The sequence below is a fragment of the Barbus barbus genome (assembly GCF_936440315.1).
Source record: "Barbus barbus genome assembly, chromosome: 44".
NCBI classification, from domain to species: domain Eukaryota; kingdom Metazoa; phylum Chordata; class Actinopteri; order Cypriniformes; family Cyprinidae; genus Barbus; species Barbus barbus.
Genome location: NC_136722.1, coordinates 22,632,288 through 22,695,389, shown reverse-complemented (window position 1 = coordinate 22,695,389; position 63,102 = coordinate 22,632,288). Strand labels below are relative to the sequence as shown.

Genomic DNA, 63,102 nt, shown 5'->3' with positions numbered 1-63,102 from the left:
TGACAAATAAAGTCTAAGGGCCTCATTTACAAAAAAGCATGTGCAATTAGATGTGATTCAAAGTGTACGATTAGTAAAATTTGAAAATGTTTTTTTTTTTAAAGAACTCTCTTCTGCTCACCAAGGCTGCATTTTTTAAATAAAAATACAGTAAAATGAGTAATATTGTGAAATATTATTGCAATTTAAAATAACTGTTATCTACTTGAATATATTTAAAAATGTGATTTATTCCAGCAATGCAAAGATAAATCTTCAGTGTCACATCAGAAATCATTCTAATATGCTGATTTGCACCTCAAGAAACATTTCTGATTATTATCAGTGTTGAAAACAGTAGTGCTGCTTCATATTTGTGACCCCTGGCCTGGACCACAAAACTCAATTTTTTTTAATGAAATTTACACATCATTCAAAGCTGAATAAATAAGCTTTCCATTGATGTGTGGTTTGTTATGAATGACACTATTTGGCCGGGATACAACTTTTTGAAAATCTGGAATCTGAGGGTGCAAAAAAAATCGAAATATTGAGAAAATCGCCTTTAAAGTTGTCTAAATGAATTTCTTAGCAATGCATATTACTAATCAAAAATTAAGTTTTTATATATTTACAGTAGGATATTTACAAAATATCTTCATGGAACATAATCTTAACTTATTATCCTAATGATTTTTGGTATACAAAAAAAATTGATAATTTTGACCCATACAATGACTTGTTGGCTTTTGCTACAAATATACCTGTGCTACTTATGACTGCTTTTGTGCTCCAAGGTCACATTTTTGTCAGGATTCTTTGTTAAAAAGAAAGTAGTATTTTAATCTTGCTTCACAGTACAAATATCAAAGTAATCAAGAAACATTTAAATAAGAAATAAAAAAACAAAAAATTCAAATGGAAATTTTTATTTTTCTTACTGCATTGGCTGATATTTTTCTTGTTTTTTAAGCATACACATGTTGATAATATATATGTACTGTATATTAATAATAATTTTGATAATATGTCATTGTGCTTCTCAAACGTATATTTCTTGATTTAAAAATGTTTAAAATATATCTGTACTGGAAAACAAGACAAAAATACTTAGAAAATCATTCTTTGCTGTGCAGTTCACAAGTTCCTCACAGGAAATTAAATATGGAAGATATGCATGATCCCAAATTAAAGATATCATGATACTGAAGTTATGATGTCATAGAGGAAATGAACAAGCAATCATAACTTGAGGCTGATATTTCAGAGTACATGAAACACCTGCTGGAAGGTTAACGTCTGATTAGATACTAATCAGCGTTAGCAGATAAACCAGCGGGACATGCTAAAGTGGAAGGTGGAATAAAACTCCAACTCGTTCTGATTGTTATCCAGCGCACAACTTATTACGTACACACCGAACAGGCATGTTGCTTTGGGAAAATAACGAGGAAACTATCTAATTATAAGTATGAGCATTAAATCATCGCGGCGACGGCTGAATGTTAATTAATTTCGCCACGAGGAGAAACCCGTATCACGAAAATCGTCAACAGACCGAGATTTCACACCAGTAGATTTAAATGAGGCACAAAATCTCACCCCTCGCCACTACATTTTAATTAACATCTCTCCCTCAGTCTCTCAGGAGTCTCTCAGCAGAGACGAGATTCTGTTTAACCTTTGACCTTGTGACAGACCGCCCACAGGAGGCTCTAAACGGTCAGAGATTGAGGATTGACACTAATGTAGCCGTTCTCAGGGTCAGTCCCCTCATGAGGAGCACCGCCGGGTGTCGGAGGACGTGTCTTAAATGAATAACCATCCTATCTGCATGGTTCATCAGCAGTTAAACATGTTACACTGACCTCAGTGTCATCTAGCGATAATGAAAAGCAGATTTAATGGCTGCTTGCAGCAACTGCAACACTTTTATTTGTAAGCATGCATGTAAAACTGTCAGCATCCATACTGATGTCCAAACCAACATATGGGGTTACAGATGTTGTGTGAAAGAATCACAAACATGTCCAGAGAGACCAAATCTGGTTAAATATGCATGCACATTAACCTGTAGCCAACAATGCCGTTTTGGCTGAAAAAAGACTGTATAGCGACCATTGCTGCGTAGATTACTTACCAATTGTAAATCGTTACTGACTCCAAATTACATGACAAAAACTGTAGTCAGTAACCTAATCCATTACATTACACATTTTAGATAATATAACCAGACTACTTTTTGAATACTTTTGTCCTTACTAGTTTATCACATTGATTTAAAATAGTGCTGTCAAACGATTAATCACGATTAATCGCAATTAATCAAGATTAATCCCATCCAAAATCAAAGTTTTTGTTTACGCAATATACTGTATGTGTGTGTACTGTGTATATTTATTATGTATATATAAATACACAAACGTTATGTTATTATATTGAATATGTATATATATATATATATATATACACAGTCATGGCCAAAAATATCGGCACCCTTGGTAAATATGATCAAAGCCGGCTGTAAAAATTCATCTGCATTGTTAATCCTTTTGATCTTTTATTTAAAAAATTCACAAAAATCTAACCTTTCATTGGAGAATAAGAATTTAAAATGGGGGGAAATATCATTATGAAATAAATGTTTTTCTCTAATACACATTGGCCACAATTAACGGCAGCCTTTTATTCAATACTTTTTGAAACCTCATTTGCCAGTTTAACAGCTCTGAATTTTCTCCTATAATGCCTGATGAGGTTAGAGAACACCTGACGAGATCAGAGACCATTCCTTCATCCAGAATCACTCCAGATCCTTCAGATTCACAGCTCCATGACGGTGCTTCTTCTCTTCAGTTCACCTCACTCATTTTCTACAGGGTTCAGGTCAGAGGACTGGAATGACCAGCAGAAGCTTTGTTTTGTGCTCAGTGACACATTTTTGTGTTGTTTTTGAGGTTTGTGTTTGGATTATTGTCCGGTTGGAAGATCCAAACATGGCCCATTATAAGATTTCTAACAGAGTCAGTCACTTGTTGATTTTTTATCTGAATCTATGATGCCATGTGTCTAAACAAGATGTCCAGGACCTCCAGCAGAAATATAGAATCAGAATCAGAATCAGAATGAGCTTTATTGGCCAGGTATGTTTACACATACAAGGGATTTGTTGTAGTGACAGAAGCTCCACAGTGCAACAGAAAGACAGCAACAGGACAGGACACAGATAATAAAAGAATAATATACAAATATCCAAATAGGCAATGTACAAAGCAGCAAAAACACAATATATAATATAGAAGAGAGAGGAAGTAGTGCACTATGTGTCCAAAATTTGATTTATTTGATTTTATTGCATAAAAATACCACCCCCCTCCCATAACTTCGACATCTGTTTGGACACCTGTTTTGTACACCCCCACATGTACGTAAAATGTACAACAACTGTTTTCACATCTGTGTCAAACTGAGAATGAGGTTAAGAGCGCTGCGGTCAGGCCACACCTACATCACTACGCTTAACGCTGTAAGGAGAGACCAGTGTGAAGATTTAAAAGAATTAAAGTAACGTTTTTAAGTTATTTTTTATAAATCTTTAGCGTTTCTTAATGAAGCCATTCAGTATTCATCTTAAAACTCTTCACTTTAAAGGTTAGTCACTAAAAAGTTATCTTCTAAACAAACGCCCGCAGGAAAAATGTTGTTTGTTTTGTCTTATTTTATTTAAGTGCCATAAGTCCCTTATTTACCCTTTGATTTTTGTCAAGCTTAAGACTTCTGCCGCACTATATAACCCAGACATTTTTCATTTAAAAAATTAGGTTACACAAGTTTTCTTTTAAACATTCACCTCTAACCCAGAGAAAAATGTTGTTTTATTTTAGTTTAGTTTAGTTATTCACGCTTATGACCTTTTATTTACTCTTTGATTTGTCAATCTTAAAACTTCTAGTGTGATATGTCAGTTAAAATACACATGTGCGAGAACAAACTGAAATGAAAGCAAATGTTTTGGATTTTCATATGTAATTAGACGCCTAAACTTTTTTTACAACATCTTACGAAATGTAAATATTTTGTTTCACGCAGAGCGACGAAATGAGAAAGGTAGCCTATAGCTGCGTGTCTGGCCGTATGATCAGTGAAACGTCCTTATCTGATCAAGAGGGCCGTTGTAAAATATCTAAAGTTTCTGGGATTCGACTCATTTGCAATCTAATGAGTTTTTGATGGGATCTGGCGTCGTAAACTTTGTTAGAACGTTAGGTAAAAAGTTCATTGATCAAAACAGAACCTCTTTCTAAGATGTTCGGCGATCAAAGGACATCCGTGTTAACCATTTTATGACACGCACCTGCGAGTGTGAACTCTGTCAAAGGTTTAGGCAGAAGTTCACTAACTGGTCAAAGGATGTGTGCCCTTTTATGACACATCTGATGAAGTTAGGTAAAGTTGAGAATTGAGTATTTATAATGATTTTATAATCTATTCAAATGTGGTTTCAAACTGATGTTCAGGATGAGATGAGATAGATAAAGAAGTCGATAACCACAAACTTAAATACAGTGGCATGCGAAAGTTTGGGAACCCCTTGCAGAATCTGTGAAAATGTGGATAATTTTACCAAATTAAGAGAGATCATACAAAATGCATGTTATTTTTTATTTAGTACTGTCCTGAGTAAGATATTTTCCATAAAAGATGTTTACATATAGTCCACAAGACAAAAAAATAGCTGAAATTATTAAAATAACCACATTCAAAAGTTTGGGAACCCTTGGTTCTTAATACTGTGTGTGGTTACCTGGATGATCTACGACTGTTTTTTTGTTTTGTGATGGTTGTTCATGAGTCCCTTGTTTGTTCTGAACAGTTAAACTGAGCACTGTTCTTCAGAAAAATCCTCCAGGTCCTGCAGAATCTTCAGTTTTCCAGCATCTTTTGCATATTTTAACCCTTTCCAGCAGTGACTGTATGATTTTGAGATCCACCTTTTCACACTGAGGATGATTGAGGGACTCAAACACAACAATTAAAAAAGGTTCAAACATTCACTGATGCTCCTGAAGGAAACACGATGCATTAAGAGCCACTTCACTAATTTGTGAAGCTCAGTTATCTTTTGCTGCACATCAGAAATATATTCTTTGGTTTTTCTCATTGTGATGGATGATTAAGGGAATTTGGGTTTTGTTTTCCCTCCTGTTTATATTTCTGTGAAACAGGAAGCCATGGCTGGATAATTTCATGTTCATAATCACCCTGGAGTGCTCAAAATTGTGAATATGAAAGGGAATATACTTCAGAGATATTTTACTCATAAGAATTTCTAGGGGTGCCAATAATTGTGTCCAACGTGTATTTGAGAAAAACATTTATTTCATAAAGATATTTCCCCCCATTTTAAATTCTTATTATCCAACGAAAGGTTCGATTTTTGTAAATTTTTTTAAATGAAAGATCAAAAGGATTAACAATGCAGATTCATTTTCACAGCCTTCTTTGATCATATTTACCAAGGGTGCCGATATTTTTGGCCATGACTGTATATATATTAGAAATTATATGAATGTAAATATATACATGTAAATATTTTCAAAATATATACTGTATGTGTGTGTTTTTATATATACATAATAAATATACACAGCACACACACACATATATTATGTAATCAAAAACTTTTATTTTGGATGCGATTAAGCGTGATTAATCGTTTGACAGCACTAGCTTAAATAGGATAATCGTTTACCATATTGATATATAAATACAAAGAGAAAGAAAATATATTAAATACCAATTATTTCACATATCGAGAGAAAAATCTAACCCAGTGATTATTATCCCCAGTTGTTCATAATGTCAATATCGTACATTAAAAACATGATTTTGTTCTTTGTGGACTAACAATGACTGTTCAATCAGAGACAGTTGGCACCTAACACTTGAAGATTTCACATGCCAGTGCAACAGTGCTAATTATACAATTGCTCACTCAAAAACATGCTCCTATGTTCTCATTTTACTAGACAGAGAAGGAGACACAGAGAAACAGAGAGAAGCAGGGCAGCAGCTGTCCTACATCATGTGAAAGTCTGAATGGAGAGATCTGAGTGCCCACATCATGACATCAGAGCATGAAGAGATTTTAAAAAAATATTATTTTTTTTGAGCATGTGTGTGTGAGGTATATGCAAGAGGTCTAGTCGTTAAAAAATACTTGCACAGCTCCAGAGGCGTTTAACAGCCAACGACTTCAAAAATGTCCAGGAAAAGAGAGAACGAGAGAGAGAAAAGGAGAAAAGGATGATGGAGAAGAGAAGCACGCAACCCACTTACTGTACAGCAGCACCGCTGCAGGGGCCTTCAAAGGAAACTCTGCCCTGATATGAAAATCCATAATCCAAACAGTAATGAGAGAGAGAGAGAGAGACAGGGTGAAAATGAAAGAGAGTCGCTGTCTTCCTCTCTGCACTGTCTTTTCTGACAAGAATGCGAAGCCTCGCGGGAGGAGAAACTGTCGTGTCAGATAATTGTCTGAACAAAACAAAATATTCAGAAAGAAGAAAGTACGACACTTGTGTAATATAAATAGCCGACCGTCCTCTTTCACACTTAAGACTTTCATCAAGAATATCTAGTGCTGATGTCTTAAGCATCATATATTGCTCAATCTTCAGGTTAGTAATTTGAAGAAACTGGTAATAGTGAGTATCACACGGTTTCTTTACTGGCCTAAGCTGTTCTGAGTGAATTTTAGCCTGTTGCTATGCAGTGGTGTTCAATCAGCAACAGCCTCACAATTATTCGCAACTAAAACGTCTATTTTACGAACCGAACCCTTAGTGAGTGATGGAACGATTTGAAACCCAAATGAAAGACTCTAAACACTCTCCTCCCTCTTGACATCTCATCACTTCATATGTTACTGCTTCACCAACAGCGTGACGTTTTAGCATTTGAAGCGTTCAGCAGCAATAGCGCAGTGTGGGGCTGAATCTCCAGAGACGCAGGTATAAAGACGCCGGAAAGAATTTGTTTTATCTAGGAAAAGGTGCTGTGAGATTTGTTAAGGGAAAATGTGGTTTCATGCATGTAAAAGCATCCCTGCAGGAAATAGAGCTTAATAGCAGTTTAGATAGACAGACAGACAGACAGAAATAATTAGCATGTTGTAAATCTTGAGTCAGCAATGACATTTTGGAACTGAAATGTCAGATAAACGAGTTGAAAACGTTCAGTCTAGCACTCGGTTTATCAAGTCTTATTCAGTCACTTGTCATTTAGCGTACGTTATTCATCCAGAGAGGCTTGCAGAGCATCAGTGCTCAGTCATGCTCAAGGTGAGAAGGCCAGACTGATCACTGATCCTCTCCAGTAACTCTGTCACCTCGGCTGAGAAACCAACCGACAACATTTGTGTTTGCAACCTAAAGTCTTGAGCAAGAGTCTTCATCCGTCCGCTGGGTTCTGATACAGGCTGCAAAAAAGTATGAAGGTCAGACAGATCAGAGCAGACTAGCAGCTGCCATAAAAATCACTGTTTCTTATAGAACAAGAGAAAGAGAAAAATAAAGAAAATAAAGGAATGTGTTTCTGTTTGTAACTGTTTGTATCCTTTGATTTAATACCGTGTAGATAAACAGAATGACATGGAACGATAGTTAGATAGAACAATAGATGGAATGATAGATAGAACGATAGATAGAATGATAGATAGATACATGCATACATAGAATGAACGATAGATAGATAAATAGATAGATAGATAGATAGATAGATAGATAGATAGATAGATAGATAGATAGATAGATAGATAGATAGATAGATAGATAGATAGATAGATAGATAGATAGATAGATAGATAGATAGATAGATAGATAGATAGATAGATAGATAGATAGATATTTGCTCGTGTGAAGTCACTGTTATGCAGTCATTCTGTAATGTATTATCTTATAGAAAGGCAGTATTGCTGCATGTCTGTGCACTGAGAGTCAATGCATCACTGTAATCCATCTATCCACGCCGCTGCACATGCGCCTGTCTTCCTAATCCATGCAGTCTACTGGGACCCACAGTAACAGAGCTTGTCTCTCTTCTCCTATCAGCCTCTTCCACCCCATCTCTCCTGGCACTCATTTACTCCTTAGCTGACTCCCTCCTCTTCCTTCCTCAGTAGTGAGCGGCTCTTTAATTCCCATCTCTTCAGCTGGACGCACGCAGTCACCTCAGCACTAGATAACACTGCAGAGAGCTCATCTGCTGTAGAATGATGTTTCTGATGCTTGGTGTCTGTGTGCGTGTGTGTGTGTGTGGGGTTGGTATGTTCTGGATGGTATCTTGCAAATGTGCTAAATCAAGTGTGAAGCTTTACAGTGTGTGCATTAGAGAGAAAGAGAGGCTGTGGTCAGCAAGAGCAAAATTAGAGCATGTCAACCTAATAAAATTACTGCGGAGAGGGCTTTTTCCTGCAAGGTATTGTGTGCATGTGTGTGTTTTTGTGCGTGTTTAAATACACAGCTAAGTGATCTATTTAGAAAGCACTTCAATCTTTATCTCAGATACACATTCTGCCACCATGCCAGTCTTTTCTATACACAAACTCATGCAATCACATCACGTTAGATAAAAGCATGAGCCAAATGCATAAATGCATTCATCAAACATACTGAAGACTAGAGATGGTAAACAGCAACCAAGGTTTGTAAATACAAATAAATGACATGTAAATAAATAAATAGTAACAAAACATAATATATGTATTATAAGTGTGATATAAAAGTAAAAAAAAAGTAAATAGATAAATAGTAACTTCATATTGCTAATAAATTAAAAAAATAAAATATACAGTGTGTGTGTGTGTGTGTGTGTGTGTGTATGTACTTTTATTTGGCAAGGATGCATTAAATAGATCAAAATTGACAGTAAAGACAATGTTACAAAATGTTTTTATTTTAAAAAATAATGTTCTTGTTAATGTTAATGTTCTATACAAATTCAATACAAATACAAATAATATTAATGTTCTACACAATTTAAATTAAATTTAAATATTTACTGTTTTTATTTTTATTTTTGATCAAATAAATGAAGACTTTAAAAATGTTTGACAAAATCTTAAAAATCTTACCAACCCCAAACTTCTGCACAGCACTTAAATCTCACTTATCTATGAATTAAAATACATTTATGTAGATTTTAGTTTTTTAATTGTTATAGGCTCCATTATATTATATTATAGTATATTATTCTAACTAATAATTCTAATGACGTTAATAATTATAATGATATTTGACTGATAGATAGCCTCATGTGCAATTGTGGAAGTTCGATTGGCATCTCGAGGTCCTCTGCAGATTTTATTTATTTAAAATAAATAAAAATAATTATAATGACATTTGAAACCAAACAGGTTTCACCAAAAATCACATTTTGAAAAATAGTAAATTCGTAATCATTGCAAACAGCAAAGAGATCATAACAGTATGATAATATAACAAAATGATGACTTTACATAAATAAAACAAAATAAATGTGTACATAAGACAAATAAAACTATTTAACAATTATCATTTTTTTACATTTTTAAATGTATTTCATATTTTACTTTGGATATACTATGACTTTTCTAAAACATTAATTTTTCATTTTTAATTCAAACATTGTTAGTTTGCTTTTTCGCAGTGTATGAGTGGTTTTGAACTGTCTGTAAAAGGGAGACACTTCCAAATCCGAGTTGGAAAACAGGGATATCTATATTTCTTTTCTATAGATCTTTTATCCATTTTCCCACAAACAATTACATTCTTAGCTTCCAGGTCTTTCTCTTATTCTGTCTGTCCACTTTTATGGCTCTCTCTCTCTCTCAAACACACTCAGTCTTACTCCTCTGGGTATCTAAATCTACTTCCAGCATCAGTTTTTGAAGCTTCATTGACAGAGAGACAGATGTCCATGACATCCCAACAGCAACACATCCGCTTGCTCCTTATTCTTCTTTTTTGCTCCGTCATGCACACGCAACTTTTCTTTCTCTCTTTATCTCAAGCACCAAACGCACACCATCCCATCGAGACACAGACTCTGTTGTGATGAGTGAAGCGTAACCATCAGACACCGCACGGCTCTCTGAGGTACGAGATGAACAATCAACAAACCATACAAATCAAACAAGAAAACACTTGCTTGGAGCAGCGGGGCCAGAAACTACAAATACTGGTGTTTTTGTGGTGTGTTCCCATGATGTGATGGGCATGCATCGTGTGAAAAGACACGGATGGAGCTGTAAAGTCTTTGGAGGGTTTAATGCATTTAAAGATCTAATATTACAATCCGGACACTCAGACAGATGTTAATGATGGCAGTCGACCAAGACTTCCATCATCGCCCTCTGCCACATATCTGCATCTTATTGCTTTGTATTGTAAAATCATAAAGCTGAAACCATTTCTCATATCCCAATTTATGATTCAAAAACAAGTAAGCCATTTTTAGGTTGGTTTTCCCAAAGAGCGTGAAAACTGTGACTTTCAGAAACCTGTTTGGAAATAATCATTATTTTGCAATTCTATTTGTTGCCACTGGTGGTGCTGCAGTTACACGCTTCACCTTTATGGATCCATATTCTGAACTTGTAGTGTTTATGACTAATATTATTAATTTTTTATTAAGTCAACTTCACAGTAGTCTCAGCCTCAGACATCACGGGCCGCTGGCTGAACGTCTGATGCATACGGTACACTTAGCTGGAAACGCTTCAGGAGTTTCTAAGTCATCATCGGATTGGTTAGATTATACAGGATTTCTGGGAGACGTGTGTGTCGCGTTCTTTAACGTTCCACCTGGATAAAAAGATGCCGTGATGCCAAACCCTCTCATATTAGAAATCGTATGTTTACAACTGGGACGATGAGCGCTTATCAGGATCAACTAAACGTTGGATTTTCAAAAAAAATTATAGTTCGCGGCATAGAATCTTTCAAATATGTCCAAGAGTTTTACGCACCGGTCTGTTATTGTGGCGACATTTCCACAATTCCACAAATTTTAAATTCTGCATCCTGTTTGCTAGCCAAATTCAATTTAAATTCAGGAACGGAATGTGAATTTAAAAGCCAAGTGAACAGTACTAACTTTTAACTTACCTACTTTTACCTAACAATATTCTCTTAATATTGTTGCTTTCTCATCTCCTGAAAGAGAAAATATGTAGTAGAAGAAGAGTGTTTGCACTAATGCCCATTGTGGCGCCCCTTGTGGCAACACTGAGAATGTAACATACTTATCTTGTTAGCGACATCTTTTTCCAAATTGTGAAGTACATCTGAGTGAAACAGATTTGGAATCAGAATTTTTTTTTTAAAGTGTAGGATGGGATTTGGTTCTACCTACAGTATGCTTGTTAATTGGACATGTATTTGTCAGCAGAGGTGAATGCTAGTTTGCAGGCGATTGTAAGAAAGGGGCGGAGTTTAAGCAGACGAAATGACTGAAGAAGTCCAGCATACGTCACCAGAGAGAAGTCTGTCATTTCACCAGAAGTTCCAGTTATGACATTTTGATTAAAAAAAATTACAACATAAAAATTACATTAAACATGGATGAATCATGAACCCTAATCATGGATGGATTTCATGCCAACTTTAAATCAACTTCACATTTATTATTATTTCAGACCTCTTTACTTAAAATAATGTCTTCAAAGAAAATATTAAGAAAAAGTAAAAATGAGAGAGATAGAAACACTGCAGGGCTGAATGGATTCTGTTCTCCCCACTCATCCTTTACCAACAAACATCTAGTCCAGTGTTTCATACATCTTTGATTCAAATCAAATCTTTTCAGCAATGGTTCCTTGTGGTTTAAAAGGAACAGTTCAACTAAAAATGAAAGTTCAATCCTTTAAGGCAGGGGTGTCAAACTCAGTTCCTGGAGGGCTGGAGCCCTGCAGAGTTTAGATGCAATCCTAATTAAACTCACCTGATCCAGCTAATCATGTCATTTAGTTCTGCGGCCCTCCAGGAACTGAGTTTGACACCCCTGCTTTAATGGTATGCTTACATGACAACGATGTACTAAAAACGGAAACGTTTTTCTTTTGCATTTTTGAAAAGTTTCATGTACCGATGACGACATTGTCAAAATAAAATCCCACTTCACAGATCAGCAAAAACGACTAACAACGCTGTATTATGCATGCCAGGTCACTACAAAGTTTTCACAAATTCTCGTTTGCGTAGTTTGCGTGGAGACAATAACAGTATCATTTTCAAAAACTTGCACTTTGAAACCCGTTTTCAAAAGTTTGAGTTTTCAGACTCCCAAAAATGCACTGTCATGTAAATGAATGGCCAAAATGCATACAAATGTTTCGTTTTTAGTTGAAAATGGTGTCTAGCAAAGGCCTCCTGACGCACACTCATGTCGTTCCAAAACCGTGTATGACTTTAGTTCTTTAGTTCTAAAAAGTCATTTTATTTTCGATTGGACCAACTGTCATTATGGTTTGAAATGATCAATGATGTGCTTCATTTGGCACAGGAGCCTCGAAAGTCAATAAATGATCAGTTGGGCGTTTATGCAACCCAACATTATTTGGCGATTCATCATGGATTTATGGGTACATCAGCCGGGCTTCTCTTCATCCATTCATCCCTTTCTCCACGGCTCAATTCTCGTTCCACTCAATCTACCTCCTCTGCTGTCACATCTCTTCTCTTCCCTGTTTTCTCAGTCCATCCTATATTTCTCCCTCCCATCTCATGGATTAATCTCAAAGATATTTGCTCTCAATTCAAACTACTGCACACTTCCAGAGCTCTGCTTCCACCTCAAAAGCATCTAAGTTCTTTCACCTTCCTGTCTCAAAATCGCTTCTCGTTTTCCCACAGAGGACAAACTTTTCCCTCTTGGATCCCTCTTTCTTCTCATCTGTCTCTTCAGTGGTCTCACTCTCTCTGCAGTCCGTGAAATGATGGAGAGACAGTCGCCACATCCCATCGGTCCACAGCATTCGCTCACACACTCACAGGAGTTCATATAGCGCTCCATTACGAGGCATTAAAAAACAATCTGTCTCTCTCTCTGCCTGTCTGTCCCTCCGACTCTAGAACAAAAAGTGGCTTATAAATATTGATTCAAATGCAATCAAAACTGGAGCTTCAAGAAAATGTGGACGCAAAGCTCTCAGTATCTGTCAGTGTGAAACCAGAACAGTTTGTGGCTTCCTAATGGATCAATTTTGCATTCAAACTGCTTCATGTCGGGAATAGATGGAATTCTTTGATCCTTGAGGATAACAGTGATGCAACGGCACATACCTGCTGAGGCTGGTGCTGTCTCCTCTCCTCCCTTCTGCTCACCCACCCTCGCTTTATCTCTCAGCGCTGTCTTACGCAGCCTTGTCCTCCTTCATTTCTCCTGTAACACCCATCCTGATCTCTCCCTCTGTCTCAGATCCGTGTCTTCACTGGGAATCGTCTGCACCAGCCTATTGCTGGCCAGCGTGGCGTGTGTGAACGGCTGTGTGTGTGAACGTGTATGTGTGTGTGTGTGTGTGTGTGTGTGTGCAAATCCGCATGGCACAAATCGAGCTCATCTGATATTCATATAACCCCCCCACTCCACCAGCAGCCCCCCTCCTCCTCTTAAAGGTACAGTGAACCGATACTCTGCACAGGGGCCCAGCAGGTTCATGGAATGAACCATCATGAGGGAGAAAGGAGGGAGGGTTGAAGAGGGACAAAACGAGGGATAATTGCAGGATGGCAACACTACATGAGCTACAGAGGCTGATTTGCATATACAGCTTGGGAAAAATTAAGCCAGGAGAGAATTGAAATAAAGATAATGATCAATTTATTTTTTTTGTGCACGGCACAAAAATTTGTCATTGAAAACGTAATTACATACTAATAAAACGCAGACTCTAAGCAAATGCATATATTAAAGTATTATTGATGTAAAATATATTTATTTAAAAAATTATAATAATAATATTTCAATATAAGCCAACTAATAAACAATCTAAATATATTTATTTTAATCAATAGATTTAAAGTGGTTATCAGATGCCCATTTTCCACAAGTTGATATGATTCTTTAGGGTATTAATGAAACATCTATAACATACTTTGGTTCAAATTTCTCAATGGTAGTGTAAAACAACACCCTTTTTACCCTGTCAAAAACAGCTCTTTTCAGAGCAAGCAGTGTTGTTGCATACCGCTTTAAATGCAAATGAGCTCTGCTGACCCCGCCCCTTCCGACTCTGAGAGGTAAACTTTAACCACATTCATCGTGAAACTTGCCAAATAGCACGTTATTAGGAAAGACGATTTGCAAAGATTCATTAAAAAACCTTATACTCACTTCTGTAGGTGAAGCGGGATCATGAATGATTTGCACGAACATAAACGCATTTAGGCAGATCGGAGGCACATTCCCTTAACAAACAAACTAATCCACTGTGTTTTCAGCGGCTCAGATGTCGGGAGTAAATGACGACTGCTATGTTTATTATTACAACCAACAACAAAACACCTCAATCGCTTAGGAGACATTCTTGTCTACAACCGCTCCAGCAGACTGATGACAGGTAAGACACCAGTCCAGTCTGTGCTGAAACGCTACTGTCAATAAAGCAATCGTGGGAGGGGCCTGTCAGTGTGACATCATACATACAAGAAGCTGAGAACTGCTTGATTTGAGAAAGGGGTAATGATTTTAGTAGATAAAAAAATAAAATAAATCATTATAGGGTGGTTGTGTACACACACTGCCAAAACACATTTATGTTCAAACAACCTGTAAAAGTGCATGTCGCATCCGATGACTCCTTTAAATAAATATATTCTCTAATTTATCAGTTAATCAGTGATTTCTTTAATCAACTAATGACACTATACAAAAATGAAATAATATTAAATGCCACGGAATCTAAGTGTAAAAAGTATATTTATATAAAATATATTAATTTTTTTCTAAAATCATAAAACATTTAATAATATAAATTAAATATGATGTAAATATACATACACAATATATATATATATATATATTTTAGTGCTGTCAATCGATTATCACAGTCATGGACTGTGATTAATCGCGATTAATCGCAAATTTAAAATACTAGGATTTAATTGTAAATGTGTTGAAATAAAGAAAAGCATGACAAACTAGTTTAAGGAAACAGAAACTTTCACACCTCCGCCAGGTATGAGACATAGGTATTCTTTTTGTTTCAGCCATTATCAGCCTTTATGCTGGCAATAAAACATTTACCAAACCAAATCGCTTCAATCCCAGTATACATTTACCCAACTATTATCAAAAGTATTTCCAAATAAATACTCTTGCGACCTTACATGAAGTATTATGACAAAATGCATTATGAAGAAGAATTGGACCTGCATGTTCTGCAGGTGCATTAGAGCTAACATTAGCATCATGCTACATAAGACAATTTATGAGATTAATACACTTTTACTCAGAACTCACTTTAAACCACCATCGAGTGTTTGTAATAACTTCCTTTTGGGATCACCGGTATATATACACTTTGGGTGGCCGCGGTACATTATAAAAGTAGCCCCAAAAAAACCTCAACCCACATCTCTGTAATTTTTCCCGTGACTGTATGCCAACACTGGTTCCCTGTACCCTTATCACTTATGGGTATACATCTCTCTCTCTCAATTCAATTCAGCTTTATTAGCATGACTGTGCAACACAATGTTGCCAAAGCATTAACATATATATCACAACAACATGAATAATAATAAATAAAATCCATCTAAATAAATGAAATAAAGTAAGTCAGTTTCAAGTTAATCATGTTTAACATCTAACATTGTGAATGGTTGATACATATTTAGCAGCTAGTGCTGCTGTGTTATCATCTTCTCCAAGTAAGAAGGGCATTTTCTCAGTATCACTAAGTACAGTAATGATGGGATCAGGGCTTCAAATCTGGGGAGAAATGTTTCCCTCACATTGTGATATTTAGGACAAATCAGCAGAAAGTGTTTCTCGCCCTCTATTTGCTGTAGATCAGTGTCTACAGATCCTCTGCTCTCGCTCTGTCCATGTTTGTCCGTGTCTTCCTCTCTCTATTTCTAAATCATGGTTACTTCATCTGTATTTGGAGAGGATTTGTCTTTCTTTAAATGTCTTCTTTAAAATCAATAAATAATTGGCAAATTTAGTGGTTCTGTTTAGGGTTGAGTAGCATTGGAGTTTATTTTGAAGGTCAAGGTGTATTTTTAGAGATTCATCATGAGTGTGTTTTATATTTTTGTAAATTTCTTTAATAATGGTTTTGGGGTTGAAGCCGTAGTCAGCGAGGAGCTGGGTTTTATGGACTAGCTGAAGAGCGAGTGTGTTTAGAGGATGAGATTCATTGGCGAGGAGGGCTTTATATCGGATTGAATCAGGATCAGATTGATGGAGGTGATGCCAGAACTGAACACATTTCTTCTGGATCTCAATCTTCAGTGGGTATAAGCCTAATTCAGCTCTGTAGGCATCATTGGTCGTACCTCTGTGGACCCCTAAAATGTTTTTGATCATTTCTAGTTGTAGTTTTTCTATTGAAGTTTTATCCCAATTTTTTAAATGTATTATTGGTCCCCAAATTTCACTCCCGTACAGTAGAATTTGTTTAATGATTCCGTGATACAATTTAATCCATGTTTTAATTGGTCATTTTAATTGTCCAAACCGTGATTTGATGGCATAAATGCGTTAACGTTGACAGCCCTAATATATTTATATACTTTTTATGTTTACTTACTATTAATATTATATAAATATTAAATCATATTAAATTATATTTTACGTAGCATGCATATACAGTCATGGCCAAAAATATTATTGTGAAAAATAATCTGCATTGTTAATCCTTTTGATCTTTTATTTAAAAAATTGACAAAAATATAACCTTTCATTGGATAATAAGGATTTAAAATGGGGGGTAATATCATTATGAAATAAATGTTTTTCTTAAATACACATTGGACACAATTATTGGCACCCCTAGAAATGCTTATGAGTAAAATATCTCTGAAGTATATTCCCGTTCATATTCACAATTTTGAGCACTCCAGGGTGATTATGAACATGAAATTATCCAGCCATGGCTTCCTGTTTCACAGAAATATAAATAGGAGGGAAAACAAAGCCCAAATTCCCTTAATCATCCATCACAATGAGAAAAACCAAAGAATATATTTCAAGATATTATCTTAAAAGATAATTGAGCTTCACAAATTAGTGAAGTGGCTTTAAGAAAAGAGCTAGAGCAGTGAAAATTCCCATTTCCACCGTCAGGGCAATAATTAAGAATTTCTAATCAACAGAAAATGTTACGAAACTGCCTGGAAGAGGACATGTGTCTATATCGTCCTAATGCACGGTGAGAAGGAGAGTTTGAGGGGCTAAAGACTCTCCAAGGACCACAGCTGGAGAATTGCAGAAAATAGTTGAGTCTCGGGGTCTTTTTAAAAAAAAAGTCAAACAGCACCTACATCACCACATGTTGTTTGGGAGGGTTTCAAGAAAAATTCTCCTAGCTCATCCAAAAACAAACTCCAGCATATTCAGTTATCAGACACGACTGGAACTTCAAATGGGACCTCGATGGTAGTGTCCTCTGACCTGAACCCTGTAGAAGATGAGTGAGGTGAACTGAAGAGAAGAAGCACCGACATGGAGCTGTGAATCTGAAGGGTCTGGAGTGATTCTGGATGAAGGAATGGTCTCTGATCTCTTGTCAGGTGTTCTCTAACCTCATCAGGCATTATACGAGAACATTTAGAGCTGTTAAACTGACAAATGGAGGTTTCAAAAAGTATTGAATAAAAGGGTGCCGTTAATTGTGGCCAATGTGTATTAGAGAAAAACATTGATTTCATAATGATATTTCCCCCCATTTTAAATTCTTATTATCCAATGAAAGGTTAGATTTTTGTGAATTTTTTTAATAAAAGATCAAAAGGATTAAAAATGCAGATTAATTTTCACAGCCTTCTTTGATCATATTTACGAAGGGCATTTTTGGCCATCACTGTATGTAAAATATATTTATTCTTAAATACTTTTTAAGTCAAATCAGAATGTAAAAGCAAATGAAAGTGCTTTATTGTAATAAATGTTGATAAACTCATCTTAAATTTGATTTGCTGTATTATGTTGGTCATCAAGTACAAATGAACTGATCAGCAAAGGCACTTTGGACAGGACAGCCATACTGAAACAGAAGCTGAAATTCAATCCACTTCTGTCACACTAAACTCTCAGAGTCATGCGTCATTTGAGCTTCAGAAGAGATAAGCTAATTGAAATCTAACATCAAAATGCATTTCATTTTATCCTTAAAACTAATGTGTGTAAATTTAATGCAACTCAAAGCATTGTGCAGTGTGTGGCTATAGATCAGAACTAAGGACAATTTCATTTCAGTTAAAGCTTACTTTATTTTGCAAGGTAAGATAATTATAAGATCTCAGAATTACTTGCACATTTAACTGCAACAATGAATCGAACTCCTGATCTTCCTCAAATGAAACTGATCTGAACCCATTTGGAGCAGCCTCGTGTTGTTCTGTGTCTCTGTGGCCTAGTTCCAGCAGAGCTTCACCTTGCAAACAGCACAGTAAGGTACAGTCTGAGTGTGTTCATGTGTGTTTGATTAATGTGCGTGTATTGGAAAGGTGGAGATGAAGCTTTTATGCAGGTTTGGGGACATTGTTCATATGCAGGTTTGGAGACATTGGCCTTAAATTAATTATTCCTCATAAATAATTTAGAGGGGTGACTGATCGGTTGAGTGTTTGCGGTAGGTAAGGTGGAGCTACGGCAAGCTGGTGAAGACAAAAAGGGACACAGAAGTCACAAGCCAAAACAACACTGAACTATTTAATGACTATGCTTAGAATGGACACGACAAATATATATACATACATAACAAAAAATCCAAAGCTATTTGTCTCCTTTATTTACTTTAATTCGATTTTTTAATTGAAATTAAATATAATAGAATAAACTACATTTATAAACACAATTGCTAATTCGGTTGTTATATAGCGTAAAATTTAAATTACACATAGTAAATTATAATAGTAGTGTATACATTGCTTATATATAGCTACCTTCCTTCCCTTTCTACAATTTCACACTATATTGATATTTATTATATTCAGGATGAATGAAGCATCCTTCACCGACTCAGCGAGTGATCACAGTCTCCTTTGTTTACCCTTATAATACAGGATTAATGTTTGATTTATCAACAGCTATGATGAGGTGATCACCTCACTTACATCTGAATAAATTACCATCTCATTCAATAATCAGATTCAAAGTGAGTCATGCAAATTAGTCACAGCATATATACCCTACAGTATAGACTACTGCCTGGACTGATGACCTCCCCTGAATATTAAAGGAATAATCTCCATGGCAACAACACAGTGGAGACCTGACAACTGATGTACTGTGATGTCAAGTTAACTGAAGCATACAGAAAATACACACACACAAAATGAAGGTTCATCTCCAGAAATGATCCTGCTGGGAGTCAAATAAAATTTAATGCATAAAAACGACAAGCGCGCGCGCACACACACACACACACACACACACATACACAGAGAGATTCAAACTTCTAAAACAACAAACATTCCATTTACTTAACTTCAACTGGAGGCTTTGGTCAGAATTAAACTACATACACACAACCAAGCACAACTGTTAACGAGAACAAGTACTGAACAATGATAAAATAGAGTAAACTACATAAAAATATAAAAGCAAACGTAAACTGGTCTCAATTATCTTAAACATCAGTATCATGAAAAAACACCCATAAATTAGACAGTGTTGAAAAAAAAAAACATTAATAATAATAATAATAATAATAATAATAATAAATCTGCTACATTGAAATCACCTCCTTCTGCAACTTCAGTTATGCATTAATGTATCCCTGCATGACTATTGCATAAATGAAGAATTCCTGCACAGTAAAGCACTCAAAGCACCAGTGCGCCACCCAGTGTTGACGGAAGGAATAGCAGGACGTTCCCACATGATTGTGCACTTTACTGTGTAGAAACATTCCCGGATAGAAGCTTGTCCATAAACTATTAAGAGTATTTTTAGAATATTAAAGAGCTCCAAAGTGTGCTAGAGTTATATAAAATATAAATAGAATTACTATGTACAGAAATATAGGCTTTTTTGGATTATGGAAAACTGAATGTCCTGACATCCACTGGGAGTCGTAAAATGAAAACCTTAATGGTCGTAGACTGGTGCTGGGTCATTTAGATCCTAGTTTTGAGGAAGAGGTCAAAAGTGAAGTTTTAGAGTGCAATGCAAGTGCAGGGGTGTTTGAGACGCACAGGTAAGATGCCGCGGTTGATCTGGTGAAACTCCACCAACTGCAGCAGATCTGTGAACAGTGTGTCACCATCGTCCATAGTGTAGTACTGTTTATCTTCTTGCTCTAACTACAGAGAGAAAGAGAGGTCAAGATGAAGTGGTCTCATGTAATGCCTGATGTAAAACACTCATGATAAAAAAGAAAGACTCACGGGAATGATGAGGTAGTGTTTCTTCTTCAGTTCATAACACAAGGACAACACAAAGCACTGCGCGTGAAGCTGACTGTCGCGGATCAAAAACATCCTGCAGACAGGAGAAAACTATATAAACAACTGTAATGTACACTGCAAACGTATATGATAATAAAAATGCTGGTGATTCTTACCCATCCACCTGACCCTGCTCCTCCAATAGCCTTTGAGCTTCAGTTCGAGACACGCCCCCATGGAACCACGGCTGAACCCGATGAACCGCTGTGGACACACATATATAGAAAGCTTTTAGCAATGAAAGCTTCTTTCTTGTTGATTACACTACATGTGATGTCAGTGTTGACGCGAGACTCACCGGACAGCTGTGACCCGTGACCGCTGGTGGGTAAACTGTGACGTAACGCTTCTCTCTTCTGAAACACAAAAACACCCCATTAAAGAAACATCTACACAGCTGAGGAAATTATTTTATCAACTTGATTGGAGGTTGTTTTTTTACCAAAAAATTGCTTTAATAACCATTTATTAATAATAATTTATAAATAATTTATTTAATTTCCATTTTTTATTATAATGTAAAAAATGTATATTTACTTATATATTTTTATATGCATTTATACATATTTTATATATATTCAAATCACAATAAAAGACATTTATAATGTTACAAAATATTTTTCAAATAAATGCTGTTCTTTTAAACTGTTCAAACAGTCCTGAACTTTGTTTTTTTTTATCAGTTTCCACAAAAATATATAAAGTATTTAAAAAATGTATTAAATTATTATTATTATTAACAACATTGTTCTTTTTAAACTGCAATATTATTTCAAATATTACTGCTTTGATTTATATAAATGCAGCTTTGGTGAGCAGAAGAGACTTTTTAAAAACATGAAAATATTTTACGGACCCAAACACCTGAACAATGTTTAAAAATTAATGTCATAGTTTCTCTTGAGCACATATACAAACACACACCCGCCAGTTGTGTCCTTCCTCCTGCTCTGCATTCTGGGCCTCGTGTGGATTCTGGATCACTCGACCACCGTCCTTCCCTGAAAAATCCATGGCCACCATCGACTCCTCCCGGTCTGTATACTGATGATGACAAGCGTGTGAGAAACTCAGTGAATAACTTACATTTACAGTCTGTCCCCCACATACAGCCAACATGTGACTTCAGAATATAGAGCACAAGTCGTATGGACTTTATTTTTAAAGCTTTGTAGATGTTTTCTGTACCTTGGAGTCAGGTCGTGATGCTTTGTGAAGTCTGGCGCTGGACTGGGAGAGCTGGTAATTACACTGGAGCTGTTTCCCATGCTAAAACACACACACTGCAAGTTTCAGATGGAACTAGTTTTCTTAGTGAGTCCGTGTGTGTTTGTGTGTGTGTGTTCATGTACCTTAAACAATCTAAAGGCTGTGATCCAGCACGTACGACTCTGCTCACTGTCAGCACACATCAGCTTCAAATCCTGACAGCGAAACCTGTCTTTTGAGGCCTACCATACATATACAAACACACATTCATATTCATTTAGCTGTCTACATGAGAAAATACCCTTCTATTGCTGTTACGTGAAGCAAATTATAATTATTATAGACCAACTCGAACACTAAAAGAAAACCTACTGCATTTTTAAAATTTCAACAAATTGCTTTTGTTAATTGTCACTAAAATTGTAACAAACTATTAAAAATAGTTGTTAATCAAAATACAGCTAAAACTAAAATATAGTACTAATAAAATATTGATTTAAAATACAATCTAATATAAAATCAGAACATTGCCTTGACAACTAATTGAAATAAGTTTAACTTGAAATATTAAAATAAAGGTAAAAATGAATTACAGCCAAACAGAAATAAATATATAAATGATATTAACATTAATAAATAGGACAAAATAACTATAAATAATATAGATTTATATAGATAAATGTATTTATCACCACATATTTTTTTTTTGTGGTTTAGCATAAGTTACTTGCGATTAATGGATGCTGCTGCAATATTATAACAAAATAGATCACATTAAAAACAAACAAATTTTAAGATGTTGTTAAAAAAATATCACTAAAACTAAAAAAGCTAAATAGCTAATTTTTAAACTAAATAATTTAAATAAATAAAAAAAATATAAAAATGCTAATTAATTCAAAACATTGATAAATACTATAATGGTATAAAATTACTACTAAAATAACACTGATACTCTGTTCCTATTGGCTACCTTAATGCAGAAGACATGCTCTCCCGGAGCCCCGTAACGTTTACGGCCATTGAACACCGTGAACACATTCAGATCTTCTAGATCTCCAGCGAACTGCAGGTGTCGAGGTTCCTACAAACATACATACGCATCCAGATTTTATATGCATGCTTATGTGTACATACACACACTATATGCACGTTGTGAGTGTGTATGAATGCGTTTTTGTGTGTGGCACCTTTGATTGTCCTTTGTTGGAGCAGTATAATCCAGAGCGTCGTAAAACGAAATAGACTTTCTTCCAGGACTTTTTCCCACCCTCTCTGACATGGAGAAAGCCTTGAATCTCTGGACAGGAGCCGCTCTTAACCATATTCTACAAGACAGACTAATGTTAGGAAGACAATAAAACTGCCATTTTTGTGTTTTTAAAAGCTGTATATCATCATACCTGCACCAGCTCTGATGATGTTATGCCTTTAGTGACATCAGCGCTGTCAGAGATCATGTGCTCCGGGAAAAATAACTGCATAATAGGGAAAAAAAAAAAAACAATTATTAAAAAGGTCTACATTTGCTAGTTGTAACACTTAAGTTAAAAGGATTGTGAACATATCTAAACAAATACACACACACATATACACACACACACACACATACATATATACATATATATATATATATATATATATATACACATACACATATATATATTCTGATAAATTAGTAGTTGATAATGAACTGTTTTCATACCACAGGTTTTTTGAAGAACTCGTACTTGGCGTAGTTTTTGCGGAAGATCAGCTTTGTGCCGCTTTCTACAGGCCAGGATGACTGAACCTTCACCACAAGCTCATGGTCTTCCAGACAGCGCTCTGAAAAAAAAAAATAAATAAATAAAAAAATAATAATAATAATAATAATAATAATAATACGCAAAGTTTGAACGCAAATGCTCCAACTCATACAGCACTTACCTACAGTCTTTAAACTAAATCGTTCATAAAAGGACGACATGATTTAAGCTTTTATTAAGATACATATGGTTCATTTTTAAAATGAATCAATAAATGTCTTACTTCAATTTAAAACAATTGAAGTTAAAATTACTTACATATTTATTAAAGTTTATTTCAATTAAAAACAATTTAGAATTAATTTAGAATTAAATAAAAATTTTGAATTAAATAAATTTAAAAACAATCTAGTTTAATTTAAATTGAAACTGAATTAAAAAATTTAATTCAATTAAAAATCTAATAAAACTTTCATTTAAAAATACATTTACTAAAATAGAAACAAAATTAATTTTATTTATTTAAATGATTTAAATTTAATTATATTTAACAGTAATTTAAATTAAAAAAATTCTACAGTAAATTAAATGTCTCTAGGTTTAGTAAAACAATTATTTAAAAAGAAAATTGGCTAAATACTTTACCAATTAAACTGTCATTCCTCAAAACCAAAGGTTTGTGCAATCCAGCACCTGTCATAAGCAAAACTAAAGCTACTGTAAAAGCCTGTATAACACGTTGGTTGTGTTCATTTCAATACCATTTTCTACAACACCCCTGTGCCTGATTTCTTTCAGCAAAGAATCACTTATTATAAAAGCACAATGAGACATGTCAGCTTTTGTCTTATTATTTCCACGCAGACAAGGTGTCATTTGAGCTGGAATTTTGTCCAAACAATGAGGCATGAATGTGCAATTATATTATCGATTTGTCAAAAGCAAAAACACTAGATAGTAACTTGTTTTGAAGTGCAAAATCAAGTACATGCAAACAACAAAGTGAATGCAAAGCAGCAACCCACTGTTTTCCAATACAAGCCATATTACTATCAGACTTCCTTTGTAGGTAAAGTATGCGATTTTACATCACATTATGAAAGTATTTGTATTAATAAGTTACATTATGGAAGATGTAACTCACCGGAGAGTATTATAAGTGTATCAGCGATTGCATTAGGTCATTTTAGTGCAATAACAGTCTTACCCAGGCGTAAAGCAGAATGATGTTCAATGAGAGCCCAGCTTTCCTCGTCCGTACAGTGTGCGTTCTGCGCTAACATTTTACAGACATCATGCGCCGTCGTCCCAGACGTCACAAAAACAGTCCGACTGTGTGTGGCGTCCCCATAAACCCGAAGCACCTACAAAAACACACAAAAATCTGATCGTAAATCATTCAGAAACTAAGATGCACGCAAATGCATGAGACTTTTCATGCTTGTTTTGTTTGTTTAAGGTCATGAACTTTTCTGAGTGCCAAAGAATGTGCTTGTGTATTTTTATAGACAAGTTTATGAACTGAACACCCTGTGATGTGTTTGTGTACATGCACGCTTGTTTTTCCCCTGAGGATGCCGTGTTATGGCGTCTGTCACCTATTATAACTACTGAGAATTCACTGCACCACAGGCAACTGTCTGTCATTTGTGTCAAAGCTTAAACCATCTAGACACGCTTACGTGTGTGCTGCTGTTGGAGGCAGAATCCCTCCCGCCGAGAGATCCGGTCAGCACCGGGGAGTGAGTCGGGCTGCAGAGTTCTGGAAACGGATTGGGAATCAAAGGTGCAGATGAAGCTCGAAACTCCCTTTTAGCTGGAATGCTAACATCACAAGACGAGGACAAAGAAGAAGTAAAGAACATTAACACATTTTGTTTCTGTAATCTGACATATTTCTGACTGAAACAGGATATTTAACAAGAATAAACATGAGGCAGGATTTGATGAACATTTGCTAAAATTGATCAAATAATGAACACTAAAAAAAATTTAGAACATGCATATATATAAACAATCCCAATAAGACCAACAATAAGACAGACAAAGATAAAATAAAAATTTTAATCATTTAAACTCAACTTGCAACTGTCTGAAGCCGTTTATACAATATTGCTATTGTTTAAAATAAAATAAAAAATTTAATTAAATGTATACTGAATGAAAAAAATATTTAATATAAATAACATCGTCAAATATAAATAATAATAATAATAATTATTATTATTATAAATATAAATAACATCTTAAACATCTTAAAATTCAACTTGGAACTGTTTGAAGTTGTTTACACAATAAACTTTAGACTTTCAAGAAATACAATTATGCATATAAAATATAAATTAAAAAACAACTACATTTTTAAACAACTTGGAACTGTTGAAAGCCGTTTATTTATACAATATATAAAATTAAATTAAATATTTCATGAAATAAAACTATGAATGCAAAATATAAGTTAATTAATGTAAAAGAATTATAGCATTGCTAGCTTTTTTGCATTGCAGGCCAGTTTGTATTTTAAGCAAATTTTCAACCACAGTCAAATAATACAATAAGCACCAAGTGCCGTGAGTTACCTGTGGGTGTTTCTGATGGTTAGAGGGATCGATCGAGGTGTTGACATCTGAATGTTTTGGGAAGCTGGAGAACAGTTCACAGAAACTGAATCTCCTCTGGACACGGTCTCCATCATCGACCTCCTAAACACTTCCTCCTCTGACCTGCAGCTTTTCACCTCCATCACTGCCAAGAGACACGAGACGAAAGCTCCGTTTGGAAAAGTCAGACGTAAAAAAATTTTTGACGACTTCCAGGTGTGACTCATATACCAAACTATTTGCTACTCTACACCATACACGTGTCGCAACAATACTCAAAATTTGTTTTCCTAAGTACTAACAAAGTTTCCCTTCCCAAAAATAGATTTTACTCAACATGACAGAACCTGACTTTCAGCCAAGAACAAAAAGAAAACAATGACGTGTGCCAAATCAGGCTTTCGGTCACACCTTTTGTTATTAATCTTTCATTCGCTGTTGCTAAAGGAAACAGAACTGTTGACTAGACACTGATATGTTGACTGTGTCTGATTGCACAAACGGAGAACTTGTGAACCAGGAAGCTGGCAGTAAAACTCAAACCAACAAACACACAGCAAATGATAAACAAATGCATGTCAACACTTTTCAGCAAGTCTGTCTGCTAAACACACAAAGTGCTCTCGGGTTGAAAAGCAATCAACTAATCATACTTTCTAATATTTATGAAACTACACAAACAAATAACACAGTTCCTTTCTTTCCCGTACCTAACGCACTTAAACACTATCTTGCACCTGTCAAATTAAAAAGGTTATGTCACTCTCTGCAAATAAAGCTCTATTGTCCCTGTACAAGGCTGCGGGCTCTACTTGCATCAAATAACAAAGAGGGTAAACCACACAGACCACATTTTCATGCTCAAAGAGAAAATGCATTCGTGGGTTTCTTTTACACGTGCATCAAGAAACGACCAGCTCAGAGAGACTGCAGGTTAAACTTCAGCACAACACCCAAATCAAACGTTATAACAGTCAAAGAGGCACGCAAACAGGTTGGAGAAATGAAAGTGCAAGCAGTTGAGCACCTGTCGCTTCATCTTCTGCCACGATACGCTTGTGTTTGTTCTGCTTTGATGTTGTTTCATCACCGATGTTTAAAAAGAAGTGTAGTATTATATAGCATCAACAAATGAGGAGAACAACTGCCTTTTATCAATTAAAAGTACATGCAAACTTAAATAGGGTAATATTTTTCATATTTAATAAAACAGCTGTTAAGTCTAACGTTACTGAAACAAACAATACAGTTTTACCCAACTTTTTTTTTTTTTCTTAGGTTGCTATTAAAGAAATGGCTCACCCTAAAACGAAAATTACCCCATGATTTACTCACCCACCAAGTCATCCTAGGTGTTTATGACTTCTTTCAGATGAATACAATCGGAGTTATTTAAAAAAATGTCCTGGCTCTTCTAAGCTTTATAATGGCAGTGAATGGTGGTTGAGACTTTGAAGCCCCAAAAAGTGCATCCATAAAAAGTGCTCCACACAGCTCCAACGGGGTTAATAAAGCCTTCTGAAGTGAATCGACTGTGTAAGAAACATATCCATATTTAATCTCTGCCTTCCGCTAACTATCGTACTTGCGTTCATGAGAGAGTGGCGTTCCAGCAGATGGCGTAGGACAGGGGTCACCAAACTTGATCCTGGAGGGCCGGTGTCCTGCAGAGTTTAGCTCCAACTTGCCTCAACACCTCCCTGGAAGTTTCAAGTATACCCAAGACATTGATTAGCTGCTTCAGGTGTGTTTGATTAGGGTTGGAGCTAAACTCTGCAGGACACCGGCCCTCCAGGACCGTGTCTGGTGACCCCTGGCGTAGGACATAGGCTTAGCGTTAAGCTCCTGTGAGAAGTGACACCGGTCACGAAATCGAAGTACAAAACGAGGATTTCAACATAAGCCAAGAGGAGTCTGGTGTTCCTTTGCAGTAAACAAAACTTTTAAATATGCATTTTTTTAGAAGGCTTTTATTAAAGGGATAGTTCACCCAAAAATGAAAATTCTGTCATTAATTACTCACCCTCATGTCGATCCAAACCCGTAATACCTCCGTTCATCTCCGGAACACAAATTAAGTTATTTTTGATGGAATCTGAGAGCTCTCTGACCCTGCCATAGACAGCAAGAGTCCTTACACGATCAAGGTCCAGAAAAGTACCAAGATGATCGACAAAGTAGTCCATATGACATCAGTCTGTCAACTGTAATTTTACGAAGCCATGAGAATACTTTTTGCGCAAAGAAAACAAAAATAATGATTTTATTCCACATTTTCATCTCTACTGTTTCTCTTGTGGACGCGCGCGTTCATGACGGTACATAACGCAAGCGCTGATCCAGATCCAACGTGATGACGTTGAAAACATGCCTTGTGTTCAACTTCACCAAGCCGTGTGTTCAAGGGTCAGAGAGCTCTCAGATTCCATCAAAAATACCTTCATTTGTGTTCCGAAGATGAACAGAGGTCTTACGGGTTTGGAACGACATGAGGGTGAGTAATTAATGATAGAATTTTCATTTTTGGGTTAACTATCCCTTTAACTCCCTAGAGCTGTGTGGACAATTTTTTATGATGGATGGATGATTTTTTGGGCTTCAAAATCTCAACCCCTATTCACTGCCATTATAAAGCTTAGAAGAGCCAGGATATATTTTTAATACAACTCTGATTGTATTTGTAAATCATGGGGTAATTTCCATTTTTGAGTGAACTATCCCTTAATACGTCATGCTGGATATTATTCAGCACTTAGTCACTAATATTAATTAAAAAAGGACCAATTGGCACATATAATCATGTAACGAGACATCTAAGCCTACACATAATTATAAAGCTTGCACGCACTATTGTTTTACATTTGTTTCTTTAAAATAATGACATTGAACACATTTAATAATTTTACCCATTTTATGCTTTTTATAAGTTTAACAAGGCAGATTTGGGAATCACTATCCTAGATGTACAGATGATGCTCATAAACAGACATTTATGCCAATTTTACTAACTAAAAAGTATATTAAACACCATTAGCGAGTGAAATGCGTAATTTGGAGGACAGTTTGACACTGAAATGATAGTTTTTGACCTGAATTAACCCTATCATTCAAGGCTATATGGCATATCAAAGTATTGTTGTACCAGTTGTTTTGTGAAGCATATTATAGCAGGTGTGTAGTTGAAACTCATGAAACAAAACATAGGCTATTCCTTGACACGGTGTATGAACAGCTCAGGGTCCATTTAGATCATGAAAAGTCTCTGACAGTTCAGTTTCTGTTCTAGTAATAGCCTTTAATTTAAGTCATGCTGTTTAAAATGGTGTATGCCTATATAAATGTAGCCTATAGAGCTCACCTGCATGTAAACAGTCCAGTTGTTGTTGCTGTCTGGTATCGATATATGGTGACAAGCTGAAGTTTGAGCGTTTGTGGAGTGTTTCATCCAGTCCAGCCGGCATGAGTAACATCCTCTTTACTTCAGCCGAGTTTCGTTTGAAACACCTCACGCGTGGGCGGAGCTCATCAATGCCCAGGTGCAGGAAGCAATACTATCCGTCTGCAGTACCGGAGGCCACACTTTCAGGACTGCATTTCTAGGACCCTTGTTTTGGAGGACCGAAAAAAGTGCCATCAAGGCAGTATTAACACCCAGTTTTAACTACATTAGAGTTGTATAAAGTTTTATTACACCCAAATACTACTTTCTTTATTGCAATTAAACCTGGTTCCTAGAAATGTTGAGTAATTATTGGGTCTAAGTTGCATAATATAATAACTCAAGTAAAATAAACAAGGAATCGTGGTATAGTGTTTTCAGTCACTAGATCAACCACATTTTCAAGTACAGAGGGAAGACACAAGGATGACTCTGGGGGTAGATTCAAGATTGTGTATATTTTATAAAATTGAACTTGAACACACACAAAAACTAATTTGTTAATGACGTGAACCACATAGAAAGAACTTCATGGACGTCTTCACGGACTCCTAAGAGAGAGAAGTGAATGAAATAAGGAACATTTAGTTGAACATGTTATACTCTCTAATTTTAAATTCCATATTTAAAAGAATCGCACAGACATATACGATACAAAATAATTATATCAATCTTCATACCAATTAATGTTCATAATAATATTATTGCATAATGTTCAAAAGATTTGGAAAATAAATATGTTGATGTTGTGGGAACAAAGGCTCTTGAAACATTCATGTCAATAAAGCCCATCTGAACTGAGAAAAATAAATAATAGAGAGAGATGCAAGAAATCTGAATAGAAATATATTATTGACATGACTTTTCCTGACCTTTAAATGTTTAAAGCACACATTGTGATGTATGCAGCAGCGCTATCTACCACCTCTTTTCTCAATTGTTTCTCTATCACGCTATTAAATTCTTCCACTTCACTGAAATAGTAAATGGAGAACATAAGCACTACTAGGTTAACAGAAATACTGTTAACGCTTAAAAAAAGGATACATTGGACATTGTGTAAAAACAATTCCATTTTCTACTCTTACCTGTGATTATAATCAGGACCAGAGAGGAAGGCCTGCTCAGCATCCTGCAGAGACTAATTCTGAAGCATATATAATGGCCTATCAATAGAAAATTGTTAATTGAAATATAGCACAAGGTATAATATACAGTAGGGTTCGAAAGGGCAGAAACATGCACAATACATTATATTGGTATGCACTTCATATAGAGTACAGTACACAGTAAATGACACAATCTAACAGTCAATTATTATGATGGCCTCTCTGTTATGTCTGACTATTAAAATGTCATATGTCTCAACCACTGTCAAAATGAAGAGATGTACTCATAACATGTATTGTGGGGTAACATTATACAGGCTGACTGTTCACATTTGATACTCAGACTCTGATTGTCATCCATCTTCGCTGGTCCTCTAATCGGTAGGTGGCGTTGTCACTAAAAACCTGGGGTCCTAGAGATGCGGTCCTAGGACTGCGGTCCTGAAAATGCAGCCTCCGGGTTTGCAGGCAGATGCTACTCGCAGGAAGCGCAGCGAGGTTCACGCCTACAGCTTACAGACACGTAGCTGACGAATTCATGCTGGTTTTTCTACAACAGCCCATGTGCTTCTACTCATACGTAACATACTGCTCATAGGTCATATATTCGAGCTTCAACTGTGTTAAAACTTTTTAAAGAGACAGTTCACCCCAAACAGTTCCCTCACCCTCATGCCGTTCCAACGTTGACATTTGTATGAACAAAAACATTTTTTTTTTATTTTATTTTTTTTATGAACGACATGAAGGATTTTAAATTAGGACAGATTTACACTGGGAAAAAAATGATTCATTGAATTTACAAAAAATCAAATCAATTTATTTTAGCTACATTATATTTTTATTTAAATGTAGCTAAAATAAATTGTTTGCAACCACAAACCTAAAACAAAATTAGTATAATTTTTTTTCAGTGTATTTTGGAGAGAACTATCCCTTTAAGTTGTCCATTAGACAAGAAATTAGGTCAAATTAATACTAATTATATTTAAGCATGTCTGTTGCCAACTGAAGTTAAAACAAAACATCTATAACATGGGGCCATTAAAATGTGACCTCACAAAAATTAAAATAAATGTCCAATGACACACCTTGCCCCACATTAGAGGTAAATGTGGCAAGTCATAGGGAAGTTCAACAATTGAGCAATAACTAGTCATATTTCCTGCTTATTTTGACAAACTAATATGTGAATGCTGCAAAACAATTTTCAAGATCTAACACACTTTCAGCTACAATTTTGAGAAAAAGTCACCGATAATTTGTAGTCAGCTATATTAATGAACACATTAGTTTCGATATCAAATTTATTTCACCTGCTATAAAGGAAATTTACTTTGAATTACAAAATAAATTCTTACCTTTTTTCTCATATACATATCTCAATCACAGGTTTACCAGATTAAGGGGGAACGCATCTGTTATTCTTTTCCTTTATGAACATTTACCATCATATATTTCCCAGCAAAATAAAGTTATTATAGCTATTTGTGGATAATACAGAGTACAGCTTTACTAATTGCATTAACACATGCAGGTTTAAGTATTTTGGAGAAAACATGGCACATTTTCCTCAATAATTAGTTTTAACATTTATAATAATAAGAAATATTACTTGAGCAGTGAATTAGCATATTAGAATGATTTCTGAAGGATCATGTGACACTAAAGACTGGAGTAATATTGCTGAAAATTCAGCTTTGATCACAGTAATCAATTCAATTTTAAATATTCAAATAGAAATCAGCTATTAAAATGGTAATTTTTCACAAATATTACTATTTTTACTATATTGTTTAATCAAATAAACAGTCTTGAGCAGAAGATACTTCATTTAAAATCATTAATGTTTCCAAACCAAACTTTTTTTTTTTGCTGCAGAATAAAACAATTCCTAAATATATACATATGAGACCCAAAGCTGACTGAAGCTAGTTTTATTTTGATCCAAAATAATCTTTGGGAAAAATTACTGTAAGAACACTGGATTAATCTCAACTCTGGACTTTGGAATCCTTCCATTTTTAAAACCCACAAGATTCTCCAGGACACAGGAAATGAACAAAGAAACATGTAATATATGATGATTTTAATTCAAATCAAATCCAACAATTTGGTGGTAGAGGGAATGTTCAGCAGTCTGTGATTGTGCTTGGGGTCTGTGTGGCGGCTGGAAACAGGTAGTGTACAGTAGGAAACCAGAGATCTGCCCACGACTCCACTACCCACATTCGGACTCAAATTAAAACATGGAGCTGAAGAGCCGAAAATAAAACAGCCTGATTTTCAAATGACTCAAAAGAACAATCAAGGATAGTGGTGCTTTGGGGGGAATCTGAGCGAATCGATCCTGACCTGATACAGGTTACAACACAGTTTTACCTAAAGATACAGGGCAGGTTTTTAATCTCAATTTAAAACGCTATATGGAGAGTGTACGGGTTGTATATTCAGCAGGCCTGTAATACTGGAATACTAGGTTATTGCAGGTACATTATGACAACCTTGGTTCTTTCTTTGCCATGTGAAAACCACGCGTGGTGCAGTATGGAGCAAAAAAAAAAAAAAAACGAGTCGTATTAGTTTGTGAAGTGGAACGATAAGAGGAGATGTGTGTATAAAAGGCACGCCAGGGTCATTCCCAAACCAAGCAAACAGACAGAGAAGCCTTCATACACTCATGAACACACAGAAACTATACATTCTTGCTAACGTGCATAATAAAGATAAACTATGCACACATGCACACCTAAACAGTCTGAATCAGCAATGCCCAAACCTAAACAAAAGAGGGGAACATGGGATACTGAGTTCAGTCAAAGTCTGGGTCAGTACTGTTGCTGTGTGTGTCTCGCTCTCTCAGACACACGCACAAATCACGCACACCTACCCATTCGTACGACAACACACACACAGATTTGGAGGCGGTAGACGAGCTCATTTCTGATTTTTTAGCTGATTGGAGAGCCAGTCCAGCCCCTCGTAGAGCCCGTCTCCGCTGGTGGCGCAGGTGGCCTGGATGTACCAGTTACGATGACGGAGGGCGTGAAGGCCCAGTTTGTCTGTGATCTCAGCTGCGTTCATGGCATTGGGAAGGTCCTGTGATGAACAAGAGACAAATCAAATCGCAGAGATTTAGAGCCAGTCAGACAACATGCGCATCAGTCGCGGAAAATCATCGTGAAATGGCATTCACAATCTCACTATCACAAACCTCGGAAACCCAAGCATTAATAGTTCATTATGTATTTTTTTTCCACCCTTAAGAATGTTGTTAGGAAGCCATTTTATTATAAAAAAAAAAAGGGTTGCAAAAATTCACCAATATTTTTTGAAGTGCTGTCAAACGATTAAATCGCATCCAAAACAAAAGTTTGTTTACATAATATATATATGCGTGTATTGTGTATATTTAATATGTATATATAAATACACACACATACAGCATACATTTAAAAAATATTGACATGTATTTATTAGGGGTGTCCCCAACTAAGGATTTTCATAGTCGAATCGGGATTTTTGAATCTTGCCGATAGGCGACTGATAGTCGAATCATATGTTTGGGGGCGGGGCAAAATACAAAATTCCAAAAGTCTAGTCAGACCGTCACAAATACTGACGTTAATACACGGAAAATAGCCTAACGGACACCTCGCAGATACAAACGGTAAATATAGTTTTATGTTTTGATTAAAAGATAGTTAACATTAACGTCAGCGAAACCCTAAGAATTCACAACATTTTTTACAATAGTGCTCTCATTATAACATTACGTATATGACAGTAAGTTAGATTAATGTTCTGCATTTCTGCTTTGAGCTGCGTGCACTGAAGATGACCAGTAGATTGAAGCATATGATGGCAGGTTTTTAATCAATGGATTTAACTCATTTATCTCATATAGAATACGCTTCGTTATTTATACAACAAAATGCCTCGAATGAATGAAAGTGTCTGCACGGCTCTGAATGAACTCCTTTTGTGGACGCGTTCTTCATGCAACAACGTGCAGAAACACAGCAACTAAACTCTAAAAATTCACAGCGTTTTATTATAATAGTGTTCTTATTATAATGTTATGTGTATATGACAGTCCCAGTCATAGTCATTAATATTCTGCATTGTTGTTTGTCCTGAGAGATAACGTTAATCACAGTAGTACTACAATGAAGTGCTATACTGCAGTGTAACTCAACAAAATGCACCTTATACGAGATAAATAATATATACACGATATATATATAAACCAGCTGAAATTATTTGAAATCACTTGTACCCTACCTGATCGAAACAAATCCAGTCTTTAACTCTGCCTGTGTCAGTTTGAGTCTTGCTAAATTTTTAAATCCATGCCACCAATTTGCTTCTGTCGGTCACGCATGGAAAGTGAAACTTAAATCTATAGGGGTGGTTGGATTTATTCACGCACATTCAAATATTTATTTAAAGCTTCTTTCTTTTCACATTTACAGCATTATCATAATAGGCTGTATATTAACTTATTTGGAGAAAACCAGTAGTTCTATGTGAAATCAGATATTTGAGCACCCCCATATAGCCAAAATGGCATGATCATAACACCCTGCGAATATTCGACTGTGAGATTGGGAGTCGAATCAGGCTCCTCCCATCAAAGCATTGAATCGTCGACTATTCGGGGTCACCCCTAGTATTTACATGATTATATTCATATCATTTATATCATATATAAATATATTTAATATATAAACAAAAATTTTTTCTTAAATGTATACGTGTGTGTGTGTATTTATATAAAATAATAAATATACACAGCACACACACATATATTATGTAAACAAAAACTTTTATTTTGGATGTGATAAAATTGCGATTAATCGTTTGACAGCACTAATATATATATATATATAAATTGAAATAAACAAAATGTAAAAGTTTGACACTTAAGGCACAGCCCAAACACTGGTCGCACATTTATGCATGTTTAATATTTCCTGGCATTTAAGCCTTTTCCCCATCTCTTGACATATAGAAAAATGTATATACATTTACTTTGTAAATAGATAAACTTGTTCCAAAAGTGTTCAGAATAGTGTCAGCTGGCTGACTTTAGCATGATAGGCATTTTCTCCCACCAAAACTTCAGAATGTCAGCTACTGTTATGTAGTTTTACCCATATTTAGTCAAAGTCAAGTATTACTTTATTTATGCAATTCTGCAACTCTGGATCTCTGAGGGTTAACCTGCGTTTAATGTTGTCCGAGTCATTTTTCCTTCATGGTTTTTTTAAGATGAGAATGTCATGCAACCTACCCATGTTGGCATCTGTCAAAAACCAATTAAATGTATGCCAAAATACTGTAGAGTTTGATTGCACACACTGCTTTTGATGTAAACAAGTGGGTATGGGAAACATTTTCTTCTCCAATTTAAAGCTAATAAGTCAATCTATCTCAGTTACTTTTATTATTTGCATTTAATATTAGAAAGATACCACAGATAAGTGATGCTCACCTGTTTGTTTGCAAAAACGAGAAGGACAGCGTCACGCAACTCGTCTTCTGCTAACATTCTCGTCAACTCCTCTCTGGCTTCATTAACTCGTTCCCTGTCATTACTATCCACTACGAAGATAAGACCTGGCACCAGGAATATCAGGGAAATCATTAAACATGAACAGTACTCCTATAACATTCTCAGGCAAATTTCTATGAATCCGTTTACACTGCAAAATATTCATCCTGATTGTCCATACCTTGAGTGTTCTGGAAGTAGTGCCTCCAAAGTGGTCTGATTTTGTCTTGGCCACCAACATCCCAAACTGTGAAACTGATATTCTTATACTCTACCGTCTCTACATTAAAACCTGCAGCACACAAAGGACACAAGTGAAAATAACTTTAAAGCTCGGGCATTACAGACACAAATTCAACACACATACAGCAAAGCACAGCAGATGGTCTGAACAAAAGGCTTTTGTGCACCGTGATGCACAAGTCAAGGTCAAACCGTGAGATAGTCAGATTGACAAAGTGTTTGAATGTGATTTCAAGATACAGCATACACAGACAAAAACAAATAACGCCTTCAGCCGTACCAATAGTGGGAATGGTGGTAACTATTTCACCCAGCTTGAGTTTGTACAGGATGGTGGTTTTACCGGCGGCATCAAGACCAACCATGAGAATTCTCATCTCCTTCTTCCCAAACAAACCCTTAAACAGGTTCGCAAAGACATTCCCCATGCTTTACACTGCAAAAATAAGAGTTAAACACATATTAGCAATAAAAAAAGAGGTTATACAGCACACAAGATGCATAAATTACATGCATGTCAGTGCATTGACTTTAATTCAAAAGTCCCATTTAATGCTGGGTTAGAAAACAAGACTCTGTAATGACAATGCAACGTCTTTAAATATACAAAGTCATACATTTTCATAAAAGTTCACGGGAAGAATAAAATGGTCTGATATTAGAACTTTTTTTTTCTTATATACAAGGACAAACTCCATCATTATCTGTCTTTGATACTGGGATAGGCCCTTCAAATAAATTTTATTTCATTTAAATGTCTGTTTATTATAAAATATAATGCACATTTAGTGTTTTAGTAAATAAACGTCTAATGTCTGTGTGGTCTCGTTCTGTCTCACGTATCTTGTCATTTGTTGTGAAAAAATAAGGAAAGTGTGTTCAGCTAAATTCAATTCGTTTTTTGTTAGATGGGTATAAAAAGCTTAGTTTACCGCGGCAGCTGTCGTGTGAAGACTGAAGTGTGTAAAGACCATCGACTCCACCGGGCTGGGACACCGGCAAAGGATATAAGCATCACTTTTTATTTCTCCTCTTTTCTACTACTTGTTTCACTTTTTTTAACCATTTCTTACTGTGTGTAAGCAAGTTGTTGTTTTTAGCATGTGTGTTTGGTAGTGTTATTTCTTAGGATTACTGATAAACTATACTGTCGTGATTAGTATTTATCTATTTTAATTTTAGTTAATGTCTGAATTTATTATGTCTGTATAGGTCTTTTATTAAGTTTTAGTTTTATTTAATACTTCAACAAACTAAATGGAAATGAAATTATATATAGAATTTATACATGTGTATGTATTTATGTATGCATGTGTGTGTGTGGTTGTACATATACATGTTTTTTTTTTTTTTGGTGTTATGTTAGAATCATTATTATACTCATACCTTTTGTTCTTTAATATTCTGAATTGTTTTTAGCTTTTTTTATTTAACTTAAATGTTAAGTTTGGAAATTTTGTTGTATGCATTTGTCATTTTTATTTAATTTCTTTATTTTTAATATGGGTATAGGTAGTATTTATAAAGTTTTAGTTTTGGATTTGTTTTTAGTTTTAATACTAAAATTGATTGCTTCTGTTGTCTTCATTTGTAAGTCGCTTTGGATAAAAGCGTCTGTTAAATAACTAAATAATAATAATAATAATAAAATGGACAAATACTATCAGACCGGCAGGGCATTCACATTTAATCCAAAGTTTAATTAAATTACTATACGACATAAAAGTAAGATTAACGTTAATATAATAATTTTCAAAATAAATTTTAATTGGCATATACTTCTGTCAGGATAGCTAGCTTTGTCTACACTATTGACCACGAACAATTTTTTAAGATGCTTTACAGACCATTTTAAGCACCAATACATATTATTTGAGAAATGTAAGGCTGTGTTTTTCTCAAACAAAGTGATTTTATGAACCAATCATCTTTAGCACATTAGCCGACTAGCTACATAGCCAGCTGGCACGTCAAATTACGGATTTTGTCATTTGAAAACGGCTTAATAAATGACTAACTATCTTAACGTAATAGTCAACGAGTGAGAATGTTTATCATGAAGGCAGAGAAATAAAATCACCTCTAAACCGGGACTTCTTGAGCTTTCTGTCTCCACTGCTTTACCGCACCGCTGTCACTGTGCAAAATGGCGTATATCGCAACTCAACGCACCGGCTTGACAAGCCCCGCCCATCAAAAAACAACGGCCCAATCAGATTAGGAGAACAATACATAATCCCGCCTTCTACGAGTGAGGTCCAATCAGAATGATCAACAGATCCGGTTGGATTTGGGAAATGAGGAAGTAGCACCTTCCGATTTATTGTAGCGACCTGTACACGCCTTAGTTTACATTGCATAGCATTGAAATGAGCGTTTGTTTTCATGCACAAAATATATTTATGGATTTTATATAAAAGTATTTATACAGTGTATATTATGTATAGCATTTAAATTAAACCGTGTTGTCTTCCTAACAAAACTATCAACACAACAAATTTACAATTGCATCAAAATTATTGTACAATTTGAAAAGCTTAGTAAACTGAGAGAATTTAAATTCAATTAAGCACAAGTTACTACAATGACAAATGAAGTGGGTATCATAAAACTCAAAAATAATGGAATAAGATGTATAAAACTCAGTTCTGTTTGTTTGTAATGGTCACTTTTGCTAGAGTGCCACTGTTGAGCAGGTATCAGAATGTTCATCATATTCTTGCAGCTCCAGTTTTCCGTCTCTGACCCTCCAATCCCAGCTGGGACTGCCGTCAGGAGCAGGAACACACTGCAACCACATCCCTGACTCGCACACTTCTGTGTCCGGAGACACCAGCCGCCCGTCTAGGGTGGCCAAACAGAAGGTCCTCAAAGATATCTGTGATAAAGAAGTAAATGCTGTTTTAATGCGCCGTTTCATCTCTGCTTACAGGAATCTTAATTATGTATAATTATGAAACCTCACCTGTTCACTGATTCCCACAGCAATGTGTCCGATTTTCACTTGTGGCCTCTCTCTGATCTTTAAACTCTCTCCGCTTACATCTTCCACCCATACATCGACACCAAGACCTGCACACATACACAAATCAATACTCACAAACACATACATAAACACCTGCGATGAGGAAACTTACCTTCAAAGTAGCAAGAAGGCGTCTGATCAGTTGACACTGACCAATCCACATTGAAGCTTTGACCATCTGTGGTGCTACAGGAGGAAAAGACCCCCGAGCTTAAATCATCAGAGTCCTTTAAAACAAGAACATTGGGTTAATTTGAGGTTCTGGCACAATAACCTTCATAAAACTCCTGATTCTGTCTGCAGGTTTACCTCATCACTAAGGTCTTGCTCAGAGTCACAGCGGATGGTGCAGGTGAAAGGTGGCGGTCCATGAGAATCAGGTAAACTTGTGCCTTTTTGTTCTGTGGAGAAAAAATATGCGTAAAAAGTGCTTGACACTCACAAAACTCTGTTTACTGAACCTTTGAGCCACATTTGCTGTTTGATGCAAACATATCAAAATGTTTGAGACACAGTATGCTGCAAAGGTGTATTTATGGGGGGGGGGGGGGGGGGGGGGGTAACCCTAAACCTACAATTTTCCTTATGCACAGAATCAGACTGGTAAATGGAAATGTTGAATGGTAAAAATAAGGTTACAAAAGAGGGTTTTCACAGCAATGCCATAGAAGATCCATTTTAGCTTCCAAAAATAAACTTTCATTGAACAGTTCTTAAAATATATTTTTTCTTAGTGTTAAGAAATTTTAAAAAACCCAAAGAATCTTTTTACACTATAAAGAACTTTTGTGGGATGGAAGTATGGAAGTGTCCCATGGATGATGTTTAAGGTTGTTCATGGAACCTTGATCAACAAGTGTATATATCATGGTCCTCGAGTTACTAAGATAACATTATTTACACACCTCTGGTTATGTATGACGGATTTCTCCAATCATTTAGTTTGCTTAAACCCCATCCCTCCACAATCCACGCCCCCATCTCAATATCCAATCAAAAACTAATGCATAAAACCAAGTCCCGCCCTAAGTTTTTTTTTTTTTTTGATGTTTCATTTGGATGTACATCAGGAAGACAGATGTACATCAGTCACTATTATATGGCTTTAGAAGACTTGGAATATAGGCTACAATTTAAAAAAATAAAGGTTCCAAAAGGGGGGTTTTGCAGTGATGCTGTAGAAGAACCATTTTTGGTTCTCCAAGAAACCTTTCAGTGAAACATTCTTAAAAGAACCTTTTTTTTTAGGTGTGAAGAACTACTATAAAAAACATTTTGTCCAATAAGATTCCATGAATGTTAAAGGTTCTTCATGGAACCATAGATGCCAATAAAGAACCTTTATTTTTAAGAGTGTAGTGCATAAGTCATATGGACTGCTGCTTTTCCACATTCACTTTCATTGTATGGAAAACAAAAGCCACATTCTGTAAGACCTTTCTTTCAGTGCATTGAAGAAAGAAACCAAAGACAAAATGGACAGATATTTAGTTTGAATCAAATCAATCACATACACAACAAACAACAACTCACCACTCTCCCTCAGCATGACCAACTCTTCTTCAGACTCCGAATAGCTGTCTTCGCTCTGCAGTTCAGCTTCTTCTGGGCGATAAAGTGTCTGGAGTTGTAGAAATGGTTCCCACTCCTGCGCCCAATCGCTGCCAAGCTCTCGAAGACTCTCCAAATCACTCTCCACCTCCTCATCGTCCACAACGCTTCGGATCTCTCCATCCCAGCTCTCTGATTCCTCTAAAAGACTTCTGTATTCACCGCATCCCCCAAACACAACTCTTTTTTCAGTGAAATGATCAGTTTTGCTTTCTTCAGCCTCTGTTTGATCTGTCACTTTGATATTTTCATTGATCTGCGATGTGTCTTCATCAGATTTGAGTGCTCTGAGATTTTCTGAAAAGTTTTGTTCCTCGTTATTTTCCTCCTCACCCCAGTATCTGTCCACCCAGCTGCTCATCTTGTCTCCTCTTAGTCTGTTCACATCTGCATCTTCATCCCACTCGCTCTCCTCCGTCGTGGAGTCAGAATCATCCTCGTTTGGTGCCGTCTGTCTCCATGTGCTCACCCAGTGGATTGTGGGTGCTGAGAGGTCTTCTTGGAAGCCAGGAGGACTTGTTTTCACTGGAGTTTCCGTGATTGATGGGACAGGCGTCTCATGCAAGTTCACATTCGGACAGTCTTCGAATGCAGATGCTGAATACTGTTTAGCTGATTCCTCAGGACCAGAGAGCCCACATACTACATAAACATAAAATCAAGAGTTTGGGGTCAGTAAGATTTTTAAATGAATATTTTATTCAGCAAGGATGCATTAAATTGATCAAAAAGCATAACTTATTTCATGTAAATATTTAAAAATATATATTTGAACAGCATTATAAAGTGTTATTTGTTGACATTAGAATTATGTTATACACATTTCATCACATTTTATAACCATCCAAAAACAGTTTGCACCTGTTCTGAGTGCTTTCACAGTTTTTTGCAGCAGTTCTGATGCTGAATGTCTCTCTCTCGGCTCCTTAACCAGTCCCCCTTTGATAACCTCACAGGTCAGCGGGTCACAGTCAGGTGGAATCTCCCATAAAGGAGGCGGCTCGCTCACAATCTGACAGTCAGAACACATTTCATACAGTAGAGTCAAAAGCAGTCCTATTTCTAAAATAGTCTTCATAAAGAATGAGGAGGTGTGGTAAACTTCCAACTGATAGTGTATCTAAAGCGACACACACAGACTGCATGCTCACTTCACCTTCAGATAGAGAGGATGAGGGTAGTACCGCGTCCAGGGCTGGTGTCCGTTGAGCATGTGCAGTAACATACAGCAGCTGCTCCAGACGTCAGCTTTAGCAGAGCGGGGATCACCCCTCGCCACCTCCGGTGGCATATGAGACTCAGTGCCACGCAGAATGTTCCCTGCACACACCACACACACCATAAATCACGCTTCATAGTAGACATGCATGCTGGTGTGTGTGTGTGTGTGTGTGTGTGTGTATAGTCACCTCTGAAGGTTTTGGTGCTGTATCCACCCTGATTGAGTGTCTCAGAGAGTCCAAAATCACAAAGGAAACACTGTCTGCCATCCTCAGACAGCAACACGTTGTCAACTACACATGAAATCAACGTATGAATGAGATCAGTGCACCAATCAATCAGTGTTTCTTTTTGTGATGAAATTCATTATAATGGCATTTCTTGAAAACACACATTACACATTGTGGCCGTTTGGACATTGAATTTTTGTTTTTGATTGAATTTTGATCTTAATTCCACATTTAAAGGTGTGAAATTGAGTTTCACAAACTGTTGTTTTGAAATTTTGTTAAAACTGGGTCACAGAGTGAGGGATGCACTGATAATAATCTCATGAATATAATCAACAGTCAATAAATAATTGATAATCAATAAATGGCCGATATTAGAATTCTTTCAAAATATATCACAATTTTAAAATGATGTTTGTTTGATTTTTTTTAATTGTATTTTTGTATTTAATTGTATATGTTAAATATATGTTGCAAACAGCTTTTTCAAATATAAAACATTTTCATTTACAATTTTTATTTTTATTTGCAATGCCAAGTTATATTACAAAATGTACTACAATGGGCAATAATCTTGCAATATATTTTGAGTAAATGCAAAAATTTTTTTTTTTAAATAAATATTTAAGTCAATATAAACTTTTTGATATACATAAAATAAAACAATGTATATTTGATATATATATATATATATATAACAAAATAAAACATAATACATAAAGATAATAAACACTGCCAAAAAATATATGATAAAATATAACTAAATGTGTCAAAAAATGTCCATCGAAATGTATTTTATTTATATTATTTATTTATTTATAAATATACATTTATATATTACAAATATTTATAAATATAATTATTTTATATTATATTAGCAATATATTTCTAAAATATTGTAATAATATTATAATAATATTTTGTATTTTAAAATATATTTAAAAAAATCTATGAAAGTATTTTTCCAGTAGTATGGGTTGTCAAAATTAAAAATAAAACATTAAAAACGAAACTGCTACAAGTAAATTTATCAATTTGTGAACATTTTATGGCAAAGAGCACCAAAATTCTTGAAAACATATTATGCATGTATATATTGTTTCAGTCAAAAATTTGGACACAAATGATATCGTGGCACAACCAGTGATTTTTTTGTGATGAAAATCAATTACAATGGCCGTGCCGCTGACCTTTGACATCCAGGTGTACGACACGTCTGCTGTGCAGGTGCTGGAGAGCCTGCAGGACCTGAGAATGATAATATAGAGCCAGCTCTTCAGACAGATGACCCTTCACTCTCAGCAACTGAGCTAAAGAACCTGGACAGAGAGAATTTATTGGTTCAAATATGACTTGATTTGCTTTTAGAGGCATCCATTGGTAGAAGCAATCACCTCTTTTCAGGTCCATGAAGAGAATCACATTGGGTCCTTCTCTCACTGCCCCATACAGCTGGAGGACACGAGGAGACTCCATCCTGCTCCACGTTTCCACTTCCTCCCACCTAAAACTACAAAGGGGAATCTTCACAAGAGAGCAATGCATTGGATCAGTTAGGAAATAATCAGAGAGTCACAGGTTTTCTTTGCATGCAAGAATATGTAGAGATATGCATGCAGAGATATTTAGGCTTATTAATTCATTGGATTAGAAATGGATATTCACCTTTTTGGCGGCACACGTAAATCCTGTTTGTTTGTCCCGAATGCTGAAGACGTCTCCATATGAGCCATTTTGAATGTGACGGAGAAATGAATATTCTTGACCCTCTCGATATTCTGAGTTCTTCGCCTGGAGGAGCTAAGCAATGATGTTCACCATGAAAACTGCATTAAATTATGAGTTTATTGGAAATATATACATTAAATATAATTGTTTATCTGCCTAAGATTTACCAAAAATTAATAAATAAAATCAGACCTTTATTTGTTGTTGTTGTAATTTTGTTAAAACTGGATCACAGAGTGAGGAATGCACCAATAATAAAATATGGATATAATAATTAATAAATTAAACATTCAATAAAATGATGATTTTACAAACACTTTTTCACACAGGGCCATGTGGGTTTGGATTTTGTTTTCCCTTCATAAAAAAAACCCTTCATTTAAAAAATGCATGTTGTGTTTACTTGTGTTATCTTTGATTAATATTTAAATTAGTTTGATTATCTGAAACATTAAAGTGTGACAAACATGCAAAAAAATTAAAAATCAGGAAGGGGGTCAACACTTTTTCACACCACTGTATATAATTAAACTTTTTTAAATATATATTTCTGACAAAAATATATTTTAAATATATGCTGTAAACAGTCAATTTTTTTCAAATTGAAAACATCTTTAAATGCTAAAATATATTACAAAATATACTACAATGGGAAATTGGCATTTTCTGTCTTAAAATACTTTTTGAATAAATGCTAAATGTATTTTATACACACACACACACATATATATATATATATATATATATATATATATATATAATTAAAAATATATTATTATATTAAAAATGTATATATTATGTATTTGTATGTATATACTGTATAACAAAAATATATGAGGAAACATAACTAAAACTTATCTTAAATTTATGTAAATATGTTTTAAAATATATATTAGCACTACATGTTTTGCATAGTTTGAAACATTTAAAAGTATATGTTTTGCTGTATGGGTTGTCTAAATTCAAAATAAAACATTACAAACTAAAATCGATCAGCTTAAACGCTAAAATTTATAAATTGAGTACATTTATAAATTAAATAAAACTATAAATTAAAAATTAACTTAAAGATTAAGTGCGTATAATTACATTATCTAAATGTAAAAATATGGTAAATGAGCATGAACAATTAAATATCCAATATCAGGTAATACCTGAATATTTTGCCCACGTTATGTACATATATAAATATCTATATTTATATCTTGTTAGTTGTAAATCTGCATTAATGACTTTAGCCACACACCTGCTTGGGGTGGAACAGAAACCCCTCGTTTTCATTCATTTTCTCCATGTCTTTCTCCTGCTTCACTTCTTTAATCATTTCACAGAAGAATTCAGAGAAATGCCGGCGGTCCATTTGAGTCACGACTGCCCCCCACAGTTCACCTGTATCCCGTCTGGAGCAAAAAGACTCGGAATCGCTCTCTGTGTCTCTGCAGACGTCTTCAACTGCATCACAGCAGTCAAAGCAACCCTCAAATCCTGGCAGAAACACTTCAGTCCATCCGTCAGGACATTTTATTTCACAGAGAGCCTCTAAACGGCAGCCGTCTGAATCCGAGCTGCTGGTTTGTCTGTTTGTGGTACAGTAAGAGTCACGGTCGGCGGTGTAACATGAACTCTCAGAGCCCCACTCCGCTTCGGCTGGACTATAACCCTGCTCGGTTTCTCTCTTTTCCCAGTCTGTATAAATACAAGTCAAGTCAAAGTCAAAGTCATCTAATAAAGACCCAAAGTGGTCAGCGTTCAATCTGGAACCTGCAATAGCCACTGTACTGTAAGCAGACATGTATAAATCCAAATCTGAATCTTCAGATTCTTCCTCAAAGCTGTCTCGTTCAGTTTTGACAAGGGGATTGTGGGTATTACAGTCTCCTGGAGTAGTGCAACAGGAAGAGTCGCATCCTTTGATGCTTTCAGCGTAAATATATGCAAACTCAGAGTCGAGGTTTGGTTCCACAGCGTCAGATATCAAACTGCGAGACTCAAAGGTCGAAGGAAATTCGACCTCCAGCTTGTGAAGGCAGAGACGGGAAACACCAGCATCTTGAGGACATTTCCACAGTTGGAGATCTGGAGTGACCTGCTGAGGTTGGGATAATTGCTCTGGAGTCAAGGAGAACACGTCTTGATCTTTGGAGCATCTTGAGGAGCTCTTCTGGTCAGAAAAGACTGGAGAATTTCTTCTCATTCTTGCTCTGTCTTTTCTACACGTCTCCGTTGTTTTCCTCGTGTCTTTAATCTCTGTTTGGTGTTTCCTGTGATGTTTTCTGAAGCAGCAAGCAGTAGATTTCTTCTCTCTTTCTGCATCTGACCTATGAATTACCAAAGCAGATCAGTGAATTCATAAACCTGTCATGTAAATAAGTAAATGGAAAGAATCAGATTGTGCAAACCTGCTGCTGATGCACGACTGGATGTTGTTGTCTTCTTTACTTGTAAAGCCAGACGTTTGATATTCCTCACCTCAAAATACATGTAAAACATCACTTAAAACATTTAAATGTTAACACATAAACAAAATCTACAAACTACAATGTCTTCCACTATATCGTCCTTTAAACAACGCACATTCGGTCATGAAAAACTGAAAATAAAACTATAAAAAATTGTTTTCATTATTTGAAAAATGCTGAAATAAAATAAAATAAAAAGTTCAGATAAAAAAATGTAATAAAAATTAGAAATGCTGTCTTGGAAACTAACTGAAATAAAATAAGTTGTTGTTCTTAAATTTATAAAAAAAAGTTAAAGTTTTAGGAAATTTCTTAAAATAAAAATAATAATAACAAAAATGGCAAAATCCCATAACAAAATGATTTAAACAAACTAAAATTAAAATCAACTGAAACAATAAATAAATAAAAACAAATATATATACAGTATATAAATAATTTTAAAATAAACATGTTTAAGCTGTTGTTTTTAAGTGTATAAATACATTTTTAAAGTACTAAAATTAAAAACTAAAGTTAAACAGTAAAAGAAAAAATAGTGCAAAATGATAAAGGCATATAACAAAATTACTAAAATAAATAAATAAACGTATTATAAAATGAGATTGCATTATTTTTGTCTATAAATAAGTTTATGTTTTTGAAGAATTAAAATCAAACAAAAATAAAAAAATATATAAATCTAAATAGAAATATTAAAAAACATAACAAAAATAATAAAAGCACATAACAAAATTACAAAACTTTATACTGAAGTTAAAATGAAAATTGAGCCTCCAAAAAATGATAATTAAAATATTAGTAAATAGCTACTAAGTAAATGTACTAAAAGAGCACAGACATGTTTAAAGAAGAGAACATCGTAAAAATGAAAAGTTCCAAAAAGATTTAAATCCCAATCCCACAAAATAGCCTTGTTACGACATGCTGATCTGATGAGCCTATAATGTAACATCAAGAACTTTTTAAAACCCGTAGCCAACTAAATGAATCTTGGTAGGAAGTTCCTGCCAAGAGCCTTCATTTCTCAGACTGTGTAAAAAAGTGATTGACATCCTCTCTTGAACTCATTAACCTCTAAAGCGGCTGTCCTCTCTCACCCCTCGACACGATGTCTGATAGTCCAGTGTCTTCTGCACCCGCTGCCTGAGGTTCCTCCAGAGCTCTTGGCTGGAGATCAGGCTCCTCTCCACACTCGGTGTCTGACGTTGAGGTCCCTTCATCTAGATAAGCCAGTGTAGTAAGCCTGCTGGAGTCAGTCATGGTCGGTATGGCCATTCCTCTGTCCACTCAACTGAAAACATCAACAGAAATGCAGCTCAGTAAGAGAACTGGGGCAGATACCAAGCTTTTTAGGTGGGAGAAACCTGAAGCCATCATTTTGCCCACACATCCTGATGTACACACACACTGTTGATTGGAAAGCAGTTGCTGAGGTGTATTAATAGCAGTGACATTTTGGCTCGTTTGAAGCTGCATGTCTCCCGCTTCCCTTCAGCTGTCCCGCTCGCTCCCTTTCACACTTTCTCACACCGGATCAGAGTCCAACATTCTTGCAATTTTTCTCTCTTTGCCTTCTCCATCTTGAATTTTGATTTCCACTGAGTGTTTGCGGTAGTTAAACTTTCAGGCAGCGATTGAGCTCCTTCAATACCTCAATATAATCACACATGCTCAGAATGCCTTCATTACATACAGCATTCACACCTACGGTCAACACACTCAGGATAGTTATGCAACAATTTACACAAAAGTCTGAGGTCGCTAAGATTTTATTTTATTTTATTTAGTTTACTAGTTTATTTTAGTTTATATTATTATTATTTTATTTTTTATATTTAATTGTTTTGTGTTATAAATTAGTATTTTCGTTCAGTAAGAATGAGTTACACTGTTCAAAAGTGACAAAAAATAATTAGTCACTAAATTTTGAGAACTTAAACTGATAAAAAAATTAAGCTAAATAGTATTTTAAAAATATATCAAATACTAAAAATGACAACAGCACATAATTACTAAAATTTACTAAAATGTCAGTATGCTGAATTTATTATACACAAAAACTGAAATTATTATACATATATATATATATATATATATATATGTTATATTATATATGTTATATTAATATTATATATAGTTGACAACAGCACATAATTACTAAAACCTAAAACTAAAATGACAGTATACTATATGAATACAAAAAAAACATAAAATGTAAATAAAAACAATGAAAATAAACAAATAAACAATTTCAGTAAACACAGTAAATGAAAAAGACAAATTATAAAAACAAATATAAAAACAAACAAATAATGAAATAGTAAACAAAAACATTAATTTCTTTAAACACGAATCAACAATATAAATAAAATATAAATATGGAAATAATAAATGAACAAATAAATAGTAAACAAAAATGTTAAGTAATCAATAAATAAAAATAAAAATAAAAATGTAAATAAATATAAAATAATAAATAAACATAGTTTTGTAAATAAATTTATATATATATATATATATATATTCAGTAAAAACAAAGAAACAAACACGGTGATAGTGATACTTCCTTTAGCAGGCACCCCTAATAATATCAGACATACTGAATTTATAAAAAATAATAATAATTAACTTTTTTTTTTTAAATATTCAAAATAATAAATATAATATTATATTAGTAATATTAAATAATACTGAAAACAAATACTGCCATTTTTTATTTAAATTAATAATGTTATTTATCAAGGATGCATTTAATGTATCAAAAGTGATAGTAAAGACATTTATAATTTACAAAAGATTTCCATTTCAAATAAATTCTGTTGTTTTAAACTTTATATGCATCATAAAGAATCCTTTTCCACAAAAATATGAAGGATTTCTGAAGGATCATGTGACACTGAAGACTGGCGCAAGGATGCTGAAAATTCAGCGTTTCATTGCAGGAATAAATTACATTTTTAAAGATATTCAAACAGAAACAGACATTTTAAACTATAATAATATTTCCCAATATTACTGCTTTTTCTGTATTTTTGTTTTAATCCTATAAACACAGCATAGGTGAGCATAATAAACTTATCAACCCCAAACTTTTGAATGGTAGTATAACCCCGCACATGCATTTGTATTTAGTTTCGATTTTAACAAACCCACTCACTTTAGTTCAGCTCACACCGGTGTACTAAAGTTGTTCCGGTCAGGTGTTGTGTAAGTTGTGACACAAAATGTCAACATACCACAAGAAACAGCCAGGAAACCTGCAAACTTTCTCCAAAGCAATCTTGTTTTCTTCCTGGAGTCAATTATTTTAAGCTCTTGTGTGGCTTCAGCTGAATGGGGACCGTGTTACAGCAGGTCTGAGTGAGGCTCAAATACATCCAGAAGACAAGCTGTGAAACATGACTCCATCAAGCAACAGCCATCTGGAATATCTGTCAGCCTCTCTGATTGGTCAAATGCATTTACATGACCAAACTTTTCCATCTTTTAGGATTTTTTCCCATTTTTATTCAGTGTTTACCATTTAATAGACTTAAAGGATATTCTTCCTCCAATACTTGTAAAAATTCAATGGCATTGAAGAGATGGATCTGCCAATCTGCTCCATGGAAACCAGACAGAGTTTATCAAAACAGTACGATGAGACATGAATGAGTCAACGTGCCATTTATTTGAAAAGTATTTAATTTCAGTATTCAATTTCTGGTATAATTAACCAAAAAACAAATCCACTTCAACAAAAAACAGGAAAAATTCTGTCACAGGTAATCAACTAGATTCATTTCACCCTTCACTAAATATTAAAATGAGATAAAAATAGCCAAAACACAAAAGCACCTATAGCAAATGTTGAGAATGACACTTGAATGCTTTCGGTCATTCGAAAGATTTTTAAGAATACACACCTTGGTACAATTCAATTACAAAAAAATATATATATATATTGAATTAACCCTACATGGAACAGCCTCCAAGTAAATTATAGGGTTAAATGGTTGATGACATCCATTAATGTAATTTTCCCAATCAGGTTTAGAATATAAAAAGGAAAAATATTAAAAGTTCACAAGTTTCTTTTGTGGTTCAGTTGTAGGTTTAGTTCACAGGTGATACATTCAGTTTTGAATCTCAGTAGCTTTTCTTACGGTTGGTGTATGTCATTGTAATTCAAAATATATCAAATCAACATCCTACTAACAGTTATGATATTATAATGTGTCATTTAGCCTCTAATTATCACTTTGATGTTTTGGGCAAATTTCAATTCTGCTAAAATCACTTCTACAGTCGATGTCTTTAACAGGACGTCAGCCTATAAAGAGAATTACTAGCGTTTGAAATGTGCCCTGGTTTCCTTTCAACATAACTGAATTAATACAAAAGTCTCTGTAACCTGCCTAAATATAAAAGTTTCAGCACATTTTTATTCCAGTAAAAAAACTAAACCTTAAAAAAAGCTAGATGCATAGTCCCTTGTCTGAAGAGGGCAATCAAGGCATCTTAAAAACAACGCTTTATGCAACATGTAGCGAGTCTGAGCTTTCGAGTGTGTGTGTATGGATGGGTGTATATTTGTGTTATGGGCATGAGGTTCAGTGTCAGTCTCTGGTTCTTCCTTTAAAGAGCATTCTCCCACCACATGGATGTGGAGGCTTTAGTGCAGCCTTGGACTTCTGAGTCACATTTGTATCCCACAGGGCAACAGTGCTTCATGTCTTCACAGCAGACTGCCTATGGGGAAAAAAAATAAATAAATAAAAATAAAGCAACAATTGGCTTAGTGTTTGCATGTTTTAAAGACTGCTATCAGTAGTAATGATTTCACTTTATAATTGTATGCAACATTCTGTAAACACAAATAGATAGATAAATGTAAAATTCAGCAATTACAAAGTAAATGAAAATAACAGGTTATAATAAATAAACATTCATTTCACATACTTTTTTTTTCCAGCAAAAACAAACAGTGTTAGTGATGCTTCCTTTAGCAGGCACCACTAATAGAGGAAAAACAAATAATTTTATCAATGTGGCAGCCCTGTTTTTTGTTACCTCTTTGTATGGGCAGCAGGCCCATGTGGAGTCTGATAGTCTACAGCAGCTCTGGGTCTTTGAGCAGCGTGTGGACGCGTCACACAGCACCTCCTCTTCTGAACGCGTGTCAGTGTATGTCTGCAATCGTGTCACAGGAACACTGTGCAAACCGGATGCTTTTACACAGGTTCCAAATTCGAGGTCGCAGGTGTAGCCCTGTGGACAGCAGTGCTCATGATCCTCACAGCACACCGCCTGCAGAGAGAAAACGCATGAAAACAAACCCTGAGCTACGCAAACCAAATTCAGAGTCAGACAGAAAAACATCCACAAGAGCATTCAGAGCAAAAATACTCAAAAACACACATACCTGCATAACAAAAAAAAGACTCACCTTGACAAGAGGGCAACAGCCCCACTGCCCTGTGGGTAATTTACAACAGGTAGAACCAGATGCACAGCTGGTCGTGGAGTCGCACTTCACATCTTCATCTCCAAATAGCACCTCAGACCCCTTCAGGGCCCTGGCCTCTTGTTTTGTGAACCAGGGGATCTCATGGTAGGCTTTAGAGCAGGATGTTTTCTTCTCATTGCATATGTAGCCGTTAGGACAGCAGTGATCTCCATCCTTACAACACACCGCCTTTAAAGAGAGGATATGATAGAGTGTGAGAATTGCATTCATAATGGAGTACTATATAATGCCTACTATTATGTAAAACTCAATAGGCAACAAAAAAAGGTTTCAAATGGCAATATGCTACATTATGTTGCATGTTTTATTCAGCAGTTATCATCGGATTAAAATGCAAAATATTATATTTCCACATTAATAGATTATATTAAACTAATGTATATATTTTTTTTCCTCCAAATTAGTAAAACAATAACAAATATATAAATAAAGGTAACATTTAAATAAATAAAAATAATAACCATAAAAAACTAAATCAATGTAACCATTAAATAATTAATACTATAAATAATTAAATTTGAATACCTAAGTCAAGTACTCAATAACTAATTTAATATGAATAAAATAAATGAAATAGTAACTAAAAATACCTAATAACCATAAAACAAAATTTAACTAAATTAATACTACTTTAAAAAAAAAAAAAAAAAAATTTAAATAAACTATTCAATTGAATAAATACCCAAACAAAATAACTACCGTAATAACTATAAAAATTTAAATGAAATCTCTTAAATAAACGAAACCACTAAAATAAGTAATAACTACAAAATAAAATTACTAAATTAAACCATATTTAAATAACTCAATTTAAATTGGCACCGGCGGAGGTGTGACAGGCAGAAATGCCTTGTAGTTCTTAAGGTTCTGTGCTCCTTATAACCAAATAAAACAATTACAATTCATAAAAATAAATACAATTAAAATAATTAAAAACATTTCTATAAAATAAATAAAATGGCTAAATTAAAAAACAAATAACAAAATAACTAATAACTCATAGAACAACAAATCAAATCATTAAAATAAAATGACAAAAAACAAAACAAAAACCTTAATTCCCAATAAAATAAAATACTCTAGTAGTATAGTATCAATAACTGAATCGGAGTTTACTCATTTGCGATCATTTAAGGCTTACATGTGGCATTTACATTGTATTAAATACTGAATGAATGGTTTAATATTATATACCCTAATATTTGCATGTCTGACCTTTGGCAGCGGACAGCAGCCCCACTTGCCGAGGTTGTTCATGAAGCAGCATGTGTCGTCTTTTGGACAGCTGGTGTGAGTGTCACACATGTGTCTGTCCACTGGAGTACGATCATCAGACTGCTTTAGTGCAGACTGCTTCCTGAACCAGGGCATGCTGGGAAGGCCAGGACGTGCACAGGTTTTGTGAGTCAAGTCACACTTGTATCCCTGAGGACAGCAGTGCTCCTGATCGGCACAGCATATGGCCTGCAACAATCAATTATCCACACAGGCAGCAATTTATTACAACTCATTATGGATTCCAATAGATTTTGGAGTTTAAGCAAGCATGCTCTTTTTATATTGCTGTAGGTCTAAACCCTTATTGCTAAATGCGTTTGTACCTGTGGCATAGGACAGCAGGCCCATGACCCTGAGGTTAGTTTACAGCATGTTGTTCCTGTTGGACACAGCGATGTCTCGTCACAGTTTTGGTTCTGTGATGGCAGGCTCGCTGCGGCGATCTTCTTCACCAAAGGCACAGAAAAACGAGTACCCTGATCATTGGCACTGTCACAGGTGCTGGCAGCCAGATTACACACAGTATCATGGGGACAACAATGGAGATGATCCTCACAGCACACTGCCTAGAAGTTGAAATAATTATATATAAAAAAAAATATCAAAGTATAATAAATGAATAAAAAATTTTAGTAAAATATAAATTTCAATAAGTTTGAAATTTTCTTCTAAAATTAGCATTATCAGGCTTCTGTGTGTAGGTTTAGTAATGTCACATTAATGGTAATGAATAGGTTCTTGTCATTGCTAATACAAGCAAAATAACTGAACAAACATAGGTGCCTGAGAAAAACTCATTTTAGAGAAATTTCAGACAACACAGAGGCTTTTGAATCTGAACTCTTTATATAAAATACTATGCATACACACACACAGTATCTGACAAAGTGAGTACACCCCTCATTTTTTTTTATATTTTATATCTTTTCATGTGACAACGCTGAAGAAATTACACTTTGCTACAATGTAAAGTAGTGAGTGTACAGCTCGTATAACAGTGTAAATTTGCTGTCCCCTCAAAATAACTCAACACACAGCCATTAATGTCTAAACCGCTGGCCACAAAAGGGAGTACACCCCTAAGTGAAAACATCCAGATTGAGCCCAATTAGCCATTTTCTCTCCCCGGTGTCATGCAACTCGTTAGTGTTACAAGGTCTCAGGTGTGAATGGGGAGCAGGTGTGTTAAATTTGGTGTTATCACTCTCACCCTCATACTGGTCACTGGATGTTCAACATGGCTCCTCATGACAAAGAACTCTGAGGACCTGAAAAAAATAATTGTTGCTCTACATAAAGATGGCGTAGGCTGTGGCGTAGGGGGTGTCAGCCTGTCAGTGCTCAGACCATACGCCGCACACTGCATCAAATTGGTCTGCATGGCTGTCGTCCCAGAAGGAAGCCTCTTCTAAAGATGATGCACAAGAAAGCCCGCAAACAGTTTTCTGAAGACAAGCAGACTAAGGACATGGATTAATGGAACCATGTCCTATGGTCTGATGAGACCAAGATAAACTTATTTGGTTCAGATGGTGTCAAGCGTGTGTGGTGGCAACCAGGTGAGGAGTACAAAGACAAGTATGTGTTGCCTACAGTCAAGCATCGTGGTGGGAGTGTCAAGGTCTGGGGCTGCATGAGTGCTGCCAGCACTGGGGAGCTACAGTTCATTGAAAGAACCATGAAAGCCAACATGTACTGTGACATACTAAAGCAGAGACTGGGCCGCAGGGCAGTATTCCAACATAATAACGACCCCAAACACGCCTCCAAGACGGCCACTGCCTTGCTAAAGAAGCTGAGGGTAAAGGTGATGGACTGGCCAAGCATGTCTCCAGACCTAAACCCTATTGGAGCATCTGTGGGGCATCCTCAAACGGAAGGTGGAGGAGCACAAGGTCTCTAACATCCACTAGCTCCGTGATGTCGTCATGGAGGAGTGGAAGAGGACTCCAGTGGCAACCTGTGAAGCTCTGGTGAACTCCATGCCCAAGAGGGTTAAGGCAGTGCTGGAAAATAATGGTGGCCACACAAAATATTGACACTTTGGGCCCAATTTGGACATTTTCACTTAGGGGGTGTACTAGGGCTGGGCGATAAACCGATAACGATATGTATCGCGATAGACACGTGAACGATATCAATAAAAAATGTGTTCGATATTTTTTATTCTTCGTCGGAAGAAAACAAAGGCCGCGAAGCAAGTTTGGTTGCATTAAAGGCACTCGCTCTCTGGTAACCTAGCAACGTAGGGAGTGACACGCTAAAAGCCAATCATGTAACAGTATCATGTTTGGTTGCGCCATATCATTGTCTTGTGTCTAAGTGCGCACGCGCAAAAAAAAAAAAAAAAGTGCGCACACGCGGCTGAGAGTGCACGTCTGCAGCCAGACCCTATTGGCTGGTCTGCTGGATTCCTCTTCATAAGCAGAAAATGAGTGCCGCAGCGAGCGAGGAAATTGTAAATAAAAGAGAAAGTCAGCTCCCAGTATGGCAGTTTTTGGATATTATAAGTCTGACCGTAGTCAGACCAAATGTCGTCTGCAAATTATGCAAGACCGTCGTCCTCGCCAAGACTGGTAATACCATGAACTTGATGTACCACCTTAAAAAAAAAAAAAAAAAAAAAAAAAAAAAAAAAAAAAAACAAAAACAATAATTATCGATATGAAACACTGATATCATGATACAGTTTTCAGCCATATCGCCCAGCCCTAGGGTGTACTCACATTTGTGGCCAGTGGTTTAGACATTAATGGCTGTGTGGAGTTATTTTGAGGGGACAGCAAATTTACATTGTTATACAAGCTGTACACTCACTACATTGTAACAAAGTGTCATTTCTTCAGTGTTGTCACATGAAAAGTTGTCTTCTGTGAGATACTGTATATTTATTTTATTTGTATATTTAAAAATAAAATTAATAAACGGCACATGAAAATCAAATAAACATACAAAATAAAAATTACACATTAATATACATTTAAAAAAATATATATATACACATTTTAAAATTACAGTTTAACCAATAAGCATGTTTATGATTAAAATGAGAAGGAATAAGTCTTTACCTGTGGCAGAGGGCAGCAGCCCCATTTTCCAGATGAAAGTCTGCAGCAGGTGGAACCATCAGGGCACGATGAGGTCTCATCACATTTCTGATTGGATGAAGCTATTGGAAAGGTGGGCACCTTTGCCATCCAGGGTACAGACACTGAAAGGTCAGCAGGGTCATCACAGGTGCCCCCCACGAGGTTACACACCGTGTCCTCTGGACAGCAGTGGATATGGTCCTCACAGCACACCGCCTGGAGGTGAGGACACCATTAATCCAAACACTATTTTATGTTTTCCTCCAATAAAAGTGGAAGAATTGATCTAACAAACTTTTGATTGGGGCTGGGTTTTCACACGCATAAATGATACTGGGCCACAATCAACCCGAAGCTGATTTTAAAATTAAGCTGACAATTTAAATACCTTTGGTAAAGGGCAGCAAGCCCAGGTGCCTTCTTTTGTTTTACAGCAGGTGGTACTGCTAGCACACGCTACCGTTTCATTACAGGGAACTACTTCCTCTGCAGACAGAAAGAGCAATAAAAAGTTGGACTGATGCATATTCTATATCGAACCAAGATGGCAACACTTAATTTCAACACACAGATGATGGATGCCATGATACAGAATGGTCAGCACTTTAATTGCACAAAGATAAAGTAAATAGATTTTTACCTTTAGGCTTCAGGGAAGTGGCTGGGAACTTAGTGGCCATTTTTACCATGACGCCATTGGCTGACACACACGTACTATGGACAATGTCACAAGTCGTGGTCTCTGGGCAGCAGTGCACATGATCAGAACAACACACAGCCTACAGCAAGAACACATTTATGCTTGTTAACTCAGTCTTACAGAATGTAAAATACATGCAAATCACAGGGAAACCATAAATTAAACATGAAGCACCTTTGGCATCGGGCAGCATCCGTAACTTCCTGTATCTAGTTTACAGCACGTTGTATCATCCGGACATGTGGAAATCTTATCTGGACAGATCACTGCCCACAAACACACACACAGAATCCTCAGGTGTCAGTTTTAACAAAGACACTTGATGAATAATACATAGAAATAAATACATAAAACGGATCAATGGATCGAAACTATTGGGGTCTTACTATCTCTAATATCACTGGAGTCTTTGGGTGGAGCAACTGCAATTACATAAATACAACAGCAAATCAGTATATTAGAATGATTTCTGAAGGATCACGTGACACTGAAGACTGGAGTAATGATGCTGAAAATTCAGCTGAGATCACAGGAATAAATTACATTTTAAATTATATTCAAATAGAAAACAATTCTTTTCAATTGTAACAATATTTCACAAACTTACTTAGCATAAGAGACTTCATTAAAAACATTACAAAACCTTACCAACAAAACTTCTGAAAGTTCCCATATGGCAGACAATATGCAATATAAAGCATAATGCAGTTCAATTTGAATGAAAACTGAGAAGCTGCCATACCTGCTTTCCTCTCTGATAGTCTCCTGCGACGGGCAGCGAACTTCCTCCAGAGTGGGGAGGGTCCGTATGTTGCCGACACACACCTTGAATGCTCGAGGTCACATTTATTTCCCTGAGGACAGCAGTGTTGCTTATCTTCACAGCACACGGCCTAACACACACAAGGAGAAAGACAGACAAATATTAATATTACCATGTACATGTAACAACATTCCAGAACCGAAAACCCCCCCCCAAAAAAACAGGTGATATACATCTCTCATTGGACAGCAGCCCCAGCTCCCATCAGGCATCTGGCAGCAGGTGGTATCGTCGGGACACTCAGACTCCTGATCTGGACAAATTACTGCTTGCTTGAATTAAAAAAGAAAAAGAAAAAAAAAAAGCCATTTATTTCAATGCTGAATATTTACACAAGGCTTATCTGGTTTTGTGGCTGTGCAGGTATGAGTGTTACCTGCTTTGTGGCGACTTTTTCCACCCAGTCTAAAATGTGTGTCTTATTCACACACTTGGAGTGTACCAGGTCACACAGAGTGCCCTGATAACAGCAATGCAAGTGATCGGAGCAGCATTCTGCCTGCAAACACACATACAAACAAGAGTCATTTGATATGAATGTGCACATTGTTTACTGGGCTTAAAGGAACAGTTCACCCAAAAAAGAAAATTTACTTACCCTCAGGCCAACCAAGATGTAGATGAGTTTGTTTCTTCATGGGAACAGATTTGGAGAAATGTAGCATTACGTATTTTAGCCAGAAGCAACAGTTTGAAGTTAAAAATGTCTCAGTGATGGATTTGTTTCTCACAAACAGGATTAGTGTGATGTTTTTATCAGCTGTTTGGACTCTCAGACGGCACCCATTCACTGCAGAGGATTCATTGGTGAGCAAGTGATGTAATGCTACATTTCTCCAAATCTGTTCCATAAAGAAAAACTCATCTACATCTTGGATGGTCTGAGGGAGAGTAAATTTTCAGCAAATTTTAACAGAATTTTAAACAATAGTTCTTTAACAGAATAGTTCACCCAGGGAAAAAAAGAAAGGAGATGTTTTAAAGTAATTTTAGTGTAAATAAAAAGTCATACAAGGCAGAACTATCCCTTTAATAACGCACAAATTAAAAAAGGTATTAAAACGGAACAAAGTAAAACATTAATCTCTTAAAACACTGTGAATTTCTTAGAAATCCTTTATTCTATTAGTGAATTTACACTGTTTAAATGTTTGGGGACAGTAAGATTTTCTTTTTAAAAAAAAAAAAAAAAAAAAAAAAAAAAAAAAAAAAAGGTACTTATTAGCAAGGATGCAATAACTGATCAAAAGTGACAGTAAAGACATTTATAAATGTTACAAAAAAAATAGAATAAATGGTGGTGGTGTTGTTTTTTTAACCGTCTATTCATTAAAGAATCCAGAAAAAAAGGGTCTCATGGTTTCCACACAAATATGAAGCAAAGTAGCACAACAATTTTTAACACTGATAATCAAAATATTGTTTATTCGGCAATTAGCTCCCTTGTCATGGTATGTTACAAATAATAATAAAAAAAAACATTTTGAATTTTTACCCCAATGTGTTTCTTCATGCGTCCCGTTCAGCGCTCTTGCTCAGTTCATACACTCATTTGATTTGATTTCTCCATAAAAGTCGCTTACAAAGAGACAGGCAGTGCGAGGCTGAACAGCACGACCTTGATACCAGAAATACACTATCCATTATCAACCGCTGTTTACGCTGAATATAATGAAATCAGAAGAATCACTCTCGCATTTCGATGCTTCATTGGTTATTTTGTGTAAATTTTTTAATCAGGCTATTTGTCCGGTTGGGCAAGTAAAATTATCGAGCCATTTTTCAGTCAACTTGCATTAACCCATTTTAAACTAGCTAGGAGACTGGTTAACTAGCTGTAGCATGCAGTAATTACAGCGGGGGGGGGGGGGGGGGGGGGGTCTGTCCAACGATTGTAAACGGTCACTGGGTCAGTCAGATTGGAGAAATTAAGATGTACCGAATCTCAATTTAAGACATTAAGACTTTAAGGCCTTTTATTAGGAAGACTATTTAAAGTGCCCCTATTATAGATTTTTGAAAATTACCTTTCATGCAGTGTGTAACGAAAAAGTTTTAAATCTGAAAGCGCACCGTGTATAAAGTTATTGTCTTTCAAAAGAAAGTAGACTGAATCATTGAAATGAGTCGTTTTTAAAACTAATCCCAAGCCATTTCATGCTGACATCAACATGAAACATTAGCATATTACCCGCCCACTTGTGCACACAAACCTGGGAAAACCTGATTTTTAAGTTGGTCTGAATGAAAATGCAAATTCATTCTTTGCCACTAGAGCTGTAAAAGCTCACAAACACTGCTTTAAATGAAATCGACCAATCACCGCAGATTAGCTTCACGCAAAGGAGGGGTTTGGAAAAATGAATAGTTGAGCAAATAAGGTAAAAACAAAGTGCATTTTATAAAAAAATAAGTGTTTTTTGACCTTGCATGCATGTCAACCTGTTGTTGGGGACTCCCAAAACATGAACCTTTCATAACCTTTTAAGACATTTTCCCCCAGTTTCACAGACAAGGTTTAAACCTAGTCCCAGACTAAAATGTAAGTCTGAGCCGTTTTAACTGAAAGAAACTTGCACTGATTGATCTTAAAATATATCAGTGCCTTTGTTTTGTCTCGAGATGCACACCAGTAATGTTTTTTCTAAGGCATGTTAATAAAAATTACTTGCATTTCCTAATTGAGCAATGGCCTAATCCTGGCTTAGTCTAAGCCCTGTCTGTGAAACCAGGCCTTTAAGACTTAAGGCCATTGCACACGGAGCCCGAAATTTTCGTCCGAACTTTTTCATACGTTAAAAAATAAATACGACCTCACATTGTGTCAATCACATTTGCACACTGCCTCCGAAACTTTCGTCTGCCAAAAAATTTTTGGATCATGTTCGATTTTCTGCGTTTTCGCATCCGTAGCATGCATTTTGATAGAAAAGCATGAGGAATAGGAAAAACAAATGAAAAACGCATTTGTGAAAATTTCAGACTCAGTGTGCAATGACCTGAAGACTGGAGTAATGATGCTGAAAATTCAGCTTTGCATCACAGGAATAAATTACATTTTAAAATATATTCAAGTAGAAAATAGATATTTGAATTGTAAAACTTTCACAATGTTACTGTTTTTACTGCATTTTTGATCAAATAAATGCAGTTGAGCAAACTCCCTTACGTTGGGTAGCGGGCAGCAGCCGTATCCTCCTCCCGGAGTTTGACAGCAGGTGTTTCCATCGTCACACATCCCTCCATCAGGACAAATCAGAGCGCCACACACATTCAGACACACACATAATAACACTACGACACCCGTACGCACCTGAAAAACAAGAAAAGGGTATGAACTGAGATTCTGTGTTTATGCAACACAGTTTTTCATCTTTATCAATAGTGTTATAATAAAAATAACACCTGCATTGTAGCACAAAACTTCAGAAGTTCAAGGCTAAATCAGCTCCAAAAGTTTGCAAACACTTTAAATACATAATCTAACCCCAAGGTTTAAACCTAATCCCAGACTAAAATGTAAATCTGAGCCGTTTAAACTGAAAGAAACTTGCTCTGACTGATCTTAAAACATATCAGTGCATTTATTTAGTCTCAAAATGCACACCAGTAATGAATTTCTAAGGCACGTTTATAAATATCACTTAAATGTCCTAAATGAACTATTGCCTGATCCTATCTTAGTCTAAGCCCTGTCTGTGAAACCAGGCCTATATCTGTTATTAAGGAATGTCTGGTAGAATTTAGTGAAAACTGAATTTCCATTCCATTTATTTTAAAACATTCCACGTCTGATTTGACCAACAGACAAACAAGAGTTTCTTTAAAAGATGCACATTTTCCAATTTGTTGATTTATTGAGCAATACAACAATGATAAACACTGCTGACAATCTCATGACAAATCGAGGTCAAGCCTGGTTGATGAACAGTTGCTTCAGACTTACTGATGTCAACATGGTAAACTGTTTGTAGTGCATGCTCATATCACAATATAAGAAATATTTAGAGAACTACTACAAACTACTCACCATTATGTGTGATTGATTGCTGATCCACGAAACTAATAATCTTCAAATTTTCAGATGCAAACCCATGTATGATTTTCTTGCACTGTAACACAAAACATAAAAAAAAAACACATTATTTGCCACATTAAATAAGCACTGATTAAATACCATGTAATCACTTGTAGCCTAATTACTATGTGGCATTGATTAATAAAAAAGGCAACACTATTTGAACATTTATTTTTAATTTAGCCACAAATGTCATGTTTAATTTGTGTGCAGTAAACAGTTAATATATTTTAAAGCCTGTCTTTGAAAAGAAGGAAGCATGTTTTGTTTCATTGAATCATTGTAGACTGCTGTTGCAATGTAACATTGTTTCTCATCGGAATAAACCCTAAACAAAGACTTGTTTTATTAAAAGATAAAGCACTTACCGAGACCAGTGAAGACAGCAGGGTACAAACAGATCCGGTGAAGCGGATATAACGCTGTTCTCTGCTGAACTGGGCTTTATTTGTGATGTTATCTCATCACGTGACCCGAGCGTGTCACATGACACTCAGGCGTCTTGTCTTTGAACAACACCAACAGAGATGTTCATTTAATCTACAATGACAAAATAGTTTACCTTTTTTTAGAAAAGGCAAAAATATACTACTGCTACTACTACTAATATATCATTAATAAGATATTAGAAAATGTTTATAAACATAAATATATAAAAAAGTTATGTTTAACTTCTCAATTAATTTTAAGCGGTTTGATTTTTGCTGGTTTTATATGGGTGAATCTCACAATACCTGTCAAGAAGTGTCAAAAATAACATAAAACATCAATATATACAGCAAGAAAAAGTACTAATATCTGTTATTT

The 63,102-nt window shown here is 35.5% G+C and overlaps 3 protein-coding genes across 3 annotated transcripts; all 3 read right to left on the bottom strand.

Moving 5' to 3' along the window:
- Positions 1 to 20,345: 20,345 nt before the first annotated feature.
- On the bottom strand, positions 20,346 to 26,375 carry LOC306863344 (growth factor receptor-bound protein 10-like; the record flags this gene model as incomplete). The annotated part of the gene is made up of 14 exons (XM_079406616.1): positions 26,173 to 26,375; positions 25,276 to 25,417; positions 24,801 to 24,957; positions 23,551 to 23,672; positions 23,249 to 23,323; positions 23,036 to 23,173; positions 22,819 to 22,929; positions 21,989 to 22,087; positions 21,825 to 21,905; positions 21,561 to 21,680; positions 20,935 to 20,992; positions 20,753 to 20,840; positions 20,577 to 20,670; positions 20,346 to 20,492 (listed from the first exon to the last, which is right to left on the bottom strand). The coding sequence occupies exons 1-14, from the start codon at positions 26,334 to 26,336 to the stop codon at positions 20,346 to 20,348; spliced, it is 1,596 nt and encodes a 531-aa protein (XP_079262742.1). The 5' UTR covers positions 26,337 to 26,375.
- Positions 26,376 to 32,033: 5,658 nt separating this feature from the next.
- Positions 32,034 to 38,706, bottom strand: LOC306863350 (ADP-ribosylation factor 1). Its single transcript, XM_079406627.1, has 5 exons — positions 38,622 to 38,706; positions 36,822 to 36,977; positions 36,480 to 36,590; positions 36,239 to 36,363; positions 32,034 to 33,840 (listed from the first exon to the last, which is right to left on the bottom strand). The coding sequence occupies exons 2-5, from the start codon at positions 36,967 to 36,969 to the stop codon at positions 33,679 to 33,681; spliced, it is 546 nt and encodes a 181-aa protein (XP_079262753.1). The 5' UTR covers positions 36,970 to 36,977; positions 38,622 to 38,706; the 3' UTR covers positions 32,034 to 33,678.
- An 11,762-nt stretch (positions 38,707 to 50,468) lies between these two features.
- LOC306863334 (progranulin-like) lies at positions 50,469 to 62,776 on the bottom strand. The gene is made up of 16 exons (XM_079406598.1): positions 62,664 to 62,776; positions 62,248 to 62,329; positions 61,387 to 61,530; positions 58,594 to 58,716; positions 58,391 to 58,489; positions 58,137 to 58,287; positions 57,781 to 57,816; positions 57,569 to 57,660; positions 57,335 to 57,473; positions 57,083 to 57,180; positions 56,674 to 56,910; positions 53,929 to 54,171; positions 53,543 to 53,791; positions 52,247 to 52,495; positions 51,871 to 52,107; positions 50,469 to 51,549 (listed from the first exon to the last, which is right to left on the bottom strand). The coding sequence occupies exons 2-16, from the start codon at positions 62,248 to 62,250 to the stop codon at positions 51,436 to 51,438; spliced, it is 2,214 nt and encodes a 737-aa protein (XP_079262724.1). The 5' UTR covers positions 62,251 to 62,329; positions 62,664 to 62,776; the 3' UTR covers positions 50,469 to 51,435.
- Between the last annotated feature and the right edge of the window lie 326 nt (positions 62,777 to 63,102).

Coding starts and splice junctions, on each gene's coding strand:
- LOC306863350 (XM_079406627.1), bottom strand. CDS start 36,969: ATGGGGAATGTCTTTGCGAACCTGTTTAAGGGTTTGTTTGGGAAGAAG. Junction 36,364..36,479: donor CTACTTCCAGAACACTCAAG/GTATGGACAATC, acceptor TCCTGGTGCCAG/GTCTTATCTTCGTAGTGGAT. Junction 33,841..36,238: donor TCGTTTTTGCAAACAAACAG/GTGAGCATCACT, acceptor TGTTCATCACAG/GACCTTCCCAATGCCATGAA.
- LOC306863334 (XM_079406598.1), bottom strand. Junction 58,717..61,386: donor GCTGCTGCCCGCTACCCAAC/GTAAGGGAGTTT, acceptor GTGTGTTTGCAG/GCAGAATGCTGCTCCGATCA. Junction 54,172..56,673: donor GCTGCTGCCCTCTGCCACAG/GTAAAGACTTAT, acceptor TTCAACTTCTAG/GCAGTGTGCTGTGAGGATCA.